Genomic DNA, 70,979 nt, shown 5'->3' with positions numbered 1-70,979 from the left:
CCTTACAAAGGCGCCTATCTTGGTACCCCCAGCTGATGGAGAAGCCCTCTTGGTCTACGTCGCCGCGACCACTCAGGTGGTTAGCGACGCGATTGTGGTCGAGAGGCAAGAAGAGGGGCATGCATTGCCCGTTCAGAGGCCAGTTTACTTCGTCAGCGAGGTACTGTCCAAAGCCAAGATCCGCTACCCACAAGTTCAGAAGCTGCTGTATGCAGTGATCCTGACGAGGCGAAAGTTGCGACATTACTTCGAGTCTCATCCGGTAACTGTGGTGTCATCCTTCCCCCTGGGGGAGATCATCCAGTGCCGAGAGGCCTCGGGCAGGATCGCAAAGTGGGCGGTGGAAATCATGGGCGAGACAATCTCGTTCGCCCCTCGGAAGGCCATCAAGTCCCAGGTATTGGCGGACTTCGTAGCCGAATGGGTCGACACCCAGCTGCCGACGGCTCCGATCCAACCGGAGCTCTGGACCATGTTTTTCGACGGATCGCTGATGAAGACGGGAGCCGGCGCGGGCCTGCTCTTCGTCTCGCCCCTCGGGAAACACCTACGCTACGTGCTACGCCTCCATTTCCCGGCGTCCAACAATGTGGCTGAGTACGAGGCTCTGGTCAACGGGTTGCGGATCGCCATCGAGCTAGGGGTCAGACGCCTCGACGCCCGCGGTGACTCACAGCTCGTCATCGACCAAGTCATGAAGAACTCCCACTGCCGCGACCCGAAGATGGAGGCCTACTGCGATGAGGTTCGGCGCCTGGAAGACAAGTTCTACGGGCTCGAGCTTAACCACATCGCTCGGCGCTACAACGAGACTGCGGACGAGCTGGCAAAAATAGCCTCGGGGCGAACGACGGTTCCCCCGGACGTCTTCTCCCAGGATCTGCATCAACCCTCCGTCAAGATCAACGACACGCCCGAGCCCGAGGCACCCTCGGACCAGCCCGAGGTACCCTCGGCCCAGCTTGAGGTACCCTCGGCCCAGCCCGAGGCGTCCTCGGTTCAGCCCGAGGTACCCTCGGCCCCCGAGGGCGAGGCGCTGCGCATCGAGGAGGAGCGGAGAGGGGCCACGCCTGATCGAGATTGGCAGACCCCGTACCTGCAATATCTCCGCCAAGGAGAGCTACCCCTCGACCAGGCCGAGGCTCGGCGGGTAGCGCGACGCGCCAAGTCATTCGTCTTGCTGGGCGATGAGAAGGAGCTCTACCACCGCAGCCCCTCGGGCATCCTCCAGCGATGCATCTCCATCGCCGAAGGTCAGGAACTCCTGCAAGAAATACACTCGGGGGCTTGCGGCCATCATGCAGTGCCTCGAGCCCTCGTCGGGAATGCTTTCTGGCAAGGCTTCTACTGGCCAACGGCGGTGGCTGATGCCACTAGAATTGTCCGCACCTGCGAAGGGTGCCAATTCTATGCGAAGCAGACCCACCTGCCCGCTCAGGCTCTGCAGACGATACCCATCACCTGGCCCTTTGCTGTGTGGGGTCTGGACCTTGTCGGTCCCTTGCAGAAGGCGCCCGGGGGCTACACGCACCTGCTGGTCGCCATCGACAAATTCTCCAAGTGGATCGAGGTCCGACCCCTGAACAGCATCAGGTCCGAGCAGGCGGTGGCATTCTTCACCAACATCATCCATCGCTTCAGGGTCCCAAACTCCATCATCACCGACAACGGCACCCAGTTCACCGGCAGAAAATTCTTGGATTTTTGCGAGGATCACCACATCCGGGTGGACTGGGCCGCCGTGGCTCATCCCATGTCGAATGGGCAAGTAGAGCGTGCCAACGGCATGATTCTACAAGGGCTCAAGCCTCGGATTTACAACGACCTCAATAAGTTCGGCAAGCGATGGATGAAGGAACTCCCCTCGGTGGTCTGGAGCCTGAGGACAACGCCGAGCCGAGCCACGGGTTTCATGCCGTTCTTCCTGGTCTACGGGGCCGAGGCCGTCTTGCCCACTGACCTGGAATACGGCTCCCCGAGGACGAGGGCCTACGACGATCAAAGCAACCAAGCTAGCCGAGAAGACTCGCTGGACTAGCTGGAAGAGGCTCGGGACAGGGCCTTACTACACTCGGTGCGGTATCAGCAATCCCTGCGACGCTACCACGCCCGAGGGGTCCGACCCCGGGACCTCCAGGTGGGCGACCTGGTACTTCGGCTGCGGCAAGACACCCGAGGGAGGCACAAGCTCACGCCCCCCTGGGAGGGGCCATTCGTCATCGCCAAAGTTCTGAAGCCCGGAACGTACAAGCTGGCCAACAGTCAAGGCGAGGTCTACGGCAACGCTTGGAACATCCAACAGCTACGTCGCTTCTACCCTTAAGATGTTTTCAAGTTGTTCATATACCTCGCACCCACGCAAAGTTTAGTCAACAAGGAAGGGTCGGCCTCGCCTCGGCAAAGCCCGACCCTCCCTCGGGGGCTAAAAGGGGGGAAACCCCCTCTGCGTCAAAATTTTCCTCGAAAAAAGATCTCTTTTACCAGAACATCTTTCGTGCTTTTTGACTACTTCGAAAAGTGGGTCCTGGAAATGACGGAGTACACGTAAGCAGCCAAGGCTGACCGAGCCGAGGGACTCCTACGCCTCCGGGATACGGATACCTCACTCATCACCTTCTGCGATAAGTAACTCGCGTTCGGATAAAGTGACTCCGCGGATCGAACAAGTCTTTACATTCGGAAGCCCTTCTGCCGAAGCGATCCTTCGAGCCTTCTCGACCGAGTCGGTGACAGGGCCCCATGGACGGGTGAAAGTACGCGTAAGCGGCAAGGCCGACCGAGCCGAGGGACTCCCATGCCTCCGGGATACGGATACCTCACTCATCACCTTCCGCGAGAAGCAACTCTCGCTCGCACAAACATCCCTGTTACCGACGAAAAGTCCAGATACTCGAAACAAGAGGAAAAGAGACGCAGCTTTACAACGCAGCGAGGGTGTGTGTGTTCTGGCCTCGGCGGCCGCACAAGGCACACGCTACAAGACAATCTGATCCTGCAGGCTCGGGTCTTCACGCTGGAAGGGAGCTGTAGCACCCTCGGCATCGACGATACCTTCAGCGAGGTCTGACCCAGCCTCGGACGGCGATGTGGTCCAGGGACTTCTCCGGGAATCCGGCCCGAGCAGGCGGCTCGGCCGGTTACCCCAGGGGCCTCGGCCAACCATCTTCCAAGGGCGCCAGCCCGGTCCGAGGCCTCGGCTGATCAACTCCGGCATCGGTCCCGCTGACGGACAACCCGGCTAGGCTCCGGCCAACCAGGTTTTCATTTTTCAAGCCAACTCCGCCTCTGTTCATACTGATATCGCTACCCCTGGCCTCGGCTCATCGAAGAGCGGCCGAGGGGTCTCTTTAACTAAGCTAGAGGAGCCTCAGACAACAAGGCCGATCGAGCCGAGGGACTCCTACGCCTCCGGGATACGGATACCTCACTCGTCACCTTGACACGGGGCGACTCATGCTTGGTGAAGCGATTCAGGTAATCGACAGGCGAGTCTTAGTGCTCAAAAATGAGGAAAAAACACGGCTCTGTGCCGTAATTACATGCGTGTTCAGGCCCCAAAAGCCGGAATGAACAAAAAACACCAGCATTCGAAGTGCCGTTACAAACGGAACTCCGGTTCCCCCTCCGCAGGTACGAACAAACCCCACTCCATGGGGGAAGGCCTGCGGAGCAACGGAAGACCGACGAACGGCGCGCCGTCACCTGCTCCAGCAGCGGCGACGACGACGACTTCTGCTCTGGGGGGCCGAACAGCGGCGGCACTGACCTCAGGGCGGATGCTGCTGCCAGGAGGGCCCCGCCCATGCCAAAACTCGTAAGGCAAGGACGGGCAGAAGGCCGTAGAGTTGGAGGTCGGTCCGTGGCCAGCCTTGGCTATCACGCCGACGGAAGAACCTCTTCCAGCTGCCGTGGTAGACGCCGGCGCCACGAGTGGCTCCGAAGCCACTCGCGTCCGAAAGCCAGGCACGCTGCAGCTGCCAGCGCCATGGACGACAACCGCTCCTCCCTCCGATCACTGAGTGAAGGAGCGGGCCGCCGCCCACGCGGGGGCCGACCTCAACTCGGCATACTCCCCTCCCCAGTCCTGGTGATGAAAATCCTTGAGGCTGAGGGAGGGGCAGAGGCCGCAGCCCGGCTCGCTTTCTCCCACCATCAAGCTGGAGGTCACCATCTTGGGTGACCGCCGGTGGAGGGGTGCAGCCGGGCTGCATGATGAAAATCCTTGAAGCCGAACGATGGCTGAAAGGTACCAACTCCCACGGAGTTGCATCCCTCCAACGACGAGGCAAAAAGACGGCGGGTATCCCCCATCCGGGGGCTTGGAAGGTGGAAAGACACGACGCATCAGGGAGCGAGAAGACATGGTCGCCTTACGAAAGGGGTCGCCCTCCTTTTAAAGGCAACTCTCCCTACGTGCGCCCCCAACCGTCACGGGCTGAGTCTTCTCCAACACGCTCCAAAGCCCTCCCCTGCGGCGCGGGGGCTGGGTCCCGCATGTCATGCAGACCGGCTCCGAGCAGAAGAAGCCAAACCGCCGCGCGTGGTGCACGCAACCGCCCAGCGGTTACAAGTGACCCTCCACTTTTGCTCAGACCAACGGGCAAAAGAGGCGGGCAGCCATGCAGGCGGCATGCAACCGCGCCAAGTGGACGCGCTTCTCCGACTCCCGACACGCCAGCATGGAGGCCCAGGCCCACGCGTCGCGCAACCGGCGCGCCGGATGCTGCATGCAAGCAACTGCACCGACCACTTGCGCCACCACCGCGCCTCCTCGATTGCGGAACCAATACCGCGACTCGAGGCGACCCAGCGCGCGACCCAGCAGCGCCAGCCTGACGCGGCGGTCAACGCGGCCAAAAGTGGGCCGGCAGTAATGACGGTGGCAGGCGCGCGGGAGCAGCGGTCACATCGTCAGCCAAGCTCACGTCCCATCCGGGGGCAGCCAGAGAACCCCCTCTCACGGCGTGAAGACAACGCGCCCGTGATCCGTTCCTCGAACGGCTCGCGCACGCGCAACGGCCGCCCCACCAACTACTCGCCCCGTCGCAATAACTCTGCGGCTGGACAGGCGGCGCTTCTGGCAGGAGAAGCGGCCGACGCTTCGCCTTCGCCGTAATAACCGCGCCAAAAAAGGTACGCCACGTCGTTCGATTTCGTATCCTTTTTCTTTTTTCCTCTTTCTCTATCTCTTGCAACAGGGACCGGGAAAGGGGGGATACCCCGAAAAGGGTCCTTCCCCGCGAAGGAACCAGGCTCCGAGCCTCCCTACTGATCAGAGGTTCGAAGGCTGGCCCCCCGAAGGGTTCAATAGCTGCCTCAGATCGCGTGAGCCCTACACCCACTACTGGTCAGAGGTTCGAAGGCCGGCCCCCCGAAGGGCTCCACGGCCGCCTCAGGCTACTCGGGCTCCGCGCCCATTACTGATCAGGGGTTCGAAGGCTGGCCCCGAAGGGTTCACAGTCGCCTCAGACGCCGAGCGAGGGATGACCAGGGGTACGTTCGATACATAACCAAGGCTCGGGCTACGCTCCCGAGGTACCCTAGGACATTTCCGAGACCAGCGGGAGCGATCTTGTAACGGAATCCCATCGGAGGGAGGCATCGAGCCCTCGGACCCCGTCGCCAGGGGACCGGGTCCGGCAGATCACCCGCAGGTACTTTTGGGCGTGCCTCTGGGCCCCTAGCCGACCCCCAACGAACGGGGCACGGACGTCCACTTAGATTACCCGCTTGCAGCTCACCGGAGACACCATGTTCGGTGCCCATCGAGGGTAACATGGCGCTCTCCCCCCTCCTCCTTGCGGAAAGGCGACGTAGGGGCGTATGTAAAAAAGCCGAGTCTGTCCCTGATCGCCCTCTCGCCCTGTGCGGAGGCTCGGGGGCTGCTCTCGCAAACCCGGCTCCGGCCGAACCGTTGACAGCGTCAACATACCAGCCCGAGAACTTGGGCCCCGACCGTGCACCCGGGCTACGGCCAGTTTGCATGAGGGAACAACCAGACCAGCCGAAGCATTACGCAAGGCATTAAGACCTCGGGGGAGTGAAACCACTCCTCCGAGGCCTCGGGGGCTACACCCGGCGGGTGCGCTCGCGCGCACCCACCGGAACAAAATGCAACCAAGAAAGGCTGGTCCCCTTGCAAAAAAGTGCGACGAAAGCCTCCAAGCGAGTGCTAACACTCCCTTCGAGGCTCGGGGGCTACTGTCGGGGACCATAATTAGGGGTACCCTCAAGACGCCTAATTCTCAGCTGGTAACCCCCATCAGCATAAAGCTGCAGAGGCCTGATGGGTGCGATTAAGTCAGGGATCAGTCCATACTAGCGACTCGATCACGCCTCGCCCGAGCCTAGCCTCGGGCAAGGGCAGCCGACCCCGAGGGGTTTCCGTCTCGCCCGAGACCCCCCTTTTAACGGCGGGCACATCTCCGGCTCGCCCGAGGCCTTGCCTTCGCTAAGAAGCAACCCTGACTAAATCGCCGCGTCGGCCGACCGAGTCACAGGAGCATTTAACGCAAAGGTAGCCTGACACCTTTATCCTGACGCGCGCCCCCCGGCAGAGCCGAAGTGACCGCCGTCACTTCGCCGCTCCACTGACCGGTCTGACAGAAGGACAGCGCCGCCTGCGCCACTCCGACTGCAGTACCACTTGACAGAGTGAGACTGACAGGCAGTCAGGCCTTGCCAAAGGCGCCATAGGAAACTCCGCTCCGCCCGACCCAGGGCTCGGACTCGGGCTAGGCCCCGGAAGACGGCGAACTCCGCTCCGCCCGACCCAGGGCTCGGACACGGGCTAGGCCCCGGAAGACGGCGAACTCCGCTCCGCCCGACCCAGGGCTCGGACTCGGGCTAGGCCCCGGAAGACGGCGAACTCCGCTCCGCCCGACCCAGGGCTCGGACTCGGGCTAGGCCCCGGAAGACGGCGAACTCCGCTCCGCCCGACCCAGGGCTCGGACTCGGGCTAAGCCCCAGAAGACGACGAACTCCGCTTCGCCCGACCCTAGGGCTCGGACTCCGCCCTGGCCTCTGCCGAACGACCTCCACCTCGCCCGGCCCAGGAGCTCGGGCTCGGCCTCGGCCATGGAAGACAGACTCGACCTCGGCTTCGGAGGAGCCTCCACGTCGCCCGACCTAGGGCATAGGCCCGCCACGTCAACAGGAAGCGCCATCATCACCCTACCCCGAGCCGACTCGGGCCGCAGAGAACAAGACCGGTGTCCCATCTGGCTAGCTCCGCCAGATAGGCAATGATGGCGCCCCGCTAGCCCTGTGACGACGGCGGCTCTCAGCTCCCTTACGGAAGCAGGGGGACATCAGCAAGGACTCAACCGCTCCAACAGTTGTCCCTCCGCCAGGCTCCGTTGCTCCTCCGACAGCCACGACATCACACCAGCTGGGTGCCAAGATCTCTCCGGCTGCCACATCAGCATGTACTTAGGGCGCTAGCTCTCCCCCGCTAGACACGTAGCACTCTGCTACACCCCCATTGTACACCTGGATCCTCTCCTTACGCCTATAAAAGGAAGGACCAGGGCCTTCTTAGAGAAGGTTGGCCGCGCGGGGACGAGGACGGGACAGGCGCTCTCTTGGGGCCGCTCGCTTCCCTCACCCGCGTGGACGCTTGTAACCCCCTACTGCAAGCGCACCCGACCTGAGCGCGGGACGAACACGAAGGCCGCGGGATTTCCACCTCTCTCACGCCCGTCTCCGGACACCTCGCTTCCCCCCTTCGCGCTCGCCCACGCGCTCGACCCATCTGGGCTGGGGCACGCGGCACACTCACTCGTCGGCCTGAGGGACCCCCCGGTCTCGAAACGCCGACAGTATGAAATTTGATGCTAATATTTTTGTGTTATCAAGCACATTGTTACACATAAGAATAAAATTTTACATAAATTGTTTTATACATTATTTTCTCTCTACAACAAAAAGGTGAAACAGTACCCATATCCATTACCAAGTTGTACTTGACTTTTATATTTATCATTTGAGAAGATATTGTTGATACCTTTTTCGGGCGCCAATCACTCAACACGAACCGTGGCGGTGCTCTCTGCACAGGGGCGGACGGTCCACGGCCAGGGGCCGGATGGTCCGCGGCCTGGCGCGAGGCTAGGGTTTCCTGCCTGACGGCCAGACGGTCCGCCCCTAGGGCCGGACGGTCCGCGCGTGCGTAGGGGCGGCGGAAGTTGCCGGTGGCGCCTGGATCTCGCTCCCAGGAGGGACCCCGTCGGGGAGGATAGATCCTAGGAGATGTCTAGGCTCGACAGGCTGATCTAGACTCCTCTAATCGACGTAGAGTCGAAGAGAAGCGAAGAATTTGGGGATCAGAAGACTAACCTAGAACTAGACTAGTGAAAGTCGCCTACAGGGGGGGTGAATAGGGCGAAACTGAAATTCTCAAAAATAATCACAACTACAAGTCGGGTTAGCGTTAGAAATATAATAGAGTCCACGAGAGAGGGTGCAAAAAAAATCGCAAGCAAATAAGAGGTGTGACACGTGGATTTGTTTTACCGTGGTTCGGTTCTCGCAAACCTACTCCCCGTTGAGGTGGTCACAAAGACCGGGTCTCTTTCAACCCTTTCCCTCTCTCAAACGGTCCCTCGGACCGAGTGAGCTTTTCTTCTCAATCACTTGGAACACAAAGTTCCCACAAGGACCACCACAAGATTGGTGTCTCTTGTCTCAATTACAAGTGAGTTTGATCGCAATGAAGAATCAAAGAAAGAAGAAAGCAATCCAAGCGCAAGAGCTTGAAAGAACACAAGCAAATCTCTCTCTAGGCACTAGGGCGTTGTGTGGAATTTGGGAGAGGATTTGATCTCTTGAGTGTGTCTAGAATCGAATGCCTAGCTCTTGTAAGTGGTTGGAAGTGTGAAAACTTGGATGCAATGAATGGTGAGTGGTTGGGGGTATTTATAGCCCCAACCACCAAACTAGCCGTTTGGTGGGGCTGACTGTCGAATGGTGCACCGGACAATCCGGTGCACACCAGACATGTCCGGTGCGCCAGCCACGTCACCAAAGCCGTTGGGTTCCGACCGTTGGAGCTCTGACTTCTGGGCTCGCCCGGATGTCCGGTGGCGCACCGGACATGTACTGTAGAGTGTCCGGTGCGCCAGTATGAGCGTGCCTGACTTCTGCGCGTGCTGGCGCGCATTCAATGCGCTGCAGGTAGCCGTTGGCGCCAAAATATTTGTTGCTTCGTTGTCACACCGGACAGTCCGGTGTACACCGGACATGTCCGGTGAATTATAGCGGACTAGCCGTTGCGAATTCCCGAAGCTGGCGAGTTCCAGAGGCCGCTCTTCCTTGGAGCACCGGACACTGTCTGGTGTACACCGAACAGTCCGGTGAATTATAGCGGAGCGCCTCTGGATTTTCCCGAAGGTGACGAGTTTGACTTGGAGTCCGGTGCGCCAGACCAGAGGTGCCTTCGGTTATCCCTTGCTCTTTTTGTTGAACCCAATACTTGGTCTTTTTATTGGCTAAGTGTGAACCTTTGTCACCTGTATAGCTTGTACACTAGAGCAAACTAGTTAGTCCAATTATTTGTGTTGGGCAATTCAACCACCAAAATCAATTAGGAAATAGGTGTAAGCCTAATTCCCTTTCAATCTCCCCCTTTTTGGTGATTGATGCCAACACAAACCAAAGCAAGTATAGAAATGCATAATTGAACTAGTTTGCATAATGTAAGTGCAAAGATTGCTTGGAATTGAGCCAATAAAACTACTCATAAGATATGCATGGATTGTTTCTTTGTTTTTAACATTTTGGACCACGCTTGCACCACATGTTTTGTTTTTGCAAATTCTTTTGTAAATCCTTTTCAAAGTTCTTTTGCAAACAGTCAAAGGTGAATGAATAAGATTTTGCAAAGCATCTTCAAGATTTGAAATTTTCTCCCCCTGTTTCAAATGCTTTTTCCTTTGACTAAACAAAACTCCCCCTTAATGAAATCCTCCTCTTAGTGTTCAAGAGGGTTTTGATATTAATTTTGAAGAGGGTATACCAATTTGAAATTATATCATAAGTAAGATACCAATTTGAAAATACTCTTTGAAACACTAGAATTTTTTGAAATTGGTGTGGTGGTGCGGTCCTTTTGCTTTAGGCTCATACTCTCTTCCCTTTGGCATGAATCGCCAAAAATGGAATCATTAGAGCCCTTAGAATTACTTTCTCCTCCTTTGGTCATAAATAAATGAGTGAAGATTATACCAAAGATGGAGTCCTCTTGCTTTGGACTTTCTCCCAAAAGATGGAGAGATGCGCGGAGCGACGGCGAAGGGTGAGTTACGGAGTGGAAGCCTTTGTCTTCGCCGAAGACTCCAATTCCCTTTCAATATACCTATGACTTGGTTTGAAATTCACTTGAAAACACATTAGTCATAGCACATGAAAGAGACATGATCAAAGGTATATAAATTAGCTATGTGTGCAAATTGCCAAAAGAAGTTCCTAGAATCAAGAATATTTAGCTCATGCCTAAGTTTGTTAAAAGTTTGTTCATCAAGTGGCTTGGTAAAGATATCGGCTAATTGATCTTTAGTATTAATGTAAGAAATCTTGATATCTCCCTTTTGTTGGTGATCCCTTAAAAAATGATACCGAATGGCTATGTGTTTAGTGCGGCTATGCTCGACGGGATTATCCGCCATTTTGATTGCACTCTCATTGTCACATAGCAAAGGAACTTTGGTTAATTTGTAACCATAGTCCCTAAGGGTTTGCCTCATCCAAAGTAGTTGCGCGCAACAATGGCCTGCGGCAATATACTCGGCTTCGGCGGTAGAAAGAGCTACGGAATTTTGCTTCTTTGAAGCCCAAGACACCAAGGATCTTCCCAAGAACTGGCAAGTCCCTGATGTACTCTTTCTATTGATTTTACACCCCGCCCAATCGGCATCCGAATAACCAATCAAATCAAAAGTGGATCCCCTAGGATACCAAAGCCCAAACTTAGGAGTATAAACTAAATATCTCAAGATTCGTTTTACGGCCGTAAGGTGAGCTTCCTTAGGGTCAGCTTGGAATCTTGCACACATGCATACGGAAAGCATAATATCCGGTCGAGATGCACATAAATATAGCAAAGAACCTATCATCGACCGGTATACCTTTTGATCGACGGATTTACCTCCCTCGTCGAGGTCGAGATGCCCATTGGTTCCCATGGGTGTCTTGATGGGTTTGGCATCCTTCATCCCAAACTTGCTTAGAATATCTTGAGTATACTTCGTTTGGCTTAGGAAGGTGCCCTCTTGGAGTTGCTTTACTTGAAATCCTAAGAAATACTTCAACTCCCCCATCATAGACATCTCGAACTTTTGTGTCATGATCCTACTAAATTCTTCACATGTAGACTCGTTAGTAGACCCAAATATAATATCATCAACATAAATTTGGCATACAAACAAGTCATTTTCAAGAGTTTTAGTGAATAGAGTATGATCGGCCTTTCCGACTTTGAATCCATTAGTGATAAGAAAATCCCTAAGGCATTCATACCATGCTCTTGGGGCTTGCTTGAGCCCATAAAGCGCCTTAGAGAGCTTATAAACATGGTTAGGATACTCACTGTCTTCGAAGCCGGGAGGTTGCTCAACATAGACCTCTTCCTTGATTGGTCCATTGAGGAAGGCACTTTTCACGTCCATTTGATAAAGCTTAAAGCCATGGTAAGTAGCATAGGCCAATAATATGCGAATTGACTCAAGCCTAGCTACGGGTGCATAGGTTTCACCGAAATCCAAACCTTCGACTTCGGAGTATCCCTTGGCCACAAGTCGTGCTTTGTTCCTTGTCACCACACCATGCTCATCTTGCTTGTTGCGGAAGACCCATTTGGTTCCTACAACATTTTGATTAGGACGTGGAACTAAATGCCATACCTCATTCCTAGTGAAGTTGTTGAGCTCCTCTTGCATTGCCACTACCCAATCTGAATCTTGAAGTGCTTCCTCTACCCTGTGTGGCTCAATAGAGGAAACAAAAGAGTAATGCTCACAAAAATGTGCAACACGAGATCGAGTAGTTACCCCCTTATGAATATCGCCGAGGATGGTGTCGACGGGGTGATCTCGTTGGATTGCTTGGTGGACTCTTGGGTGTGGCGGTCTTTGTTCTTCATCCTCCTTGTCTTGATCATTTGCATCTCCCCCTTGAACATTGCCGTCATCTTGAGATGGCTCATTTGCTTGATCTTCTACTTCATCAACTTGAGCTTCATCCTCATTTTGAGTCGGTGGAGATGCTTGCGTGGAGGAGGAGGGTTGATCTTGTACATTTGGAGGCTCTTCGGATTCCTTAGGACACACATCCCCAATGGACATGTTCCTTAGCGCGAAGCACGGAGCCTCTTCAATACCTATCTCATCAAGATCAACTTGCTCTACTTGAGAGCCGTTAGTCTCATCAAACACAACGTCACAAGAAACTTCAACTTGTCCGGAGGATTTGTTAAAGACTCTATATGCCCTTGTGTTTGAGTCATATCCTAGTAAAAAGCCTTCTACAGTCTTAGGAGCAAATTTAGATTTTCTACCTCTTTTAACAAGAATAAAGCATTTGCTACCAAAGACTCTAAAATATGAAATATTGGGCTTTTTACCGGTTAGGAGTTCATAGGATGTCTTCTTGAGGATTCAGTGTAGATACAACCGGTTGATGGCGTAGCAAGCGGTGTTGATCGCCTCGGCCCAAAACCGATCCGAAGTCTTGTACTCAACAAGCATGGTTCTTGCCATGTCCAATAGAGTTATATTCTTCCTCTCTACTACACCATTTTGTTGTGGCGTGTAGGGAGAGGAGAACTCATGCTTGATGCCCTCCTCCTCAAGGAAGCCTTCAATTTGAGAGTTCTTGAACTCCGTCCCGTTGTCGCTTCTTATTTTCTTGATCCTTAAGCCGAACTCATTTTGAGCCCGTCTCAAGAATCCCTTTAAGGTCTCTTGGGTTTGAGATTTTTCCTGCAAAAAGAATACCCAAGTGAAGCGAGAATAATCATCCACTATTACAAGACAATACTTACTCCCGCTGATGCTTATGTAAGCAATCGGGCCGAATAGATCCATGTGGAGTAGCTCAAGCGGCCTGTCGGTCGTCATAATGTTCTTGTGTGGATGATGGGCACCAACTTGCTTTCCTGCTTGGCATGCGCTACAAACCCTGTCTTTCTCAAAATGAACATTGGTTAGTCCTAAAATGTGTTCTCCCTTTAGAAGCTTGTGAAGATTCTTCATCCCAACATGGGCTAGTCGGCGGTGCCAGAGCCAACCCATGTTAGTCTTAGCAATTAAGCAAGTGTCGAGTTCAGCTCTATCAAAATCTACTAAGTATAGCTGACCCTCCAACACTCCCTTAAATGCTATTGAATCATCACTTCTTCTAAAGACAGTGACACCTACATCAGTGAAAAGACAGTTGTAACCCATTTTGCATAATTGAGATACAGAAAGCAAATTGTAATCTAATGAATCTACAAGAAAAACATTGGAAATAGAATGGTCAGGAGATATAGCAATTTTACCCAACCCTTTGACCAAACCTTGATTTCCATCCCCGAATGTGATAGCTCGTTGGGGATCTTGGTTTTTCTCATATGAGGAGAACATCTTTTTCTCCCCTGTCATGTGGTTTGTGCATCCGCTGTCGAGTATCCAACTTGAGCCCCCGGATGCATAAACCTACAAAACAAGTTTAGTTCTTGACTTTAGGTACCCAAACGGTTTTGGGTCCTTTGGCATTAGAAACAAGAACTTTGGGTACCCAAACACAAGTCTTGGAGCCCTTGTGTTTGCCCCCAACAAACTTGGCAACTACCTTGCCGGATTTGTTAGTTAAAACATATGATGCATTAAAAGTTTTGAATGAAATGTCATGATCATTTGATCCATTAGGAGTTCTCTTCTTAGGCAACTTAGCACGGGTTGGTTGCCTAGAACTAGATGTCTCACCCTTATACATAAAAGCATGATTTGGGCCAGAGTGAGACTTTCCTAGAGTGAATTCTCCTAATCTTGCTCTCGGGATAACCAGCAGGGTACAAAATGTAACCCTCGTTATCCTGAGGCATGGGAGCCTTGCCCTTAACAAAATTAGACAATCTTTTAGGAGGGGCATTAAGTTTGACATTGTCTCCCCTTTGGAAGCCAATGCCATCCTTGATGCCAGGGCGTCTCCCATTATAAAGCATACTACGAGCAAATTTAAATTTTTCATTCTCTAAGTTATGCTCGGCAATTTTAGCATCTAATTTTGCTATATGATCATTTTGTTGTTTAATTAAAGACATGTGATCATTAATAGCATTAATATCAACATCTCTACATCTAGTACAAATAGATACATGCTCAACGATAGATGTAGAGGGTTTGCAAGATTTTAATTCTACAACCTTAGCATGTAATATATCGTTTTCGCTTCTAAGGTTAGAAATAGTAACATTGCAGACATCAAAATCTTTAGCCTTAGCACGCAATTTTTCATTTTCAATCCTAAGGCTAGCAAGAGAAATATTCAACTCATCAATCCTAGCAAGTAAATCAACATTATCATCTCTAGGATTGGAAGTTGAAACATTACAAACATGAGAATCAACCTTAGCTAACAAATTAGCATTTTCATTTCTAAGGTTGTCAATAGTTTCATGGCAAGAGCTTAGCTCACTAGAAAGTTTTTCATATTTTTCTATTTCTAGAGCGTAAGCATTTTTGACCTTAACATGCTTCTTATTTTCTTTAATAAGGAAGTCCTCTTGGGTGTCCAAGAGATCATCCTTCTCATGAATAGCACTAACCAATTCATTAAGTTTCTCTTTTTGTTGCATGTTGAGGTTGGCAAAAAGAATGCGTAAGTTATCTTCCTCATCACTAGCATTTTCATCACTAGAAGACTCATATCTAGTGGAGGATTTAGATTTAACCTTCTTCTTTTTGCCGTCCTTTGCCATGAGGCACTTGTGGCCGATGTTGGGGAAGAGAAGGCCCTTGGTGACGGCGATGTTGGCGGCGTCCTCGTCGGAGGAGGAGTTGCTAGAGCTTTCGTCGGAGTCCCACTCCCGACAAACATGGGCATCGCCGCCCTTCTTCTTGTAGTATCTCTTCTTCTCCTTTCTTCTCCCCTTCTTGTCATCGCCCCTGTCACTGTCACTAGATATTGGACATTTTGCAATAAAATGACCGGGCTTACCACATTTGTAGCACACTTTCTTGGAGCGGGGTTTGTAGTCCTTCCCCCTCCTTTGTTTGAGGATTTGACGGAAGCTCTTGATGATGAGCGCCATCTCCTCGTTGTCGAGCTTGGAAGCATCGATGGGTTGTCTACTTGATGTAGACTCCTCCCTCTTCTCCTCCGTCGCCTTGAACGCGACCGGTTGTGCTTCGGGTGTGGAGGAGGTGCCTTGCTCGATGATTTTCTTTGAGCCTTTAATCATTAGCTCAAAGCTCACAAATTTTCCTATGACTTCCTCGGGAGACATTAGCTTATATCTAGGATCACCTCGAATTAATTGAACTTGTGTAGGGTTAAGAAATACGAGGGATCTAAGAATAACCTTGACCATCTTATGGTCATCCCATTTTTCGCTCCCGAGGTTGCACACTTGGTTCACCAAGGTCTTCAAGCGGTTGTACATGGCTTGTGGATCCTCCCCTTGGTGAAGCATGAAGCGACCGAGCTCCCCCTCGATCGTTTCCTGCTTGGTGATCTTTGTCACCTCGTCTCCTTCGTGCGCGGTCTTGAGTACGTCCCAAATTTCCTTCGCACTCTTTAACCCTTGCACCTTATTATACTCATCTCGACTTAGAGAGGCGAGGAGTATAGTAGTGGCTTGGGAGTTAAAGTGGTGAATTTGGGCCACCTCGTCCGAGTCGTAGTCTTCATCTCCTACAGATGGTACCTGTACACCAAACTCAACAACATTCCATATGCTTGTGTGGAGTGAGGTTAGATGATGCCTCATTTTGTCACTCCACATATTATAATCTTCACCGTCAAAAACCGGTGGTTTGCCTAATGGAACAGAGAGCAAAGGAGTACGTTTTGAAACATGGGGATAGCATAGAGGAATCTTACTATACTTCTTGCGCTCTTGGCGCTTAGAAGTAACGAACGGTGCATCGGAGTCGGAGGTCGATGGCGATGAAGAGTCGGTCTCGTAGTAGACCACTTTCCTCATCCTCTTGTGTTTGTCGCCTCTCCAATTCGATTTGTGGGAAGAGGATTTCTTCTCCTTCCCCTTCCCTTTGTTGGAGGAGCTTTTCTTCTCCTTCCTCTTGTTGCGGGACTCTTCCGATGAAGTCGACCCGTGGCTTGTAGCGGGCTTGTCGCCGGTCTCCATCTCCCTCTTGGCGAGTTCTCCCGACATCACTTCGAGCGGTTAGGCTCTAATGAAGCACCGGGCTCTGATACCAATTGAAAGTCGCCTAGAGGGGGGTGAATAGGGCGAAACTGAAATTCTCAAAAATAATCACAACTACAAGCCGAGTTAGCATTAGAAATATAATAGAGTCCACGAGAGAGGGTGCAAAACAAATCGCAAGCAAATAAGAGGTGTGACACGTGGATTTGTTTTACCGAGGTTCGGTTCTTGCAAACCTACTCCCCGTTGAGGTGGTCACAAAGACCGGGTCTCTTTCAACCCTTTCCCTCTCTCAAACGGTCCCTCGGACCGAGTGAGCTTTTCTTCTCAATCACTTGGAACACAAAGTTCCCACAAGGACCACCACAAGATTGGTGTCTCTTGTCTCAATTACAAGTGAGTTTGATCGCAATGAAGAATCAAAGAAAGAAGAAAGCAATCCAAGCGCAAGAGCTTGAAAGAACACAAGCAAATCTCTCTCTCTAGGCACTAGGGCGTTGTGTGGAATTTGGGAGAGGATTTGATCTCTTGAGTGTGTCTAGAATTGAATGCCTAGCTCTTGTAAGTGGTTGGAAGTGTGAAAACTTGGATGCAATGAATGGTGGGTGGTTGGGGGTATTTATAGCCCCAACCACCAAACTAGCCGTTTGGTGGGGCTGACTGTCGAATGGTGCACCGGACAGTCCGGTGCACACCGGACATGTCCGGTGCGCTAGCCACGTCACCAAAGCCGTTGGGTTCCGACCGTTGGAGCTCTGACTTCTGGGCTCGCCCGGATGTCCGGTGGCGCACCAGACATGTACTGTAGAGTGTCTGGTGCGCCAGTATGGGCGTGCCTGACTTCTGCGCGTGCTGGAGCGCATTCAATGCGTTGCAGGTAGCCGTTGGCGCCGAAATATTCGTTGCTTCGTTGTCACACCGGACAGTCCGGTGTACACCGGACATGTCCGGTGAATTATAGCGGACTAGCCGTTGCGAATTCCCGAAGCTGGCGAGTTTCAGAGGCCGCTCTTCCTTGGAGCACCGGACACTGTCTGGTGTACACCAGACAGTCCGGTGAATTATAGCGGAGCGCCTCTGGATTTTCCCGAAGGTGACGAGTTTGACTTGGAGTCCTCTGGTGCACCGGACACTGTCCGGTGGCACACCGGACAGTCCGGTGCGCCAGACCAGAGGTGCCTTCGGTTATCCCTTGCTCTTTTTGTTGAACCCAATACTTGGTCTTTTTATTGGCTAAGTGTGAACCTTTGTCACCTGTATAGCTTGTACACTAGAGCAAACTAGTTAGTCCAATTATTTGTGTTGGGCAATTCAACCACCAAAATCAATTAGGAAATAGGTGTGAGCCTAATTCCCTTTCAACTAGAACTACTCCTAAGAATAAATGTAAATTGTATTGATTGAGGGTTCGATTGATTGATTCTAATCGGTGTAATCCTCTATATTTATAGAGGAGGGGGGCTGGACCCGTTACAAACTGATCTCCCGAGTTAATCCCGCGAATTTCGCCAACAAACATAGCAAGAAACTCGGAACCCTAATCTGTTAGACGCGCGCGCGAACCGTCCGGCCCCATCCGATGCTCAATTTGGTGCTCAACATATGCCCCCTGCCTTTTGGTGGAGCTACGCGAACCAAAAGCAACTAACTCGATGTGATCACATCGGTTTTGTTAGGCATCTTACCACCTACTAGGATAGTACGCAAGGGTTTTGGTCCCGATGGTTAACTCAACGGACGTGACCTGTTTAGCTTTGATCGGACTGTCAGTCCCAATATCGCCGAGTGTCGTACTGGTCCTAACCAATTTGTCATCTTGCTTTCCTAATTTTCTGAGTGTTCTGGCATAGCTCCGTAGTCGACCAGGCCTTCTCCTTGTAGGTCGTCTTCCTCCATGGGTGTCGATACGTCGTTGGAAGTGTCCTGGTGAAGTGCGGACAATCCGGCCTCAGGGGTTGTACGGTCCGCGCCCTGTACGGTTGGTCCGGTCTTTATAGCCGGACTGTCTTCCATACCTGCAAAGAACTGCACAGTTGTTGTTTTATTTTCTGTCTTTGTGGCCGTTTGATTTTTCTCAACGATCTTTGGTCTCCATCTCTTTTGTGGTGGCGGATACTGCGGATGCGTGTCATTGAATATTTTTTCTGCCTCTTTTTCCTGGTTCTCCTTTGCTCTTAGGCGCTGTAATTTTCGATTTTGCGATCGCTTCAATCCCGATGGTGGGCACCATCGGGGCATGGATTATTTTGAATCGGTCGTTTTGTTGGCAGCTGTATCTTCTTTTTTGTTTGTGTTGGCCGATTTACCAAAAATCATCGGGCCTTCGTTATTTTGTTGTACGATGACATCTGTTGTTCCTATTTCAGTGACGTCCCCTTTTATCGTACTGTTGGAGGCCGTAGCTATATACCCCCTGCTGGATTAGTCAGCCTTTGGGGCCGAGTGGTTCGGCAATCTTGTTGGGCCTGTGCTCGTGGACTAGATTGAGTGGCTCTCAATCGATCTTGTACTGGAGGCGTCAACCTGGCAAAGACAGATGACTGGGGTGCCCCCCAAGCGGAGTATTGTGGTGTCCCAAAAGGATATGGTGGCATACCCCACATCTGATTCGGGATGTATGGTGGTGGTGGTATGTATGTATAATGATATGACATAGGTGTGTATGGGAGTGGAGGTGTCCATGCATGTACGTTAGGTCTTAGTTGGACATTATGACCTCCCGTCCTTTCCGATTGGTGAGGTGGTCCAATCGGCCTAACCTGTTGTCGCTCCTGGTGGGTAAGCGAGACCGCTTTGGTGTCCGATCACTGGGGCCAGCCTTGTTTTTCACATATTTAGACAATAATTGATCAAAGGTCGGGCTGGATTTGACCAACTGACCAGCGGCCTTGAACCTATTTCTGGTCGTCGTGGTTTGAAGGTACGTGTTCGTTGTGGCTCCTCGGCGTTGCCGGACCGTCCGCTGGAACGCTTTGGACCGTCCGCTGGAACGCTCTGGACCGTCCGCTGGAACGCTCTGGACCGTTCGGTGATGTTACGGACCGTCCGCGCCTGGGCACCGGACTGTCCGCGATGCGTAGTATCGGTTCTCGCGCATGTCCCCTTGTATGTGCTTGCCCTCCAGTGCCGGAGGTTGTGATGGTTACCTTTAGTGTCTCCCCTCCATCAGGAGTCTTCTCGGCCACCACTTTCTTGCGAGAGATTTTGTTGTTTCCATCGGCCTCCCGTGCTTTGCCGATGATGACTTCTTTGTCTTTGCCCTTATCGGTTGTGCTGGGCCAAATTAGGATCTTTTTCCATTGAAGTCAATCACATTCATTGGGAAGGGCTTCGTGTCCTCCTGAAATTTCAATCGTCCCTCGTTAATGGCCGATTGGATTTGTCATCGAAACACATTACAATCATTAGTGGCATGGTAAAATGAGTTGTGCCACTTGCAATATGCGCGACGCTTTAGTTCGTCGGTGGGTGGAACAGTATAATCGATCTTAATGTTACCATTTTTAGTAATTCATCGAATATCTTATCACATTTGCCGACATTAAATGTAAACTTAACCTCCTCCTGTCGTTTCTTTTGAACTGACTGCAAGGAGGAGCAAGCCGAAGATTTGGCCTGCTCGGGCCAAACTATTTCTGCAGTGTAAACTTCCTTTGGTTCATCGTCCGAACTACTTTGATTGTGTTCTACTATATGAACATTATGATGAACCATTTTGACTAGTTCTTTGCTTCGGCTTTCACAAGCCAAAGCTCTCTGATGTAATTGTGCTAGCGTAAAGAACTGGATGCCTTCTAATTTCTCTTTTAAATAATAGTGCAATCCACCAAAGGCTATTCCCGCCAGTTGTTTATCTGTTAAATGAATTTGAAAGCAACAATTTCTCGTATCCCGGAATCTCCGGATGTAATCACTAATTGATTCATCCTTTTCTTGTCGTAGGGCCACTAAGTCTACTAAATCTAGCTCGTAATCGTCAGAGAAGAAATGTTCATGAATTTTTTGTTCTAAGCCTCCCCATGACAAAATGGAATTAGGAGGGAGCGTGGCATACCATGTGAATGCAGTCCCTATTAAAGACAGTGAAAATAAACGTACACGGAATGCTTCGGTGTCGGCCAATTCTCCTAACTGTGCTAAGAACTGGTCTATGTGCTCACACGTGCTCTTTCCTTGGTCATCCGAAAACTTTGCGAATTCGGGTATTCTGGTCCCCTGTGGGTATGGGAGACGGTCAAACTGACTATTATAAGGTCTCCGATATGACTGTCCTCCGGGGACTATACTAACTCCGAGCTTATCTCAGAACGCCCCAGCTATATCCTCTCTTACTATATCGATGGTAGCCGATGGGAGACCACCGGCTCTTTGGTCCAATATGGGTGAGTTTGTTTGGATGTTGGTATGTTGTTTTCTTCCCCATTCGTTTGGGTTTTGCGGCGCGTTAATACATGCCCTATGAGGCTCATAGGACCAGCCATTCCTTTCTGGCCTTCTGGGGGCCGGAAAGTACTCACTCTCACGGGTTTGGTAGATTATATTATGGTGCTGGCGTGTCGTATGGTGAGATGGGAAGTCTAGCTGGGACGGATACGGAGTTGGATATCCATCCTCCTCAAAAAACTCTGTGCCGGACCGTCCGGTTAAATACGCGGACTATCCGGCCATGTGGCCGGACCGTCCGACATTATATTCAGACTGTCTGGCATCATACGCGGACGGTCCTAATGGGTTATCTAGGGTTTGCATGGTATGTGGCGGCTTGGGTGCAGGCCTCGGTAATTCGCTTCTAAAAATGGGATCGGCCGCCGCTGGCTCGGACGGTCCGCGCTCACGTGCGGACGGTCCGGACATGCGCAAATTGGCAAATTTATCGTCGATGTGCGTGGGAGGCTATTGTTTCCCATGTTATATGTCTATCGGCATCCCATAAAGGGGTTGTGATTGGTCGTGACAACCTGTTGCCGATGAATCACGTGTGTATTCCCTCAGTTCAACCTCGTGCGAAGGAAGATTTGCAATAGTAGACTTATCAAGCGCACGCACTAGCCTTTTATGATCGTTTTGTATATCCCCTACAATACGTTGCATCTACTCTCGTTGTTCGTCTATGTAAGCTTTAAGAGATTGGAGCTCATTTGTGCTACTTACATTGGGGGTATTCGTAGTAGGTCGGAGCGAAGCCAGATCTGTCGCTCGTTGCCGAACGACTTTGTTGTTCCTGTCCATCTTGAAGTCGGCCAGGAATTTCACCTTTGCTTCCTGGATCAGCTGCTCCTGGCGCTCCTCAAATAGGAGCTGATATTCAACCAGCAAGGTTTCCCATGTCGGCTTGATGATATTGCTGGTGGAAACTTCAGAGCTATCCTTTGAACCAGCCATTGAGGGCCGATCTCGATAGGTCTATATGAAATTGTCCCCAGCGGAGTCGCCAAAAAGTATATTAACACCTTTTTCGGGCGCCAATCACTCAACACGAACCGTGGCGGTGCTCTATGCACAGGGGCCGGACGGTCCGCGGCCTGGCGCGAGGCTAGGGTTTCCTGCCTGATGGCCGGATGGTCCGCGCCCTGGGGCCGGACGGTCCGCTCATGCGCAGGGGCGGCGGAAGTTGCCGGCGGCACCTGGATCTCGCTCCCGAGAGGGACTCCGTCGGGGAGGAGAGATCCTAGGAGATGTCTAGGCTCGACAGTCTGACCTAAACTCCTCTAATCGACGTAGAGTCGAAGAGAAGCGAATAATTTGGGGATTGGAAGACTAACCTAGAACTAGATTAGAACTACTCCTAAGAATAAATGTAAATTGTATTGATTGAGGGTTCGATTGATTGATTCTAATCGGCCGTAGTCCTCTATATTTATAGAGGAGGGGGGCTGGACCCATTACAAACTGATCTCCCGAGTTAATCCCGCGAATTTCGCCAACAAACTGTGAATCATCTAGGCCCCTTAGTGATGTTTTGGTAATTAATGACAATTGTTTGTGGACTAACGGTTCTTGGAGAAATAAGAATGCAGGGTTGGACCACATAGAACATGAAATCTTGGAGATTTATAAGCATTGGTTGTGGATCAAGTGAAGGCAAAGGTATAACATAGGTTTTGTTTTTGCCGGTCTCCAGGAGTTTAGAGAAGATACTTGACCGGGTTAGTAGGCTAGATAGATGTACTATTAAGAGGGGTCAATGACTTTGATCTGTGTAAAACTTAGTGCCTCATAAAGCATCTAGTGGTTGCATTTGCATGAGGACTAACATCGCTTCAAATTTCATGAGTTAAAAATCCTTTTCAAAAGCTTGTTTGAAAAGTGCCAAGTCTTGGGATGTGCGGACCGTCCGGGCCTTGCGGGTGGACCATCCGCGATCCTCCAGTGGGTCCGAAGTCTGTTCACTTTAGACAGGTCATGTTCATTTGTATTGCGGACCGTCTGGGCCTTGGGGCCGGACCGTCCGCAGTCCTGACCAGAGAAGGCTGCTCTCGGCACAGTCCCTAAATTATAGTGCGGACCGTCCGGCCTTGTTGGGCGGACCGTCCGCATGTGCCAAATTTGGTTTGGGCAGGGACTGTGTGGTTTTTGGGATTTGTACTACAGACTGTCTGGAGGATAAGCCCGGACAGTACTGACTCCCAAGTCACGGATCGTCCGGCCTTGTAGGTGGACGGTCCGCATGTGTTAACTCCTCTTGGTCAGAGCTCCGATGCTCCAAGTTGCCAGGTCACGGACGGTCCGGCCAAGGTGGGCAGACTGTCCGGACCTCACTTTTCTGACAGCTCTAACAGATTTCAAACGGGAAAAATAGCCGTTATGTGTACGGCGGACCGTCCGACCCTAGGGCACGGACCGTTCGCGTCTGCGCAGAACATGTGCTTTTTGCTCATAACGGTTGGATTTGAGTGGGTGCTATAAATAGAAGGGGAGCTCGTGTGTGAGGGATCTCTTGGCCATTCCTTGCATACATTGAGCTCATTTGTGATCCTCTAACTCACTCTCTCACACTCTTTGCTTGAGATTGCATTCTAGTGAGAGATTGAGTGTTCCTAGTGCATTTGCATCCATTGGAGATTCTTGAGGCACTAGGTGGTACACCGAGCAAGTGTCATCGGCTTGTTACTCTTGGAGGTTGCCGCCTCCTATACGGCTCGGGTGATTGTCTCCGTCGAGCTCTCCAAGAAGATTATGGAGAAGCCACGGTGTTGATTGTGAGGGGTTCGCGCCTACCTCGCCAGAGCGGCAAAGGTGACATTAGTGGAATCGAGGTATTGAGTGATTTCTTGTCCACTTGGCTCAAAGATCAAGCCGTGTCTTGATAGAGGAGCAAGTGAGAGCTTAAAGTCCACCTCAACGTGGATTAGGGGTGATTGGCAAATCACCGATACCACGGGATAAATTCGGTGTCTTTATTTTCTTGCATTACTTATTGTCGTGCAAGTGATTAGGATTTTGCATATTGTTCATCAAGTATTAAATCACCTTAGTTGATTCTCATAGATTGTTTACTTGTTATCACTAGAGAATTTATACCTCTTGTTATATTGATTAAATTTCCCTAGTGTTTTTTGATTTTAGTCAAAACCGTCTATTCACCCTCCTCTAGCAGGTGTCCTAGATCCTACAAGTGGTATCAAAGTCGAGGACTCCATTGTTTGTGGATCTAATCATCCCGGAGTGGGACAAAATGGCTAGTAACAACAATGTGCACATTGGGAAGCCACCGCATTTTAAAGGGAATAACTACGACTATTGGAAAATAAGAATGTCAATGCATCTTAGAGCAATGGGTGGAAAATTTTGGCCAATTGTCAAGGATGGGTTTGTTGTGTTGAAAGAAGATGAACCATCCGTTAGTGACAATGAGAACATTCTTACAAATGATCAAGCCATGAATATATTTTATGATGCTCTTGATATAAATGAGTTCAACCGTATCAAGAATCTCACAACCGCTCATGAGATTTGGATTAAGCTCATGGAAATTCATAAAGGAACTACAATTGTGAAGAGTGCCAAGCTATATGTGTGCAAAGGAAAGTTTGAGCGATTTATTATGAAAGAAGATGAGAGTGTATCTGAAAGGGAAATAGGCTTACACCTTTTCCTAAATTGATTTTGGTGGTTGAATTGTCCAACACAAATTATTGGACTAACTAGTTTGCTCTAGTCTATAAGTTTTACAGGTGCCAAAGGTTCACAACAAGCCAATAAAAAGACCAAAGAAGGGTTCAAATAAAGAGAGCTAAAGACATCCCAAAATGCACCCTGGTCTGGCGCACCGGACTATCCGGTGCACCAGGGAACTCGACGCTGAATTCCTCACCTTCAGGAAAATGGGAGGCCGCTCCGCTATAATTCACCGGACTGTCCGGTGAGGCACCGGACAGTGTCCGGTGACACACCGGACTGTCCGGTGTGCTAGCGGAGCAACGGCTACTTCGCACGCAACGGTCGACTGCAACACATTTAATGCGCGCCTGCGCGCGTAGAGGACAGAGCACACGCAGAAGGCGCACCGGACAGTCTACAGGACCTGTCCGGTGCACCACCGGACAACCCAGAGGCCCCACCAGTCAGAGCTCCAACGGTCAGAACCTAATAGCCAGCTGACGTGGCTGGCGCACCAGACTGTCCGGTGCGCCATGCGACAGATAGCCTCCCAACGGCCACTTTTGGTGGTTGGGGCTATAAATACCCCAACCACCCCACCATTCATGGCATTCAAGTTTTCCACCTTCAACATATTACAAGAGCTATAGCTAGGGGTGGGCGTTCGGGTTACCCAAAAATTTCGGGTCGGGTAATTCGGGTTTTTAAAATTTCGGGTTTTGAGAATCGATACCCAAAATTACAACGGGTTTTGCAATACCCGAAAATTCGGGTACCCGGAATTTCGGGTTCGGGTTCGGGTTTTCCCGAACTACCCGAACTATTGTGTCGGCTTCATAAAAACACATATACCAATTAAATTAGTATAAAAATGTAGTTTGAATAATGATATACATGAACATATAAAACACAAACAATCTACAATCACAAGTTATGCACACTTACACATAATTATAGATGTACAAATTAATAATTAAGCATGACATGAGTACATGACACATGAAAGTTTGGGTAATTTGGGTATTTCGGGTACCCGATTGTGATACCCGAATTACCCGAAATAAATTCGGGTTTTGCAAGTTGCTACCCTAAATTCCCGAACAAAATTTGGGTTCGGGTTCGGGTATTCCGGGTTCGGGTTTCGGGTTACGGGTTTTTTGCCCAGTCCTAGCTATAGCATTCAATTCTAGACACAACCAAAGAGATCAAATCCTCTCCCAAGTCCGGAATCACTCCAAATCAAATAGTGACTGGAGAGAGCGACATTTGTGTTCATTTGAGCTCTTGCGCTTGGATTGCTTCTTTTCTCATTCTTTCTTGTGATAAACTCAATTATAACCGAGGCAAGAGACACCAATTGTGTGGTGGTCCTTGCGGGGACTTTGTGTCCCGTTTGATTGAGAAGAGAAGCTCACTCGGTCTAAAGTGACCGTTTGAGAGAGGGAAAGGGTTGAAAGAGACTCGGTCTTTGTGACCACCTCAACGGGGAGTAGGTTTGCAAAAACCGAACCTCGGTAAAACAAATCCTTGTGTCTCACTCTTTATTTGCTTGCGATTTGTTTTTCACCCTCTCTCGGACTCGTTCATATTTCTAACGCTAACCCGGCTTGTAGTTGTGCTTAAGTTTATAAAATTTCAGATTCGCCCTATTCACCCCCCTCTAGGCGACTTTCAATTGGTATCAGAACCCGGTGCTTCATTAGAGCCTAACCGTCGAAGTGATGTCGGGAGCATCCGCCAAGAGGGAGATCGGGACCGGCGAAAAGCCCGCCACAAGCCATGGGAAGGCTCCATCCGGGGAGTCCGCCAACAAGGTGAAGGGATCCCCTTCACACAACAAGTCGCGTCGGAGCGGTGACAAGAAGAAGAAGGTGGTCTACTACAAGACCGACTCTTTGTCGCCATCCACCTCCGGCTCCGACACGCCATCCGTAACTTCTAAGCGCCATGAGTGCAAGAAGTTTAGTAAGATTCCCTTACGCTACCCTCGCATTTCCATACGTACTCCATTACTTTCCGTCCCATTAGGCCAACCACCTATGTTTGATGGTGAAGATTATAATATGTGGAGTGATAAAATGAGGCATCATCTAACCTCACTCCACACTAGCATTTGGGATGTTGTTGAGATTGGAGTACAGGTACCATCACCGGGGGATGAAGACTATGATTCGGACGAGGTCGCCCAAATCCGACACTTCAACTCTCAAGCCACCACTATACTCCTCGCCTCTCTAAATCAAGAGGAGTATAACAAGGTGCAAGTACTAAAGAGCGCCAAGGAAATTTGGGACGTACTCAAGACCGCGCACGAAGGAGACGAGGTGACCAAGATCACCAAGCGGGAGACGATCGAGGGGGAGCTCGGTCGCTTCCGGCTTCGCCAAGGAGAGGAGCCACAAGAGATGTACAACCAACTCAAGACCTTGGTGAATCAAGTGCGCAACCTCGGGAGCAAAAAATGGGATGACCATGAAATGGTCAAGGTTATTCTAAGATCCCTCGTTTTCCTTAACCCTACGCAAGTTCAATTAATTCGAGGTGATCCTAGATACACGCTAATGTCTCCCGAGGAAGTAATAGGCAAATTTGTGAGCTTTGAATTGATGATCAAAGGCTCAAATAAAATCATCGAGCAAGATGGCCCCTCCACGCCCGAAGCACAACCGGTCGCATTCAAGGCGACGGAGGAGAAGAAGGAGGAGTCTACATCAAGTAGACAACCCATCGACGCCTCTAAGCTTGACAATGAGGAGATGGCGCTCATCATCAAGATCTTCCGCCAAATCCTCAAGCAAAGGAGGGGAAGGACTACAAATCCCGCTCCAAGAAAGTGTGCTACAAGTGTGGTAAGCCCGGTCACTTCATTGCAAAATGTCCATTATCAAGTGACAGTGACAGGGATAACGACAAGAAGAGCAAGAGGAGAGAAAAGAAGAGGTACCACAAGAAGAGGGGCGGTGATGCCCATGTGTGCCACGAATGGGACTCCGACGAGAGCTCCACCGACTCCTCCTCCGACGAGGACGCCGCCAATATCGCCGTCACCAAAGGACTCCTCTTCCCCAACGTCGGCCACAAGTGCCTCATGGCAAAGGACGGTAAAAGGAAGAAGGTAAAATCAAAATCCTCCACTAAATATGAAACCTCTAGTGATGAGGATAACTCTTGTGATGAAGAGGATAATTTGCGCACCCTTTTTGCCAACCTAAACATGCAACAAAAGGAAAAATTAAATGAACTAATTAGTGCTATTCATGAGAAGGATGAACTCTTGGACTCTCAAGAGGACTTCCTAATTAAAGAAAACAAGAAGCATGTTAAGGTTAAGAATGCTTATGCTCTAGAAGTAGAAAAATGTGAAAAATTATCTAGTGAGCTAAGCACTTGTCATGATACTATTGTCAACCTTAGAAATGAAAATGCTAAATTAATTGCTAAGGTTGATTCTAATGTTAGTAATGTTTCAATTCCCAATCTTAGAGCTGATAATGTTAGTTTACTTGCTAAGATTGAAGAATTGAATATCTCTCTTGCTAGCCTTAGAAATGATAATGAAAAATTAATTGCTAAGGCTAAAGATTTAGATGTTTGCAATGTTACAATTTCCAAGCTTAGAAGTGAAAATGACATTTTACATGCTAAGATTGTTGAACTAAAATCTTGCAAACCCTCTACATCTACTGTTGAGCATGTCTCCATTTGTACTAGATGTAGAGATATTGATGTTGATGCTATTCATGATCACCTAGCATTAATTAAGAAACAAAATGATCACATAGCTCAACTTAATGCTAAGATTAATGAGCATGACTTAGAAAATGAAAAATTTAAATTTGCTAGAAGCATGCTCTATAGTGGGAGACGCCCTGGCATCAAGGATGGCATTGGCTTCCAAAAGGGGGACAATGTCAAACTTAATGCCCTTCCTAAAAGACTGTCTAATTTTGTAAAGGGCAAGGCTCTCATGCCTCAGGATAACGAGGGTTACATTTTGTACCCTGCCGGTTATCCCGAGAGCAAAATTAGGAGAATTCATTCTAGGAATTCTCACTCTGGCCCTAATCATGCTTTTATGTATAAGGGTGAGACATCTAGTTCTAGGCAATCAACCCATGCTAGATTGCCTAAAAGGAAAACTCCTACTGCATCAAATGATCATAACATTTCATTTAAAACTTTTGATGCATCGTATGTGCTAGCCAACAAATCAGGCAAGGTAGTTGCCAAGTATGTTGGGGGCAAACACAAGGGCTCCAAGACTTGTGTTTGGGTACCCAAAGTTCTTGTATCTAATGCCAAAGGATCCAAAACCGTTTGGGTACCTAAAATCAAGAACTAAACTTGTTTTGTAGGTTTATGCATCCGGGGGCTCAAGTTGGATCATCGACAGCGGGTGCACAAACCACATGACAGGGGAGAAGAAGATGTTCTCCTCCTATGAGAAAAACCAAGATCCCCAAAGAGCTATCACATTCAGGGATGGAAATCAAGGTTTGGTCAAAGGCTTGGGTAAAATTGCTATATCACCTGACCATTCCATTTCCAATGTTTTTCTTGTAGATTCTTTAGACTATAACTTGCTTTCAGTTTCTCAATTATGTAAAATGGGCTACAACTGTCTTTTTACGGATATAGGTGTTACTATCTTTAGAATAAGTGATGATTCAATAGCATTTAAGGGAGTGTTAGAGGGTCAGCTATACTTAGTAGACTTTGATAGAGCTGAACTCGACACTTGCTTAATTGCTAAGACAAACATGGGTTGGCTCTGGCATCGCCGACTAGCACATGTTGGAATGAAGAATCTTCACAAGCTTCTAAAGGGAGAACACATTTTGGGACTAACAAATGTTCATTTTGAGAAAGACAGGGTTTGTAGCGCATGTCAGGCAGGGAAGCAAGTTGGTGTCCATCATCCATTTAAGAACATCATGACGACTGACAGGCCACTAGAGCTCCTACACATGGATCTATTCGGCCCGATAGCTTACATAAGCATCGACGGGAGTAAGTATTGTCTAGTTATTGTGGATGATTATTCTCGCTTCACTTGGGTGTTCTTTTTGTAGGAAAAATCTCATACCCAAGAGACCTTAAAGGGATTCTTGAGACAGGCTCAAAATGAGTTCGCCTTGAGGATCAAGAAAATAAGAAGCGACAACGGAACGGAGTTCAAGAACTCTCAAATTGAAGGCTTCCTTGAGAGGAGGGCACCAAGCATGAGTTCTCTTCTCCCTACATGCCACAACAAAATGGTGTAGTGGAGAGGAAGAATAGAACTCTATTGGACATGGCAAGGACCATGATTGATGAGTACAAGACTTCGGATCGGTTTTGGGCGGAGGCGGTTAACACCGCTTGCTACGCCATCAACCGGTTGTATCTACACCGAATCCTCAAGAAGACATCATATGAACTCCTAACCGGTAAAAAGCCCAATGTTTCATATTTTAGAGTCTTTGGTAGCAAATGTTTCATTCTTGTTAAAAGAGGTAGAAAATCCAAATTTGCTCCTAAGGCTGTAGAAGGCTTTTTACTAGGATATGATTCAAACACAAGGGCATATAGAGTCTTTAACAAGTCCAGTGGGCTAGTTGAAGTTTCTTGTGACATTGTGTTTGATGAGACTAACGGCTCTCAAGTAGAGCAAGTTGATCTTGATGAGCTAGATGATGAAGAGGCTTCGTGCGTCGCGCTAAGGAACATATCCATTGGGGATGTGTGTCCTAAGGAATCCAAAGAGCCACCACAAGCACAAGATCAACCATCTTCCTCCATGCAAGCATCTCCACCAACTCAAGATGAGGATGAGGCTCAAAATGATGAAGGAGAAGATCAAGAAGTTGAGCCACCTCAAGAGGAGAGCAATGATAAAGGGGGAGATGCCCATGATCAAGATGAGGAAGATGAACAAGTTCCAAGACCGCACACCCAAGAGTCCACCAAGCAATCCAACGAGATCACCCCGTGAACACCATCCTCGGAGATATTCAAAAGGGGGTAACTACTCGATCTCGTGTTGCTCATTTTTGTGAACATTACTCTTTTGTTTCCTCTATTGAGCCACACAGGGTAGAGGAAGCACTTCTAGATTCGGATTGGGTGGTGGCGATGCAAGAGGAGCTCAACAACTTCACTAGGAATGAGGTATGGCATTTAGTTCCACGTCCTAACCAAAATGTTGTAGGAACCAAGTGGGTCTTTCGCAACAAGCAAGATGAGCATGGTGTGGTGACAAGGAACAAAGCCCGACTTGTGGCCAAGGGATATTCACAAGTCGAAGGTTTGGATTTCGGTGAAACCTATGCACCCGTAGCTAGGCTAGAATCAATTCGCATTTTACTTGCCTATGCTACTTACCATGGCTTCAAGCTTTATCAAATGGACGTGAAGAGTGCCTTCCTCAATGGACCAATCAAGGAAGAGGTTTATGTTGAGCAACCTCCCGGCTTTGAACATAGTGAGTACCCTAACCATGTATATAAACTCTCTAAGGCGCTTTATGGGCTCAAGCAAGCCCCAAGAGCATGGTATGAATGCCTAAGAGATTTCCTTATCACTAATGGCTTCAAAGTCGGAAAGGCCGATCCTACTTTATTTACTAAAACTCTTGACAATTATTTGTTTGTATGCCAAATTTATGTTGATGATATTATATTTGGATCTACTAACGAATCTACATGTGAGGAATTTAGTAGGATCATGACACAAAAAATCGAGATGTCGATGATGGGGGAGTTGAAGTACTTCTTAGGATTTCAAGTGAAGCAACTCCAAGAGGGCACCTTCACCAAACGAAGTATATTCAAGACATTCTAAACAAGTTTGGGATGAAGGATGCCAAGCCCATCAAGACACCCATGGGAACCAATGGGCATCTCGACCTCGACACGGGAGGTAAATCCGTAGATCAAAAGGTATATCGGTCGATGATAGGTTCTTTACTCTATTTATGCGCTTCACGACCAGATATTATGCTTTGTGTATGAATGTGTGCAAGATTCCAAGCCGACCCTAAGGAAGCTCACCTTACGGCCGTAAAACGAATCTTGAGATATTTAGTTTATACTCCTAAGTTTAGGCTTTGGTACCCTCGGGGATCCACATTTGATCTAATTGGTTATTCGGATGCTGATTGGGTGGGGTTTAAAATCAATAGAAAGAGCACATCGGGGACTTGCCAGTTCTTGGGAAGGTCTCTGGTGTCTTGGGCGTCAAAGAAGCAAAATTCCGTAGCTCTTTCTACCACCGAGGCCGAGTATATTGCCGCAGGCCATTGTTGCGCGCAATTACTTTGGATGAGGCAAACCCTTAGGGACTATGGTTACAAATTAACCAAAGTTCCTCTTCTATGTGATAATGAGAGTGCAATATGCATGGCGGATAATCCCGTTGAGCATAGCCGCACTAAACACATAGCCATTCGGTATCATTTTCTAAGGGATCACCAACAAAAGGGGGATATCGAGATTGCATATATTAGCTCCAAGGAACAATTAGCCGATATCTTTACCAAGCCATTAGATGAACAAACTTTTAACAAACTTAGGCATGAGCTAAATATTCTTGATTCTCGGAATTTCTTTTGATGTTTTGCACACATAGCTCATAAATATACCTTTGATCATGTCTCTTTTATATGCTATGACTAATGTGTTTTCAAGTGTATTTCAAACCAAGTCATAGATTGAAAGGGAATTGGAGTCTTCAGCGAAGACAAGGCTTCCACTCCACTCCATCAAATCACTCACCCTTCGCCGTCACTCCGCGCCGCTCTCCAACTTTGGTATAATCCTCACTCATATTTCGTTCGCCAAAGGGGGAGAAAGTAGTTACTAAGGGCTTATATTTCACTCAAGTATCCGTTTTTGGCGATTCATGCTAAAGGGGGAGAAAGTATTAGCCCAAAGCAAAAGGACCGCACCACCACCAATTTTCAAAATTTGAGTTAAGAAAAGATTTTTCAAATGATGAACTTTTCAATTGGTGTCTTATTTTTGATAGAATTTTCAAATTGGAATACCGTCTTCAAAAACTAATATCTAAAACCCTCTTGAACACTAAGAGGGGGATTTTTATTAAGGGGGAGTTTTGTTTAGTCAAAGGAAAAGCATTTGAAACAGGGGGAGAAAATTTCAAATCTTGAAAATGCTTCTCTAAATCTTATTCATTTACCTTTGACTATTTGCAAAAGAACTTTGAAAAGAATTTACAAAATAATTTGCAAAAACAAAACATGTGGTGCAAGCGTGGCCCAAAATGTTGAAAATATAAAGAAACAATCCATGCATATCTTATGAAAATTTATATTGGTTTCATTCCAAGCAACCTTTGCACTTACAATTATGCAAACTAGTTCAATTATGCATTTCTATATTTGCTTTGGTTTGTGTTGTCATCAATCACCAAAAAGGGGGAGATTGAAAGGGAAATAGGCTTACACCTTTTCCTAAATTGATTTTGGTGGTTGAATTGTCCAACACAAATTATTGGACTAACTAGTTTGCTCTAGTCTATAAGTTTTACAGGTGCCAAAGGTTCACAACAAGCCAATAAAAAGACCAAAGAAGGGTTCAAATAAAGAGAGCTAAAGACATCCCAAAAGGCACCATGGTCTGGCGCATCGGACTGTCCGGTGCACCACCGGACAGTGTCTGGTGCACCAGGGAACTCGACGCTAAACTCCTCACCTTCGGGAAAATGGGAGGCCGCTCCGCTATAATTCACCGGACTGTTCGGTGTGCCAGCGGAGCAACGGCTACTTCGCACGCAACGGTCGACTGCATCGCATTTAATGCGCGCCTGCGCGCGCAGAGGACAAAGCACGCGCAGAAGGCGCACCGGACAGTCTACAGGACCTGTCTGGTGCACCACCAGACAGCCCAGAGGCCCCACCAGTCAGAGCTCCAACGGTCAGAACCCAGCTGGCGCACCGGACAGTGTCCGGTGGCGCACCGGACTGTCCGGCGCGCCATGCGACAGACAGCCTCCCAACGACCACTTTTGGTGGTTGGGGCTATAAATACCCCAACCACCCCACCATTCATGGCATTCAAGTTTTCCACTTCCAACACATTACAAGAGCTATAGCATTCAACTCTAGACACAACCAAAGAGATCAAATCCTCTCCCAAGTCCGGAATCACTCCAAATCAAATAGTGACTGGAGAGAGCGACATTTGTGTTCATTTGAGCTCTTGCGCTTGGATTGCTTCTTTTCTCATTCTTTCTTGTGATAAACTCAATTGTAATCGAGGCAAGAGACACCAATTGTGTGGTGGTTCTTGCGGGGACTTTGTGTCCCGTTTGATTGAGAAGAGAAGCTCACTCGGTCTAAAGTGACCGTTTGAGAGAGGGAAAGGGTTGAAAGAGACCCGGTCTTTGTGACCACCTCAACGGGGAGTAGGTTTGCAAAAACCGAACCTCGGTAAAACAAATCCTTGTGTCTTACTCTTTATTTGCTTGCGATTTGTTTTTCACCCTCTCTCTCGGACTCGTTCATATTTCTAACGCTAACCCGGCTTGTAGTTGTGCTTAAGTTTATAAATTTCAGATTCGCCATATTCACCCCCCCCTCTAGGCGACTTTCAGTATCCGATATGTTCAACCGGTTAAATGAGATAGTGAATGAACTCAAGGGACTTGGTTTTAATGTACCAGATGTGGATTTCACTCATAAGTTCCTTAGATCACTTCCGGAGAAATATGAGATCATTGTGACAATGTTAGTAAGAAGTGATCTATCTACAACTTTTCCAACCGAAGTATTGGGGGAAATTCTTACTCAAGATATATTCAAGAAATCTCAAGCCGATGCTATAAGTTTGGCAAAGAAAGTGAAGAATGAATCAATTGCTCTCAAAGCTAAAGCTTCTAAGGCAATTTAAAAATAAGATAGTGATGATGAAGAAAATGAAAGTGAGAGTGATGGAGATATGGCTCTATTTGTAAAGAAATTCAACAAATTCAGAAGATGAAGAGAGGTCAACCTAGAAGAGGCCAAACGTCAAGAAGAAATGCTTTCAATGATAGAAAATGTTTTGAGTGTGGGGAACCTGGTCACATTGCCATGAATTGCCCTAACAAGAAAAAGAAGGGCAAAGATGGAGATGATAAGAAGAAGAAATTCTATAACAAGAAGAAGGATGGAAAAGCCTACCTAGTTGAATGGGATTCAGATGATAGCTCGAATGATGATGATGACGACACCTCATCCAAGCTTAATGCCGGAATTGCCATCAATGAAGCTCCTTCACTTTTCTCATCCCCTCATCGTCTCATGGCAAAGGGAGATGCTAAGGTAAAAATCATCACCGATTTAAATGATATAAATGATGATGATGATGTTGATGATGATGGCTATTCATATGATGATCTTATTAGAATGTTAGGCGAGGTCGATGACTACATGCACAAAGAAAAAGAAAAATTTAAGACCTTGAAGGAATTGTATAAAAACCTCCAAGTGTCTTTTGAGGAGCTCAAGACCTCTCACAACGATCTAAAAGAGAATTGTGAGAAGCTTGCAGAAGCTCAAAAGTCATCTATTGTGCATGAAGTTGTGGTTGTCACCGAGGATGTTGGAGTCACTTGTGACTTACTTGATAGTCCTACAAGTGAACCACTACCTACTAATTCTATTTGTGATAAATTCAAAATTTCTCTTATGAATGATAATATTGCTCTTGATGAATCACAAATCATTGTTGAGAATGAAGTGTTAGTAGATAGAGTAAATGCTCTAACTCATGATCTAGAGAAGGCATATGGTGGAAAGGTGAGAGCACCTAGAGGGGGGGTGAATAGGTGATCCTGTAAAACTTCAAAACTTAAGCCACAAAAACTTATTAAGTGTTAGCACAATTATGGCCAAGTGGCTAGAGAGGAGTCAAAACACAATAACCACAAGAAATCAATCACAGAGATGACACGGTGGTTATCCCGTGGTTCGGCCAAGTACAAAACTTGCCTACTCCACGTTGTGGCGTCCCAACGGACGAGAGTTGCACTCAACTCCTCTCAAGTGATCCAATGATCAACTTGAATACCACGGTGTTCTTGCTTTTCTTTTCTCAATCCCGTTTGCGAGGAATCTCCACAACTTGGAGCCTCTCGCCCTTACAACAAGATGTTCACAGAGAATCACGGAGCAAGGGAGGGATTAGCAACTCACACACGACAAAAGATCACAGCAAATACACACACACAAGACCCAGACTTGAGCTCAAGAGACTAGCACACTAGAACGGAGCTCAAATCACTAGAATGTTGAACAAGTGCGCAAGATTGATGTGTGAGTGATCAAGAGTGATCAAGGAATGCTTGGTATTCTCCTCCATGCGCCTAGGGGTCCCTTTTATAGCCCCAAGGCAGCTAGGAGCCGTTGGGAACAAATCTGGAAGGCCATCTTTGCCTTCTGTCGTCGGGCGCACCGGACAGTCCGGTGCACACCGGACACTGTCCGGTGCCCGATTCCTTTCCTTATATGGCGAAGCCGACCGTTGCAGATCAGGGAGCCGTTGGCGCACCGGACAGTCCGGTGCACACCGGACAGTCCGGTGCCCCCTTCCGACCGTTGGCTCGGCCACGTGTCCCGCGCAGATCGCGCGGCCGACCGTTGGCCCGGCCGACCGTTGGCTCACCGGACAGTCCGGTGCACACCGGACAGTCCGGTGAATTTTAGCCGTACGCCGTCAGCAAATTCCCGAGAGCGGCCTCTTCGGCCGAGGCAGCCTGGCGCACAGGACACTGTCCGGTGCACCACCGGACAGTCCGGTGCCCCAGACCGAAATAGCCTGTTGGCTGTACACAGCCAACATTCTCCTTTTCTTCTTCTCTCTGTTTCTAACACTTAGACAAATATATTAGTACACAAAACCAATGTACTAAGGCTTAGAAACATACCTTTACTTGTGATTTTTCACTTTGTTCATCCATGGGCATAGATTCACATTTAAGCACTTGTGTTGGCACTTAATCACCAAAATACTTAGAAATGGCCCAAAGGCACATTTCCCTTTCAATCTCCCCCTTTTTGGTGATTTATGCCAACACAACATAAAGCAACTAGAACAAGTGCAAAATCACTTCAAATAGAACTCAAATCTATTTTGATTCATTTTTGGCATATATGGATCATCCTTTGCCATCACTTGGTTTGTTTTTGTAAATCGAACTCAAATCTCTATCTCTAAGTCAAACACACATGTTGAAGCATAAAGAGAGTCATTCCAAAAGAGATTGATCAAGGATTTCAAAAACTCCCCCTTTTTCCCATAATTACTACTTCTCCCACAAGAAGCCAACTTTTCACAAAAGAGACAATAAGAGTTTTGACAAAACAAAAGCAAAACAAAAGCTCTACCCTACTATTTTCAAATCTCTCAAGTGGTAGCTGATCCATTTATTGCTTTGGCCTTTATTTTCTCCCCCTTTGGCATCAAGCACCAAAACGGGATCAATCTTGGCCCTTTAACCCCATTGCCTCACCAAAATCTTCAATTAAGAGTACAAAGGCAATAAGATCATAGAGATGAACTTGGAATAAGTTACCCTCTCATCGGAGTGCAGTGGAAGTCTTGCATGGTCCAAGTCCACCTTTTCCCTTTCAATTCTCCTTCGAGACTAAATCAAGCAAACTCAAACAAATGGTTAGTCTCAAAGGATCAAGTTGTAGCACATCTCCCTCTAAATGTGTGCATCACTTGCAAAAGGACTTGTGAGGTCCGGGGAGTGCTTGTACAACTTGAGCACCATCAATAAGCAACAAAATGCATAAGGAACATGATCAATGGCATAAACACATGTATGCTATAAGTCAATCCAAGTTCCGCGAATCTAAGACATTTAGCTCACTACGCAGCCTGCAAAAGGTCTTCTCATCTAGAGGCTTGGTAAAGATATCGGCTAGCTGGTTCTCGGTGCTAACATGAAACACTTCGATATCTCCCTTTTGCTGGTGGTCTCTCAAAAAGTGATGCCGGATGTCTATGTGCTTTGTGCGGCTGTGTTCAACAGGATTTTCCGCCATGCGGATAGCACTCTCATTATCACATAGGAGTGGGACTTTGCTCAGAATGTAGCCAAAGTCCCGGAGGGTTTGCCTCATCCAAAGTAGTTGCGCGCAACACTGTCCTGCGGCAACATACTCGGCCTCAGCGGTGGATAGAGCAACGGAAGTTTGTTTCTTAGATTTCCATGACACCAGGGACCTTCCTAAGAATTGGCACGTCCCCGATGTACTCTTCCTATCGACCTTACATCCAGCATAATCGGAGTCTGAATATCCAATCAAGTCAAAGGTAGACCCCTTTGGATACCAGAGCCCGAGGCAAGGCGTAGCAACTAAATATCTAAGGATTCGTTTCACCGCCACTAAGTGACACTCCTTAGGATTGGATTGATATCTAGCACACATGCATACGCTAAGCATAATATCCGGTCTACTAGCACATAAGTAAAGTAATGACCCTATCATTGACCGGTATGCTTTTTGATCAACGGACTTACCACCTTTGTTGAGGTCGGTGTGCCCGTCGGTTCCCATTGGCGTCTTTGCGGGCTTGGCGTCCTTCATCCCAAACCGCTTTAGCAGGTCCTGTGTGTACTTTGTTTGGGAGATGAAGGTGCCGTCCTTGAGTTGCTTCACTTGGAACCCAAGGAAGTAGTTCAACTCGCCCATCATCGACATCTCGAATTTCTGCGTCATCACCCTGCTAAACTCTTCACAAGACTTTTTATTAGTAGAACCAAATATTATGTCATCGACATAAATTTGGCACACAAATAAATCACCATCACATGTCTTAGTGAAAAGAGTTGGATCGGCTTTCCCAACCTTGAAAGCATTAGCAATTAAGAAATCTCTAAGGCATTCATACCATGCTCTTGGGGCTTGCTTAAGTCCATAGAGCGCCTTAGAGAGCTTACACACGTGGTCGGGGTACCGTTCATCCTCGAAGCCAGGGGGTTGCTCTACGTACACCTCCTCCTTTATTGGCCCGTTGAGGAAAGCGCTCTTCACATCCATTTGGAACAACCTGAAAGAATGGTGAGTGGCATATGCTAGCAAGATACGAATCGATTCTAGCCTAGCCACAGGAGCAAACGTCTCCTCAAAGTCCAAACCTGCGACTTGGGCATAACCTTTTGCCACAAGTTGAGCCTTGTTCCTTGTCACCACCCCGTGCTCGTCCTGTTTGTTGCGGAACACCCACTTGGTTCCCACAACATTTTGCTTGGGACGAGGCACCAGTGTCCAAACTTCATTGCACTTGAAGTTGTTTAACTCCTCTTGCATGGCCAACACCCAGTCCGGATCTTGCAAGGCCTCCTCTACCCTGAAGGGCTCAATAGAAGAGACAAAGGAGTAATGCTCACAAAAATTTACTAATCTAGATCGAGTAGTTACTCCCTTGCTAATGTCACCCAGAATTTGGTCGACGGGATGATCCCTTTGAATCATCGCTCGAACTTGGGTTGGAGGTGCCGGTTGCGCTTCTTCCTCCATCACATGATTATCTTGTGCTCCCCCTTGATCACACGCCTCCACTTGAGGTACCTGTTCGTCATCTTGGGTTGGGGGATGCATCATGGTTGAGGAAGAAGGTTGATCTTGCTCCAAGTATTCTTGTGGTCGCACATCACCAATCGCCATGGTGCGCATAGCGGCCGTTGGAACATCTTCTTCATCTACATCATCAAGATCAACAACTTGCTCTCTTGGAGAGTCATTAGTCTCATCAAATACAACGTCGCTAGAGACTTCAACCAAACCCGATGATTTGTTGAAGACTCTATACGCCTTTGTATTTGAGTCATAACCTAATAAAAACCCTTCTACAGCTTTGGGAGCAAACTTAGAATTTCTACCTTTCTTCACTAGAATGTAGCACTTGCTCCCAAATACACGAAAGTAAGATACATTGGGTTTGTTACCGGTTAGTAGCTCATACGACGTCTTCTTGAGGAGGCGATGAAGGTAGACCCTGTTGATGGCGTGGCAAGCCGTATTCACGGCTTCCGTCCAAAAGTACTCGGGGGTCTTGAACTCTCCTAGCATCGTCCTCGCCATGTCGATGAGCGTCCTGTTCTTCCTCTCTACCACACCATTTTGCTGTGGTGTGTAGGGAGCGGAGAACTCGTGCTTGATCCCTTCCTCTTCAAGGAACTCCTCCACTTGAAGGTTCTTGAACTCGGACCCGTTGTCGCTCCTTATCTTCTTCACCTTGAGCTCAAACTCATTTTGAGCTCTCCTGAGGAAGCGCTTGAGGGTCCCTTGGGTTTCAGACTTATCCTGCAAGAAGAACACCCAAGTGAAGCGGGAAAAGTCATCAACAATAACTAAACCATACTTACTTCCCCCTATGCTTAGATAGGCGACGGGTCCGAAGAGATCCATATGTAGCAGCTCCAGGGGTCTTGATGTGGTCATCACATTCTTGCTGTGATGCGTTCCTCCCACCTGTTTACCTGCCTGACAAGCTGCACAAGGTCTATCTTTTTCGAATTGTACGTTAGTTAAACCTATCACGTGTTCTCCCTTTAGAAGCTTGTGAAGGTTCTTCATCCCCACATGTGCTAAGCGGCGATGCCACAGCCAGCCCATGCTAGTCTTAGCTATTAAGCATGCATCTAGACCGGCTTCTTCTTTTGCAAAATCAACTAAATAAAGTTTGCCGTCTAATACACCCTTAAAAGCTAGTGAACCATCACTTCTTCTAAAGACAGACACATCTACATTTGTAAATAGACAGTTATATCCCATATTGCATAATTGACTAACAGATAGTAAATTATATCCTAGAGACTCTACTAAAAACACATTAGAGATAGAATGCTCATTAGAAATTGCAATTTTACCTAACCCTTTTACCTTGCCTTGATTCCCATCACCGAATATGATTGAATCTTGGGAATCCTTATTCTTGACGTAGGAGGTGAACATCTTCTTCTCCCCCGTCATATGGTTTGTGCATCCGCTGTCAATAATCCAGCTTGAACCCCCGGATGCATAAACCTGCAAGGCAAATTTAGGCTTGGGTTTTAGGTACCCAACTCATGTTGGGTCCTACAAGGTTAGCACAAATATTCTTAGGGACCCAAATGCAAGTTTTGTCTCCCTTGCATCTTGCCCCTAACTTCCTAGCAATTACCTTTCTATCCTTTCTACAAATTGCAAAGGAAGCATTCAAAGCATGATATATTGTAGAAGGCTCATTAACTTTCCTAGGAATATTAACAACATTTCTCCTAGGCATATTATGAACAACATCCCTTCTACCAACATTTCTATCATGCACATATGAAGAACTAGAAGCAAACATAGCATGAGAAAAATCATCGTACTCATTATAACTCCTATAAGCATTTCTAGTTTGTCTCCTATCATGATACAAAAAGGCATGGTTCTTTTTAGCACTAGTAGCCATAGGGGCCTTCCCTTTCTCCTTAGTGGGAATGGGAGCCTTATGGCTTGTTAAGTTCTTGGCTTCCCTCTTGAAGCCAAGCCCATCCTTAATTGAGGGGTGTCTACCAACCGTGTAGGCATCCCTAGCAAATTTTAGTTTATCAAAATTACTCTTGCTAGTCTTAAGTTGAGCATTAAGACTAGCTAATTCATCATTCAATTTTGAAATAGAAACTAAGTGTTCGCTACAAGCATTAATATCAATATCCTTACACCTAGTGCAAATTTCAACATATTCAACACAAGAGTTGGATTTATTTGCTTCTACTAGTTTAGCATTTAAATCATCGTTTATGCTCTTTAAGTTAGAAATAGAATCATGGCATGTTGACACTTCACAAGCAAGCATTTCATTCCTCTTAATTTCTAATGCAAGGGATTTTTGAGCCTCTACAAACTTATCATGTTCTTCATACAACAAATCCTCTTGCTTTTCTAAAAGTATATTCTTTTCATTCAAGGCATCAATTAATTCATTAATTTTGTCTATCTTAGATCTATCTAAGCCCTTGAACAAACATGAATAATCTACTTCATCCTCATCACTAGATTCGTCCTCACTTGAAGAAGCATAGGTAGAGTTGCGAGTACATACCTTCTTCTCCCTTGCCATAAGGCATGTGTGACGCTCGTTGGGGAAGAGGGTTGATTTGTTGAAGGCGGTGGCGGCGAGTCCTTCATTGTCGGAGTCGGAAGAGGAGCAATCCGAGTCCCACTCCTTGCCTAGATGCGCCTCGCCCTTTGCCTTCTTGTAATGCTTCTTCTTTTCCCTCTTGTTTCCCTTTTCCTGGTCACTATCATTATCGGGGCAGTTAGCGATAAAATGACCAATCTTACCGCACTTGAAGCATGAGCGCTTTCCCTTCGTCTTGATCTTGCTTGGCTGCCCCTTGTGACCCTTTAGCACCGTCTTGAAGCGTTTGATGATGAGAGCCATCTCTTCATCATTAAGTCCGACCGCCTCAATTTGTGCCACCTTGCTAGGTAGCGCCTCCTTACTTCTTGATGCTTTGAGAGCAAAAGGTTGTGGTTCGTTGATCGATCCATTCAAGGCGTCGTCCACGTATCTTGCCTCCTTGATCATCATTCGCCCGCTGACGAATTTTCCTAAGACTTCTTCGGGCGACATTTTGGTGTACCTGGGATTCTCACGAATATTATTCACCAAATGAGGATCAAGAACGGTAAAGGACCTTAGCATTAGTCGGACGACGTCGTGGTCCGTCCATCGCGTGCTTCCGTAGCTCCTTATTTTGTTGATAAGGGTCTTGAGCCGGTTGTATGTTTGAGTTGGCTCCTCGCCCCTTATCATCGCGAACCGTCCAAGCTCGCCCTCCACCAACTCCATTTTGGTGAGCAAGGTAGCGTCATTTCCCTCATGAGAGATCTTGAGGGTATCCCAGATTTGCTTGGCGTTATCCAAGCCACTCACTTTGTTATATTCATCCCTGCACAATGAAGCTAGAAGAACAGTAGTAGCTTGTGCATTCTTATGGATTTGCTCATTAATGAATATAGGACTATCCGAACTATTAAAGTGCATTCCACTATCTACAATCTCCCATATACTAGGATGGAGAGAAAATAGGTGACTACGCATTTTGTGGCTCCAAAATCCGTAGTCCTCCCCATCAAAGTGTGGGGGCTTGCCGAGTGGAATGGAAAGCAAATGTGAATTTGAGCTTTGCGGAATACGAGAGTAGTCAAAGGAAAAGTTAGAATTAACCGGTTTCCTTTGCTCGTAGTCATTGTGGTCGTCGTCCTTTTGGGAAGAAGTAGACTCATCACTGTCGTCGTAGTAGACGATCTCCTTGATGCGCCTCGTCTTCTTCTTCTTCCCTTCCTTTCGTCTATGACCCGAGCCGGAGTCGGTAGGCTTGTCATCTTTGAGCTCATTGACGAAGGACTCCTTCTCCTTATCGTTGATCACGATTCCCTTCCCCTTAGGATCCATCTCTTCGGGCGGCTAGTCCCTTTCTTGAAGAGAATGGCTCTGATACCAATTGAGAGCACCTAGAGGGGGGGTGAATAGGTGATCCTGTAAAACTTCAAAACTTAAGCCACAAAAACTTATTAAGTGTTAGCACAATTATGGCCAAGTGGCTAGAGAGGAGTCAAAACACAATAACCACAAGAAATCAATCACAGAGATGACACGGTGGTTATCCCGTGGTTCGGCCAAGTACAAAACTTGCCTACTCCACGTTGTGGCGTCCCAACGGACGAGAGTTGCACTCAACTCCTCTCAAGTGATCCAATGATCAACTTGAATACCACGGTGTTCTTGCTTTTCTTTTCTCAATCCCGTTTGCGAGGAATCTCCACAACTTGGAGCCTCTCGCCCTTACAACAAGATGTTCACAGAGAATCACGGAGCAAGGGAGGGATTAGCAACTCACACACGACAAAAGATCACAACAAATACGCACACACAAGACCCAGACTTGAGCTCAAGAGACTAGCACACTAGAACGGAGCTCAAATCACTAGAATGTTGAACAAGTGCGCAAGATTGATGTGTGAGTGATCAAGAGTGATCAAGGAATGCTTGGTATTCTCCTCCATGCGCCTAGGGGTCCCTTTTATAGCCCCAAGGCAGCTAGGAGCCATTGGGAACAAATCTGGAAGGCCATCTTTGCCTTCTGTCGTCGGGCGCACCGGACAGTCCGGTGCACACCGGACACTGTCCGGTGCCCGATTCCTTTCCTTATATGGCGAAGCCGACCGTTGCAGATCAGGGAGCCGTTGGCGCACCGGACAGTCCGGTGCACACCGGACAGTCCGGTGCCCCCTTCCGACCGTTGGCTCGGCCACGTGTCCCGCGCAGATCGCACGGCCGACCGTTGGCCCGGCCGACCGTTGGCTCACCGGACAGTCCGGTGCACACCGGACAGTCCGGTGAATTTTAGCCGTACGCCGTCAGCAAATTCCCGAGAGCGGCCTCTTCGGCCGAGGCAGCCTGGCGCACCGGACACTGTCCGGTGCACCACCGGACAGTCCGGTGCCCCAGACCGAAACAGCCTGTTGGCTGTACACAGCCAACATTCTCCTTTTCTTCTTCTCTCTGTTTCTAACACTTAGACAAATATATTAGTACACAAAACCAATGTACTAAGGCTTAGAAACATACCTTTACTTGTGATTTTCACTTTGTTCATCCATGGGCATAGATTCACATTTAAGCACTTGTGTTGGCACTTAATCACCAAAATACTTAGAAATGGCCCAAAGGCACATTTCCCTTTCAAAAGGCTAAATTGGATTTCATATTGGGAAGTCAACGGTGCTCACTTAACCGTGAGGGCCTTGAATATGTTACCAAGAAAGGAAAGAATGCTTTTATAAAGCAAAAGACATTGTTTGTGAAAGAATGTGACAATGCCACAAGTGTCACAAGAAGGGACATATTAAGAAAAATTGTCCTAAGCTCAAGAATGTATCCTCCACTTGTTTTGAGCATTGTTATGTTCTTTCTCATAATTCCAAAGGCGTTCATGCTAAATTTGTTGGTACTTTAATTGTTGGCAACAAGAAGAAAGCTATTTGGGTGCCAAAGACCTTGGTCACTAACATCCAAGGACCCAAGCAAGTTTGGTTACCTAAAAGAGATTGATTTCCTTTTGTAGGTGAACTACAAGGCGGGAGGGAATCATTGGGTGTTGGAAAGTGGATGTACTCAACACATGACCGGAGATATGAAAATGTTCACCCAAATGAGTGAGGAAGATTGCTCAAATTATGATAGTATCACATTTGGAGATAATCACAAAGGAAAGGTTAAAGGCTTGGGTAAAATTGCTATTTCAAATGATCATTCCATATCAAATGTGCTTCTAGTTGAGTCTTTGAATTTTAATTTACTATCCGTAGCTCCATTATGTGATTTAGGATTTAGTTGCAATTTCACCGTTGATGACGTTATTATCTCTAGTGTTGATGGTAGCAATCTTAAGTTTAAAGGTTTTAGATATGAAAATCTTTATCTTGTTGATTTCTCATCTAGTGAGGCAAAGCTCACAACTTGCTTATTCTCAAAGGCTTCACTAGGTTGGTTATGTCATAGAAGACTTGGTCATGTTGGAATGAAGCAACTCAATCGATTAACCAAACATGACTTAGTCCATGGCTTGAAAGATGTGAAATTTGAGAAGAACAAATTGTGTAGCTCTTGTCAAGCCGAGAAGCAAGTGGCAAATACTCATCCAAATAAAAGTCAAATGTCTACTCATCGACCTTTGGAATTACTTCACATGGATTTATTTGGGCCAACATCGTTTGTGAGTATTGGTGGTAATTCCTATTGTCTTGTGATTGTGGATGATTATTCTAGATTCACTTGGGTTTATTTTCTTCGGGATAAATCTAATGTGTTTGAAACATTTAAGTCATTTGCTATATTGGCTCAAAACCAATTTTATTTTGATATCAAGAAAGTTAGAAGTGATAATGTGTCGGAATTCAAAAATGCAAGAATTGATGAATATTGTGATGACAAGGGTATTAAACATGAATTCTCTTCCAAATATACCCCGGAACAAAATGGTATTGTTGAAAGAAAGAATATGACTCATTGATATGGCTAGGTCTATGTTAGTGGAATATAATGTGTCAGATTCTTATTGGGCCGAGGCAATAAACACCGCTTGTCATTCATCAAATAGGCTATATTGTCATAAGCTTTTGAAGAAAACTCCCTATGAATTGCTCATTGGTAGAAAGCCAAATATCTCATATTTTATGGTATTCGGTTGCAAATGCTATATTTTGAGAAAGGGAAGTCGGCTCTCTAAATTTGAGAAGAAATGTGATGAGGGTTTTCTTCTTGGATATTCATCAAATAGTAAGGCTTATAAAGTTTTCAACAAAACTCATGGTATTATTGAAGAAGCATATGATGTTGAGTTTGATGAAACTAATGGGTCTCAAGATGAAAGTGATATTCTTGATGATGTTGGTGGAACTCAATTGAAAATGCTATGAAAACAATGGCCTTTGGTGAAATAAAGCCAAAGGAAGATGATGATGAGAATAGCGTGGTTGTCATCCGTTCTTCTTCAACCATAAATGAAGAAAATCACCAAAGCCAACAAAATGATGAAGTTATGGATACTCATGATCAAGATACTTCAAGTCATTTGGTTCCTCCTAATGCTTCAACTAGCAATTATCAAACGGTATCAAGAATTCATCATTCTATTGTGAAGGATCACCCGGTTAATCAAATTGTGGGTGATATTAGTAAGGGTGTTCAAACTCGCTCTCGCATAGCTTCATTTTGTGAACATTTCTCTTTTGTATCTTGTATGGAACCTAACCGTGTAGATGAAGCTCTACTTGATGTTGATTGGGTGAATGCAATGCATGAAGAATTAAATAACTTCACTCAAAATGAAGTTTGGGAGCTTGTTGAGAGACCAAAGAACCACAATGTTATTGGTACAAAATGGGTGTTTCGCAACAAGCACAATGAAGATGGGGTAGTAGTAAGAAACAAGGCAAGATTAGTTGCACAAGGATATACTCAAATAGAGGGATTGGATTTTGGGGAGACATTTGCTCTCGTGGCAAGATTGGAAGCAATCTGGATTCTTCTTTCTTATGCTTGTGCTCATAATATCAAGCTTTACCAAATGGATGTAAAGAGTGCCTTTCTAAATGATAAGATTAGTGAACTAGTGTATGTTGAACAACCTCCCGGTTTTGAGGACCCCAAAAGACCTAACCACGTGTTCAAGCTTTCTAAAGCTCTCTATGGGCTTTAGCAAGCTCCACGCGCTTGGTATGAAAGGCTTAGGGATTTCTTGCTTTCCAAAGACTTTAAAATTGGGAAGGTTGAGACTACCCTATTCACTAAAAGAATTGGAAAAGACTTATTTGTTTGTCAAATTTATGTTGATGATATTATTTTTGGATCTACTAATGAATTGTTTTGTGAGTAATTTGGAAAAATGATGTCAAAAGAATTTGAAATGTCTATGATAGGAGAATTGAGCTTCTTTCTTGGTCTTCAAATCAAACAATTGAAAGATGGAATCTTTATAAGCCAATCAAAATATTTGAATGACATGCTCAAGAAGTTTGGCTTAGAGAATGCAAAGCCTATCAAGACTCCTATGGCAACAAATGGTCATCTAGACTTAGATGAGGGAGGTACTATGGTTGATCAAAAACTTTATCGCTCAATAATTGGTAGTTTACTTTATATTACCGCATCTAGGTCCGATAATATGTTTAGTATTTGCATGTGTGCTTGATTTCAAGCTTCACCTAGAGAGATCCATTTGAAGGCCGCAAAAAGAATTCTAAGATATTTGAAGTATACTCCCAATATTGGTCTATGGTATCCCAAAGGTGCTCAATTTGAATTAATTGGATATTCAGATTCGGACTATGCGGGGTGCAAAGTTGATAGAAAGAGCACCTCCTGTTGTTGTCAATTTCTTGGAAGATCTCTTGTTTCATGGTCTTCTAAAAAGCAAAATTCTGTTGCTTTCTCTACCGCCGAGGCGGAATATATATCGGCCGGTAATTGTTGTGCTCAATTATTATGGATGAAACAAACTCTATTGGATTATGGGATCATTTTCAAGAATGTGCCTCTCATGTGTGATAATGAGAGTGCGGTAAAATTGGCTATAAATCCGGTCCAACACTCAAGAACTAAGCATATTGATATACGACATCACTTATTGAGGGATCATGTTGGAAAGGGAGATATCTCTATATATTCAATTGGCACGGATGATCAATTGCCCGATATATTTACAAAGCCATTGGATGAAACGAGATTTTGTACACTAAGAAGTGAAATGAATGTGATAGATATCTCAAATGTGGCTTGAGGTTGAACGCACATGTGTAGTATTGCATTTCGCTTCTAAATATGCTCTCTACGCTATTTATTGGGTATTTTTGATGAATTTTTCATTCTAGATTGATCTAAGTAGTTTGATATGAAAATGTGTATTCCTCAAATATATAATGTGTATGTGCATGCATACTAACCCTTGAATTGGTTGAAATGTCCATATATGAGCATCAAATCAGATTTGAAATTCAAAATCAGAAAGTGGACAGAATTTGAAAAATTGAGTATCAGGCCGTGGACCGTCCGCAGTACCAGGATCTGGACAGTCCGAGTCAGCAGTGCAGACAGTCTGAGTTACCAGGGCGTGGACCGTCCGCCGACCCTGCGTGGACCGTCCGCAACAGGCAGTTAAATCGAGCTGAGCCAGTCAACTTGTCACTTCCATCCATTGCCTCTACTCTCACACTCTCCACACGCCTAAAGGTCACTTCTGTCGATTGTGTGAGGACCGTGAAGGGAACTTGCGCATGGACTGTCCGGAAGCTTACGGGAAGTTCAACAATCATGTCTTCATCCCGGTATTTCATAATCTCATGGATTTCAACAAATTTCTTCAAATTTGGGGATTCTTTGGATTTTCTCTCTGATCTAGAATTAAGCAATGGATTCAAAAATCTGATTGGTGGAATTTCTAGTGTTACTCATTGTGAAAGTTGTGCAAAAATTTGAACGAGTTTTGATGGTTATTTTCTGCCGAATCGTTGATTGAGTGATTGGGGCGGCTAGGGTTCTTGAAAAAACACCCCTGGACGGTCGTGGACCGTCCGCCAGGTGGGCACGGATCGTCCGGACCCGTGGCGCGGATAGTTCGGCCCTCTAGAGCGGACAGTCCGGACCCTGACAGAGAGATTGATATCAGTGAGATGGCAGTAAAGCAATTCCTGGCCACTGCTGAGATTGATATCGATGAGGAATCCATCACATGGATGACTGGTTTCAAGAGATATTCTGCAACATTTGCTGAATTTGCAGCTGCCAACAGTCTAGATTATGGTACTATTTCAGCTGAGATTGATCTATACACTGAAGATAACTTTGAAGACTTTGTGCAATTTTATGAGCCAGCAAGGCTGGGAATACCTAGGAGGTTTGGAGAGATAGCAGGACTGAGGCATCATCCTGCTGTGATCAACAAAATTGCAAGAGTCACAATTTTTCCCAAGAGTGGGGACAAGAGCAAAATTAGAGACAAGTTCTGGAATATTATCCACCATGTCATGAATGGTGAGGTAATGAATGTTGTGTTTTTCATGATGAGACGGTTAAATCATCTAAAAATGGAGAAAACCAGAACCTAGCCTATGCTCCTTACATTATGGCTCTCATTAAAGCCAATACAAGATTTGAGGGACACTGTGAGATAGTTCATACACCTTTTAGACCCTTCAAGAATGAAATTGGGTTCCTCACCAGGCCACTCACTCCCTTCCCAGATGATGAGGAAGATGCTGGTTATGATGCAGGAGAAGCTCCTGAAGCTGAGGCAGAGCAGATGCCTCCTCCTCCACCTCCTCCTCAGCCTCAGCAGTACTGGCAGCCTGGTCCAGGCTATTTTGACCCATACTTTCAAAACATGCAGCAAGGGCTTCAGACCATATGAATAGCCGTTTCCAGGGAATGATGACCCATATGGACCAGCGCATGGATGCCATGCAATCTCGCTTTGATGATAACTGGGATGCGCTAAACACTGAGTACTCTGAATTTCGTAGTCACATCCAAGACCATGTCACTGATCCCATCATGAACAGACTCAACAACATGCAGCAGAGTTTTCAGGACAACATGGGAGCTTTGTCTAGTCAGTTTGACAATCTCTCTACCAATGACAACATGCAAGAGATCAATCAGAGGCAGCAGCAGCTCCAGCAGGATTTTGGGCAGTTCTCCTCTCTCTCTCTGACACCTTTAGCACTCACTACTATAGCATGCATCCTCCACCAGGTGGTCAGTGAAGCCCCTCCTTTGTGGCAATTGATGCCAAAGGGGGAGAGAAGCGAAGTAAGAGAAGAAGAGAAGTTGTCATATTCAGGGGGAGCTTGTTTATATGGACATTGAGACTATGCATGTGCATGTTTACCATTTTATGTCTTATGCACTTGGTATTGGCTACTATTTGAACTCTATGTCTTATGCATGTGTACAACTATTTGTAATATTCTGTGGGTTGAACTATGTGGTTCAAATTATTCTGTGAATGGTTAATCGAGGGGTGATTATAATTGTTGCGCTTACTTTATATATTACCTCTTTTATGCCTCGATAACCATGACTGTAGGAAGATCTCCATCAAAACTCCGATCAATTATGTGTGTTGTATCTTCAGCTTGAAATATCATGCACACACATAGGGGGAGCTTTTCCTACATTCTGAGTTTTATTGGGATTTATCTATCTCTCGGACAGAACATCAAATCAAGATAAGTCCTATGAAACTCATCTCTAAAATCCTTCTTACACATAAGGTATGAGGGAGATTTGGAAAAACAAAACTTCTCTTGAATATCATGTGTAGTGTTGTCATCAATTGCCAAAAAGGGGGAGATTGTGAATCATCTAGGCCCCTTAGTGATGTTTTGGTAATTAATGACAACTGTTTGTGGACTAACGGTTCTTGGAGAAATAAGAATGCAGGGTTGGACCACATAGAACAGGAAATCTTGGAGATTTATAAGCATTGGTTGTGGATCAAGTGAAGGCAAAGGTATAACATAGGTTTTGTTTTTGTCGGTCTCCAGGAGTTTAGAGAAGATACTTGACCGGGTTAGTAGGCTAGATAGCCATACTATTAAGAGGGGTCAATGACTTTGATCTGTGTAAAACTTAGTGCCTCATAGAGCATCTAGTGGTTGCATTTGCATGAGGACTAACATCGCTTCAAATTTCATGAGTTAAAAATCCTTTCAAAAGCTTGTTTGAAAAGTGCCAAGTCTTGGGATGTGCGGACCGTCCGGGCCTTGCGGGCGGACCGTCCGCGATCCTCCAGTGGGTCCAAAGTCTGTTCACTTCGGACAGGTCCTATTCATTTGTACTGCGGACCGTCCGGGCCTTGGGGCCGGACCGTCCGCAGTCCTGACCAGAGAAGGCTGCTCTCGGCACAGTTCCTGAATTATAGTGGGGACCATCCGGCCTTGTTGGGCGGACCGTCCGCATGTGCCAAATTTGGTTTGGGCAGGGACTGTGTGGTTTTTGGGATTTGTACTATGAACTGTTCGGAGGATAAGCCCGGACAGTACTGACTCCCAGGTCACGGACCGTCCGGCCTTGTAGGCGGACGGTCCGCATGTGTTAACTCCTCTTGGTCAGAGCTCCGGTGCTCCAAGTTGCCAGGTCGCGGACGGTCCGGCCAAGGTGGGCAGACTGTCCGGACCTCACTTTTCTAACAGCTCTAACAGATTTCAAACGGGAAAAATAGTCGTTATGTGTACAGCGGACCGTCCGGCCCTAGGGCGCAGACCGTCCGCGTGTGCGCAGAACATGTGTTTTTTGCTCATAACGGTTGGATTTGAGTGGGGTGCTATAAATAGAAGGGGAGCTCGTGTGTGAGGGCTCTCTTGGCCATTCCTTGCATACATTAAGCTCATTTGTGATCCTCCAACTCACTCTCTCACACTCTTTGCTTGAGAGTGCATTCTAGTGAGAGATTGAGTGTTCCTAGTGCATTTGCATCCATTGGAGATTCTTGAGGCACTAGGTGGTACACCGAGCAAGCGTCATCGGCTTGTTACTCTTGGAGGTTGCCGCCTCCTAGACGGCTCGGGTGATTGTCTCCGTCGAGCTCTCCAAGAAGATTGTGGAGAAGCCACGGTGTTGATTGTGAGGGGTTCGCGTCTACCTCGCCAGAGCGGCAAAGGTGACATTAGTGGAATCGAGGTATTGAGTGATTTCTTGTCCACTTGGCTCAAAGATCAAGCCGTGTCTTGATAGAGGAGCAAGTGAGAGCTTGAAGTCCACCTCAACGTGGATTAGGGGTGATCGGCAAATCACCGATACCACGGGATAAAATTCGGTGTCTTTATTTTCTTGCATTACTTATTACTGTGCAAGTGATTAGGATTTTGCATATTGTTCATCAAGTATTCAATCACCTTAGTTGATTCTCATACATTCTTTACTTGTTATCACTAGAGAATTTATACCTCTTGTTATATTGATTAAATTTCCCTAGTGTTTTTTTGATTTTAGTCAAAACAGTCTATTCACCCCCCCTCTAGTCGGTGTCCTAGATCCTACACAAACATAGCAAGAAACTCGGAACCCTAATCTGTTCTGCGCGCGCGGACCGTCCGGCCCACAGGTGCGGACCGTCCAGCCCCAGGGCCGGACCGTCCGATGCTCAATTTGGTGCCCAATAGATATATGATAAAATTTGAGGAATACTTTTTATTGAACTTTACAATCTCAATGCTAAAAACAAGAATATCAATTTACATTGCAGATTTTATATCCTATTTATTCACAATCAAAGAATAAAGTTTAAAAATTACTATCCGAATAGGTACCCGTTTTCATCCCTATGGCGTGACGTCTCCTCATGCGTCTATAGAAGAGACACACTCTTTCTACTCTCACAACCAAGTCACAACTCACAGGTACTCTCGCTTAGAAGACATCTCCCTTCTACGCGCACACACTTGGCAATAGCAAGCCTCCGAAACGACCTGCATTTAAGTGTTTTACCTGCTAAGGTGAATGATAATCAATCACATTTTTTGGAATGTTCATGACACGACTCCTCACTCTTAGGAGACATCTCCATTCTGCGCACGTAAACTTGGGGAGAGCAGGCCTCCAAAACGACAGTCGTTTTAGTGTTCACCGATCACTTTTTAGAGAGTATCAACGATACCATTGCTCGTTTCATCTCTTTCCTGGTAGTGAGCTCCGTCGTTCGGTTGCTGATCGACACGGCTTCATTCCTGCACTGTATCAAACAAGGTGCCTACTCTGACTAACAATATATGCCCTTGGATATGATTCCTCTTTTCAGTTATATATATAGTTATGTTATATCCTATATTGATCATGTTTAACTTGCTAAGATTACACATTTTTCATACTTTCACCAAAACTATGTATATTGTTTTTGGATTAGAACATATAAAAATCTAATATATAACATGAAGCATGATCGTGCAACCTATCGACTTGGTTGATTGAACCTTACTAGTCTAATACTCATGTTTACGCTGCGGTCTCGGGAAGAAGAGCGGAAGGGGCAGACGACAGCGTGAGGTAGGGGCTGACGATGACGACGACAACGTGGGTAAGAGAGAGAGGGTGGAGGTCGATAGAAGCATGAGGGACCGGTGGCAACGCGAGCAAGGTGAGGGACGGCGGAGTCGTGGAAGGAGGAGGGAGGCAATGGCGTGTGAGAGATGAAGGGAGAAAGGATGAATGGATTATCTAAATAACATTAGTCATTAGATTTGAATCGATAAGAAAGAGAAGAGTTATGCAGCGATATGAATCATTAATTTTAAAGGTGTATTATGTGTGTAATTCGTTTGGTAGATTTAGTGGAGATTATAGATATGGGCTGATTTGGTTGGATAGCTTTTGTAAAGTTTTAACAAGGGCGAGCTGCCACTGACAACACACGAGCGGAGCCGTCTCGCTGTCAGGCCGTTGCTAATCCTAATCTCCCCCGTCCGCGTTGGGGCCTCCCCCTCGGGTTCCTGTCTGTACGCCACCACGGGACAAAGCCTCGCTCTCGTCTCTAATGCCAATCGCTCTCCCTTACCTTCCTACGCCCTGCCGCGCGCTACGTACGCCACCGGACCACCACCACAAGCGCTGGACGCGAGCGGCCCAGCCTGACGCAGCGCGGATAGAGGGATAGGCCTCGACGCCGATTCCGTTGGAGCTCCGCGACCCTTGGCTCCCAGCCTCACTTTCTCGCTCGCCGTGCTACCCTACCCCGCAGAGACACGTCCCGTCCCGTCCCGTCCCACCCTGTGCCAGCCAGCTCCCGACCGGCGCCCGCCCCGCGGGATCTTGTCTAATAATATACCGTGCGCGCGGGAGCAGCAGCTGGTTCGTCGTGCCCGCGCGCTCACTGCACTCCGTGATCACCACCACACCGCTATCCTGCTAGCTAGGTAGCTGAATTCGGAGCCAGGCTCGAGCGAGGGGAGGGCGGAGGCGAGATGGACCACGCGGCGGACGCGCACCGGACGGACCTGATGACCATCACGCGGCACGTGCTGAACGAGCAGAGCCGGAACCCCGAGTCCCGCGGCGACTTCACCATCCTGCTCTCCCACATCGTCCTCGGCTGCAAGTTCGTCGCCTCCGCCGTCAACAAGGCCGGGCTCGCCCAGCTCATCGGGCTCGCCGGCGAGACCAACGTGCAGGCAAGTGCGCTGTACGGCTAGCTAGTTTTTCCTTCAGAGAGATTGATCGAGATGTGACGATGCCGCTGCCTTGGTTGCTCGACAGGGAGAGGAGCAGAAGAAGCTGGACGTCCTGTCCAACGAGGTGTTCGTCAAGGCCCTCGTCAGCAGCGGTCGCACCGTACGAATATCCCTCCTTGTCCACCTGCGATTATTGTCCGTTTGAGTTCCGAGAGTGTTCTGCTTTCTGACTCGGCGCCCGCCGCGGTGTGCAGTGCGTCCTTGTGTCCGAGGAGGACGAGGAAGCAACGTTCGTGGACCCTAAGCTGCGTGGAAGGTGAGCAGACTGAACTTGTTAATTATTGACCTGCCCGTTTCTCTGATGAAATGTATGAATATGCGTCGCTTTTGTGTATCCCTAAAATTAAAGGTACTGCGTCTGCTTTGATCCCCTCGACGGCTCCTCCAACATCGACTGTGGCGTCTCCATCGGAACGGTATGGACACGAGAAATCTCTGGGTCCTTCAATTTAACGCAACGTTGAAATTTTCATCACGAGAAGTCTCAGGATAGCGACATCAAAATAAAGCAGACGAACTGTTCCTTTTTGCCAATCTTTTTTCTCTCTCTCTCTCTCTCCATCTCCATGTCTGTTCTTTAGCGTTTGTGTTTTAATTCAGCGTGCTTCATGTTTCTTTACATGAGTTTCCTCCAAGTAAGGTTTTTTGTTTTGTTTTGTAGATCTTTGGGATTTACATCATCAAGGACAAGGACAACGTCACTCTGGAGGACGTGCTGCAACCTGGCAAGAACATGCTCGCCGCCGGATACTGCATGTACGGCAGTTCCTGCACGGTAATAACCAATTAATTCTCTTGAACCCATCTTCTCCGAAGGTAATCATCTGTAACGAAATATAATTGACATGCGCAACCAATCTGATGCAGCTCGTTCTGAGCACTGGAACTGGTGTCAATGGCTTCACGCTCGACCCTTCACTTGGGGAGTTCATACTAACCCATCCAGACATCAAGGTTATATCTTCTCGTAGCTTCTTCGTTCAGTCCTTGTCATGCACGTGAAGTTGCTCGGGCAACAGAATACTTACTGATCACTGCCACTCATCTCCCTCTTTGCATTGTGACGCGCGCGCGCGCAGATACCTAAGAAGGGGAAGATCTATTCAGTCAACGAAGGGAACGCCAAGAACTGGGACGCGCCTGTTGCCAAGTACGTTTCGTCGTCTGTGACTGACTCCTGTCCATAGCACTTGCTCAAGAACTCCCCGCCTCTTCTTTTGTTTTTGAAACGATTAAACGAAGCTCCAGCTGTAGCTTACACCATAATAAACCACAGGTTTGTGGAGAAGTGCAAGTACCCCAAAGATGGCTCGCCACCAAGATCTTTGAGATACATTGGAAGGTGAGTCGATCGATCGATCTTTCACTATAGATCTCCACCAGTACAAAAATGAATGAACGTATGCATGCGGCCGTTTACATATGACGAAGGATGATGGTACTGTTGATAGCTTTATACTGCAACGACTAAAACACACTACTCGCTGATCGATGCTGATGGTTTGCTTTTATTAACAGTATGGTTGCTGACGTGCACCGTACCTTGCTATACGGCGGTGTGTTTTTGTACCCTGCTGACGAGAAGAACCCAAACGGAAAGCTCCGGTAATTAAGCTTCCGTTACCCCTCCAGACTCGCTCTCAGTCTCAGCTGCTCGTAACACACCACCCCGGCCCTGAACCTGTCTCGGTTGGTTTGCTTTGGTTTTGTAGTATCCTGTACGAAGTTTTCCCCATGTCGTTCCTAATGGAGCAGGCAGGAGGCCAGTCCTTCACAGGCAAAGAACGGGTAGGGTTTACGCCTCTCCATTTCCTATACAAAAAAAAAAGCACTTCTGCTCCCTCGTCATAGAATAGAACTGCTTGTTCACTTCTGCTTGGTTTGGGTACCTTTGATGCATTGGCACTGCATGCAGGCTCTTGATCTGATCCCAACCAAGATCCACGACAGGTCCCCGATATTCCTCGGAAGCTACGACGACGTGGAGGAGATCAAAGCGTTGTACGCCGAGCAGGCGAAGTCGAGCTCGGCTTCATCCTAAGTGAGGGTGTAAATCGACTTTTCCTGGCTTAATTTGTTGCTTACCTGATTCAGACATTCGTTTCCGTTTCCCTTGGTGTCGTCGTAAGTGTGACATTCAGTGCAATATGTATAGCAACTAAGGGACTCCGTAAAAGTTACATGCATCTCTAGCACCTAAAGCATTGCGTTATAACCAACCTAAAAAGAGGTGATCAGGTGTCATAGATGATGAAACTACTGTCGCAGGCTCTGCAAAAATGTATTGCGCATAGAGATCCCTGCAAAAAAAAAATATGGCCGTGTCATAAATTGTTCGATACTTGGAAGACCATAGTCGATCCTGTGTGATGTAAGGCCTGAAAACGCTCGAGTTGGACACTGACATGGAGTGCTGGATTATGGCATTTCACCAAAGCTGCCCTGTTTGGTTTGTTCATATTCTTAGAAGGGCTACTGCAACTCAAGGTTCAGGTTCAGTGAGGTGTTCCAAACACATCTGGGTGTTGTTTGGTTCAAGAAATGTAACGCAAATGGTAATGGTTTACGCTATCAAACATGATTTAACGTTATCAATTACCCATTACGTTACAAATATGTGAACCAAACGGCACCTTGGAGAGGAGGGAAAGATACGACGGCCCTTCTTGAGTTTCTTCCACAGAGAGGGCGGCAGTTCACCCACTCTATGATCAGCAAACAGCCCGCTGTGCAAACTCTCTTCTGCAGTAGCCGCAAGAAGAGCTTGCGGCGGGTACAAGGACACGGTTTCCAAATCGTAGCCAGAAAATCTGATCCACGTTGCCTGCCAAACTGTACTGCACACAAGCCGATCTTGCCGTGTACTCACCTGACGGTTCAAGGGTCCAAACGGTCGTGTCATCCTCCAGATCGTCGGCCGAGAAACCACTGTCAGCAATTAGGGGCCATAGGCGGAAGTAGTCGCTGAGAAGGTCCCCCTTGTCTTCGAAGTTATGGTCTGCAAGTATATATCAATACAAGCAAGGCATGCTACTACTCCATATTTCTATTGCCATCAGACGGAACTGTGTGCATACGTGCTAGCAACATGTGCAAATACAAGTCAGCTATGGTGCTGCCACGACCGATGTGCTGCTGTTCACGGGGGTCCATGCAAACGTGCACAGACACCTTGGAATATTTATGACAGAAAGAAATTACAACTCCAGCAGCCCCATATGCACAAAAAAGAGTATCGTCAGGTACTACAATGTACAATTCAATGCAATCGCTACAATATATACGATATAACATAGAAGCTTGCATAAATTATTTTCACAGCTTAAACTGTAAACTACTGCAGTTCCAGCACTAAAATACTTCCAGCCAGCTTTAGGCTATCTCCAGCAATCTACCCATCCCCGTACCTATATTCAAACTATAGTCTGTGAATAGTGTGGTCTAAAATAATGCAGAACACAGTGCTTTTGGTGATCATATGGGTTAATTACTGGATACAGTCTTATATCAGCAAGGACAACACATTCATCTTGATTGCGGCATCATCAATCAGGAAATTAAAATGTTGTGTAAACAAGATGCAGCCATCATCATCACACCCCACTCCCCACTGCAGACCATGATGGATACAGTAATCTAATCCACAAGGTTAAAGAATAAACCCCTTACCCCTACAAGCAAGGAAAGACATAGCAACAGTCAAATATAAAAATTCCAGGACTGAAAACCCCACCCTGGCAGAACATTAACAGCATGAACTGCAACACACAGTCTCGAGCAAACGACCAGGGCAGAAGCATCCAGAACACACACACAGTGACACAGAAGTTAAATGCACGGTGCAGAAGTTTCTAATCAGTCAAGGATAACATCCTGCAATTTAGCAAGTGCATCCGCCGCATTATTCAAGCAGATAGCCAATGTAATCGTGCATCGGCATATGGGATCAAACCGTTTTGGGGGGTGTTAAGCACTTAAGCCTGGGGCTTATCGGCGGCCGGCTCCGGCTGGGCCTGGGGCTGGGCCTGAGCCGGGGTGAGCGCCTTCTTGATGGAGACGGCGTGGATCTCCGCCATGTGAGACGCCAGCGCGGTGTTCACCATCCGGTGCCTCTCCAGCAGCCGCTTCCCCTCGAACTTCTCCGACACCACCTCGATCTCGTAGCTCGCGCCACACCTTCGCACCGACGAATCAATCAACGGCGCAACAAAGGACCCGCTCTTTGTTGGTTAGTCGACAACTGAAGATGCTAATTGAAAAAAAAAATAAAAGTTTAGGCATTGGAAGCGAGCTTACCCTCCGGACGTGTCCGTCACCACCTGCGCAGACACAGAGGGGCGGTGTGGTTAGGGTTTATGATGGAGATCGATGGACTAGCGGGCCGGGTTTAGAGCGACGAGAGGCTTACGAGATTGGAAGGGCTGAGAGCGGAGGTGATGGCCGCCTCGACGTCCTCCTTGGTCACGCCCATCGCTTCTTCGCCTCCTCTTCGCCGGTGTGTTCAGGTGGAGCGACGGATTGGCAAGCAAGACGACGACTTGGCCCAGGCGGCAGCAGTGAGGCCTCTTTTCGGTTTCTGGATTCTGTTGTTCCTCCAAGGGCCTTAGTGGCTTGGGAATCGAATAATTGGAGGATTTCTATGGTTGGGAAATTTTATGAACTCAAAACACGTGAAGATAAGAAGTCCAACTAGCTGATATTTCGAGCTTCAGGATTTTCACATTTTCCGTTTCAACCACAGCTTTCGCTATTAAAATTTTAATTAACGTCCTTCCCGCATCAGCTATTAAGCTATCATTTGAAGACCAGACATTTTTTTATTATAGTTACATGGACAATGCTCCTGTCCGTTGCATCAATGTACAGAAGCGCATGACCCAGCGCAGAAGGATGGTAAGAAAGCTCATGAGCCTCGTACCCGGTAGGCCAGTACAAATGTTTGCGATATGTAAGATTCACTGAGGTAGTGTTTGGTTGAATAGCCAAGTAAAACGGAGCCGTTTTGTCCCAGTTTTATTACTGTTTGGTAAAAAAAACTAGAATGGAATAGCTCCAATTAGGGAATATTCTCCTCAGATCCGGAACCATTCCGCTCCAAAAAATCATCCGGACGGAGCCGCTCCGTTCTCATCCCGCTCTCACAGTCACGCTCCGTTCTGTTCACTCTGCAACCAAACAAAAAACAGAGTCACTCTATTCCAGATTACCAAGCACAGAACAGAGCGGCTTCGTTTCTAGAATCAGGGATGGAACGGCTCCGTTCTACTTGACTCCTCAACCAAACACTACCTAAATCCACTAAATTGGTATATCAGAGTTAGAGCAACTCCTAGAGCTTCTTATACAAAAGTAATCCCCAAAACATGATATTAGGGGATACTAAAAAGAAATTTTCTCAAAAAAATAAACTCACATCAGATTGCTAATATGTAGTCACTAAAACTGAACTCATTAAGCTAATCAGCTCACAAGGGTCTCTCCATTGATCATTTGTCATTGCAAAAAAAAAAGCTTTAACACTGAGACCATCAGGGTCTCTCCATCGTCGCCACTTAGCAAGAGCTCCTGCATCTCCATATGTCTGGGCTGTTGGCAAGAGAAGCAGAAAAAACGACGGAGAGCAGCTAGGGACCGCCTCAGCAGAAGTGCAGAACCAGCACCACTTCGTGCTGGCGGTGCTGGTGCACGGCACGTGGTGCTAGTACAAGGTGCCCACCCTCCTGGCCTCCGCCGGCCAGCGTGTCAGGGCACTCGACATGGTGGGGGTGCGGCGCCAGCCCCGCGCAGTGGTGGAAGCTGCGGCACCTGTTCACGGGAAAGGATGGATTGGGAGAGATACCGCGCGTATATTTGTGGGAGGGCGGAGCTCGAATGAGGGGAATGAGGGACCCTGGTAATTTAGAGGAAGGAAAGGGGACTGTTGGACCAAGAGATTTTTACTTTTCCACTCTAAATTATGTTTTTTTGGCTGGTTTTAGTGTTATTTTGGAGATGGTCTTAGTACTCCACTAAATCCAAATTTAATGAATCTGTAAAAAAAAACACCTCTCATACCACTCGTTAGTCGTTACATTTGCTCCTCTCACACACCCGTTGCACATATTTGCTCCTTTCACTGAGGAAAAGCGAAGAAACTTTGAAGGATTAGAATCCTATTGAAAATTTTTCTATGTGACCCTTTAGAACAAAGGATTGAATTTATATAAATCCTATAAAATTGAACAAAGGATCATTATAGTGAGATTTAGAGGATTTCTAAACATGAGGCCTAGCCTCTTAGAAAATTTCCTATAGAATTGTGTCATTCAGTTTTATTCCTATATTTTTTCTATTCTATCCCTATGTTTTACTAATCCTGCATCCAAAGGAGGCCATAATGTATTTGCTCCGAACTAGTTTTTTCTTTCACATTTGCTCTGAAATGCATGTTACATTCTTCTTCCTTTCACATTTGCTCCAAATATTAATCTATTATGTTCTTCCTTTCACCGTTCTTCCCAACCGCCGCCGTCGAGCTCTGCCGCGCCGGCCCATCGGTTTGAGGCCGCACTTGACACCATGCCAACCGCCGAGGCCGCGCTCGCCCGCCTAGCCCGGAGCTGCCTCGAATGTGTCCTTCCCCGCCCACGCAGGAGCCACCCTACGCGCCATTGAAGCGCCAGGCCATGGCTGACGAGGCTTCTACGTCCTCCCCTCGAGCAGACATTTTTTTTGTATTTTTACATTATGTCGAAAATTGGAGCCGTATCAACTACTAAACCCTAGATCCAGTGTTTTTAAGGAGCGTCCAGACGCCCCTAGGCACCTTGCCCGCCTAAGCGTCCAGACGCCCCTATAATTAGGCGCCTTGCCCGCCTAGGCGTTAAGACACTGGACCAGCTCCTAGCCTCGCCTTACAGGCTTAAGAACACTGCCTAGATCCACAATGGAGCTACTCCGCGATAGATCCAGGTGAGTCCATCCGTCATCGGTGGAACTCTACCAAATGCCCTTAACTTCAAGGCCCGAATTGACTTTAGCTGAGACTGAGAAGCACCCCTGAGATTCGACAGATAATCCAAGCACAAGCAGTTGTTTACACGATTGTATCACATGTTAAACCTACATCCCATCAGAAAAAGTAGCGGCTAGGCCCATAACATACACTCCATGCAACGCCATCAAGTGGCCAAATACACCAGTTATCATAATTAACAACCAGCATGATCTGACTTCAAACTTCATGCCGTACGAAGGGGTGGAGAAACCAATATGACACCATCACCTCGGACAAAAAGAAAGGGGATAGTGCGTTTCGTGGTCTGCAAAGATTATCCTGCAAATAGTTAGTGTATACCACAATACACAATTCGAAGATAAAGAGTAAATGTTGGGTTGATTTCGGGCTCGTTTGAGCTTATCATATTCTAACCGAGTCCTAAGTGCCCTGATCGAGGGTGCAACAACCGTAATGGTTGCATCCCCCTTCACCACGCACAAAAATAAAAAAGGGGCATGGAGCCGACTCAGGAACCAACGTTCTCCAGACCGCCTCGCCACCACATACACAGAAAAACCCTAACCGATCTAATAGCGCGCGAAGGTGAGGGAAGGTCGCCGCTCACACGCTCATGTTCTGTCTCACAAGCACAATATCTTCATCTTCGCAATCTACTGAAGGTATGAGTTTGATTAACTTTCTGCTAGATGTAGTGGTTAGTGACTTAGGGATTAGATCCTGAGAAGTTTTAGACCTATCAGTAATAACTAATAAGTCACATTTCAGAGTATGGAATCACTGTCTTATATAGAGTCAGAACCATAAAGTCTAGTCTAAGCACTCTAAAAGGCCCAGATAGTTTTATGCTCTAATGTCTTTAATGAGTGCCGTTCACTGTCTTATATCAGAGTAAAAACCGTAAAGTCTAAGCACTCTAAAAGGCCCAGATAGTTTTATGCTCTAATGTCTTTAATGGGTACCAGTCTCACTGTGAACATCAAACATAACCCATCAAAGTCTGAAGAACAAAGAAAATGATAACTTGGCATCCAATAGTTTTTGACAAATTGACTTACTGAACATTATAAATACTAAGGGTAGAAAAGCAAATGAACTTACGCGCACAATTTCTTCATATGTTTCATCATCTATCTCAACAGTTGTCACGACCTCTTCAACATCTCCAAGTATCATGTTTAAATGTTGATCATACGCCTGCATAAAAAGGGGGGAAAGGACATGTCAACAACAACCAACAATTACCCAGCATGCCAAACATAATACAAGATAGATCTCAACAAACAAAAAAATGAATTGACAAACACAGGAAATATGGAAGAATCATGAAAATGCAACAGAAAGCAAGTAACACCAGGGGAGCATGCAACAGAATGATTTAAAATAAATCATAAGACAATAAATAAGGGCAGGTCTGGTGCAGTGGTAAGAGCTGTCCCACTGAGTCACCCAAAGGCCCATTTGGTTCGTGGCCTGGCCTGGGAGTGCCGGCCAGGCAGATGCATCCGGACGCCAAGCACTCGAAATCGACGGCCTAGAGAGCTGCCTAGCTTAGGCAACTTTGCCAGGGTCACAACTCACAACCAAACAAGCCTCTCGAAGCAGCCTCTCCGAATTTGTAGGGGAAGGGTTGCCTCGGTTTATCTCTTCCCTGGACCTCAATCATGTGGGAGCCTCTGTTACTAGGTCTGCCCATAAGACAATAAATGCAAGCCATGAAAGGGCATCATAAAAATATAAAATGCCCAACATCCATAATTGTTATTCATCATGGGATTCCAAACAGATTAGCATAAGCCCACTATACTGCACAAGCATTCTTTACATGACAGTCACATAACTCAGGAATGCTACTGCTAAGTGCCATCTATATACCATGGTACATGATAAAATGACGCACAAGTTAAGCTATCAAAATATTTATGTTTAAAACAAAAGGATAGATGCTCCAGTTGCCTTCATCACAAATGAAATTATCTCGGACAGCTAAGCCTAAACGACAGAATTCAGAAAGCAGTGTACAGCTGGGGCAGGAAAAAAAACTGTTTGAGCATTAAGATGACTTCATGGAACAATTCGATGCATATGCATGAGCATCTTCTACACATTTCACAGTTCCCTTGGTCACGAATGGAAACAGAGTCTCAAACAACTAAGCCTGACTAACAATGTTCAGAAAACAGCTTACAGCTAAAGGGGCAGACTCAATGATGGAGGCTTCCTTCCACATGAGTGAGGTCTGGGGAATGTGAAAGAGGCTGCTTCGTGCGACCTGGTGAAACAGATTTCACCACTGTACCAGGCCCACCCTTCAGAAAACACTGCACCAGGCCTGCCCTTAAGAAAACAGCTTAGAGCTGAAGAAGCTTCTACTCGTTCCACACCCTCTCATGATCTCATCTCACGTGAACTCTTACACAAAAATGTCTGTTGCGCCATACCGAAGGTTTCAAAGTCATGAATGTCACACACACAAAAAGTCATGTGCTCCAATTATCGTCAAATTTGTTGCATTAAGCGCCGCCCACCCACACATCTAGTTTTGAAAGATTTAGCATCACATGAAGTGAAACGTACAATTTAATTACAAAATAATGACGGCTTATCAGCATAGAAAGCTCACCATCCAGGGCATAACAAAAACCGTTCCCTTAAATCTGTAGTTCCCTACTAACGGCAGGGACGAACCAGGCCGACACCAGTACCACAGCTAGTCCAATCCTCTCTACACCAAACTAACCACAGGCACGGGACAAAAAAAAAACACAGCAGAAAGGTCCAGAGAGAGGCAGACGGGGTCAATTACATGGAGCTTGCCGCGCAGCTCGCGGTCGGATCGGAGCTTGACGTAGATGCGCTCGTCGAGGCTGAGGCGTATCAGATCCAGCGGCTCCTTCACCGCGATCTCCTCCTCCGCCGCAGCCATAGCCGCCGCCGCCTCCCGCTCCGCGCCCAGAAAACCTCTAAACCCTAGCTGCAGCAGAAGCGAATCGAACGCACACACAGGCTGGCCTTGGGCGGCGACGCATGCACTTGCGTTTTGCGGCGCCCGCCGGACCTCGCTGTGTGGCCACGGTAAAGCAAGCATCTCGCTCACCAGGGCCTATGGGCCTTGCTAGAAGGCCACTCCAGATGGGCCAGACCGACCTCTAAAAGATGTGCTCAGTCATGGGCCTTTTCTTTTATCGGAAATTGGGGTTTCGTCGAGTTTGTAGGCCGGTTCAGCACGCAGCGTAGCGAGACCGATTTTTTTTTTTTGGGTGCATGAAGAGCCCTCAAAAAAATGGTCATGATTCATGAACATCTTCGACTTCTCCAGCTTCTCTCTTTTTGGGGGGGAGGGGACATCACGATTTCTCCTGCTCCACAAAGCGACAAAGGATGAAACCTACCTACTAGGTGTTCTTCAATAGTGGGAACAGTTCGACGGTCAGCATCCAGATTGCACCCTCTTGGTCCGGGTTGTCCCCATCTCCGTAACGCCTCCCCTTTGTACTTCCTCCCGCGGACGGACCCTAAGCAGGAATATATACTAGTATTAATCTGAGCTACTAGCTACCGCACTGGCGTTGTTTCTTTAAGCATATGGAACATGTTAGTTAGACTGATCAGCGGCCGGTGTATGACGGTCCTCGACGCTTACATCCACACACTTTAAGCGAAAATGCTAGTATGTTTATTCGATGTCGAAAAAAAAATAAACAACCCCTGGGCGGCGAAGAGAGTTGTGCGCAGCTGGACTGTACGTCTGTACGCGATAAGTATGCGTACGCCCCTGTTGACATTTTCATTCATGTACGCGTGCCCGTCTATACTATACGACTTTGTCCCCTCGCCTCCCTCGCAAAAAGTCCATGCAGCTTTATTGGTCTCGCCCCCGAGAGACGACGTCTAGGCACTATCATAGTATCATGCTGCTGCCGTTTGAACGTCTAGCTACCACTCGATCACTGGTGCTAGCTCTCCTTTCTCGGTGCTGCCGTCGTCGAAAGAGAGAAGCATCGGTAGTAGCATCAACCAACGCCCCCCCCCCCCCCCCCCAGCTTTCTTCTTTTTTTTTCTTTTTTTTTTGCCCCGGCCGGTGACGCAAACGTATCGCTGCAAAGCAGGAAAGCTGGGCAAGGATACAGGGGCATGAGACCAAAAACACGTATCTTTCGGTCTGCCAGCGTGCGGCCACGCACCCCCCACAAGAGATTAGGCAGGCGGATTGGACGAGACGAGGGGAGCACAGCAGACCGACGCTGCAGCAGCCGGTCGCTCAAGCCTCTCTCTGCCATCCATGTCTTTCAACAGGGCAAGGAGCCAAGAAACTAGCTGCGGTGTGTGTAGGAGTAGTAGGATTTAATAATGGCGTTTTGAGCTTCTTCTTCTTGATCCGTCCGTCTGGTGGTAGTAGACAGACAAATGCGTGCGTGGACAGTGGAGTGGGGTGGGCGGGTGGGGGGCTCGGCAGGCTCTAGCTAGTACGCGTGCAGCAATATCTTATGCCCTGGCCTGTGCATGATTCATGCGTCGTTCGGCTAGGGTTTAGTTATACGCTGAGGCGAGCGGCCGGATTTGTTTTTGGACTTTTTTAGATTGTGGAGTGGTTGGAGACGATAACGCCGATGATTTCAGCCTTCCTATACATATGTCTGTCTGTGTATTTATTTTGACAAACGCTACGCCTACTGCACACAAGACGGCACACGTCACGTTTCATTATTTTTTCAAGAGCTGGAACGGACTTTATTTCGAATTAGTTTCAAGTACGCGCGGCGGCGCTAACCACTGATTAGTCCCGGCTAATAAGTGATGTAGTATAAACTTGCCACCCTGCCATGATTTTTTTTATTTTTTGAAGCCGTCGTCTTCTGCTACGCAGCTAGCAGCTGCTTATCTAATATAATCTCTGCAAATGCGATATAGAATAGGATCGAGATGATCCGTTCTTCTTCAGATACATAATTCGCCTATAGGACGGTTTACTCTTGTTTTTTCATTCGTTTGATGCAAAACCGGTACGGGATTCGGAGGAACGCGGTCCTGCCACTCGGTGGCGCTTCGACGCTCCATTGGTCACGACTGCTGGCTTTGGCGTCAGATGACACCCGAGCCGCTGCTGTGCTGTGCCTGTGCTGCACGCCCTGACGCGGCCCCGGCCCCGGCCCCCACTGGGCAATTGCCACCTGCGGTGACGTCCCGATCGCTGGAGCCTTCTCTGCCAGGCAAACCAGCCACGAGCTCTAGTAGTAGCTCTCATCTCGCGACGGAGACGGAGCCGTGACCGCTCCCACCGAACACCAGACGGCCCGCGCGGGGCCGTGAGGTGAAGTGAAGCCCCGCGTCCGCATGCGTCACCGTAACGAACCGAACAACCGCCCTACGGGCTACGGCGGGCGTAGCGTCTCGGCCCGTACGGGTACGGCCGTACCTATGCAATATACTAGTACTAGTACCTTCCTGTGGCAAGTTCCCGATGGAGAAAGAAAGAATAAGGGCCGGCCTCTCTCCTCCTCCTTCTCCTCCTTCACCGCTGGAAAGTGAGAAGATAGAGCACGCACCACGGCTCCATTATTCTCTCAGCTCCAAGGCTTCGTTTCTTCCTCCCCGCGTTCAGGAGCAGCCGCCTCCTCTTTTTCGCTGTCGTTTCGGAGCCTTTGCGTACGTGCGTGCGTGCTCTTCTCCGCGAACGTGCACACCGCCGGGGACGTAATACGTTTCATTACTAGGTCAGGTCAGGTGTAGCGCCCAGACTTGCACTTGGTGGAGGGGTTACATCGATATCAACAGGCACTCACCCTTCTTCTGGGCGGCACGTTGAGGATTCCTCGTTAAGTATAGGGACCTTGAAGGACCCAATAAAGCCATATCCAGATCAGTAACCGCGCTAACAGCTAAAGCATCCCCCGCGACGCAACGAAATCCTCGGTTGGTACAGTACCCTCAGCTCCCATGGATCAGGCTCCAGCTGCAAGACAGCAGTAGTCGTCCCTTTCGCTATAGGCCTGGAACCATCCAATCCAACGACGATGCTAATCCACCGTCAGAATAGGCAGACGCCCCAGCCTCATCCGTTTGGCCCAGCCTCTTCCAGTAAGGCCGCGTTCGTTTGTTCCAACTTGAAGACAGGTATATTTTTTTCAATCTGAGCCGGATAGAGTGGATCTGGATGTTTCACTAAAACCTATAAAGGCTTGGTTTGGTTTGATTCCAAGTGATTATAGGTGTGGCTCTAATCCAAGTCGTTGAGTGGGTAAAAAGGTCTGGTTTCATTCTGGAATAGCTTGGTTTCATTACAGAACAGGTCTATCTGAACAACCATTTTAGATTGGTTCTAATTTGAGTCCAGATCAAATAATTCCTGATGGAATCGGTCGTGTTCCATGTCGTTCCGTCAAAGCCGAACGAGGCCTAAAGGATACGATGACACCCCCGGCATCAAAGAGAACAACAGGTCAGAAACTACCTAGGAGGTGTAATCCAACTCTCATATTGTGCGACCGACGTCAGTGGCGTGCACACGAGGATCCCGGCCTGCCACCTACGACTGCCAAAGCCGACGCGTCACGGGCAAACAACGTCTCATGGAACTGACCGACGACCACAGCTCGTGCTCCAGAGGAATCAATCCTATGACGTACGGGGACCAAAGTCTGCCACGGAGAAACAAGCTTTTGCATGGGTGCTATGTCAACCAGCTGACGCCATGGGATCCCAGTAATCCAACGGAGGATGCATGGGACGTGTGATGGCCTGGGAACAACTCGAACTCATGTCTGGAAGCTGGTGGCACATCTCACCCGACGTGTGCGGGTGCTGAAAACCATACGACGCCACAACTCTCAGCGCCATGCCTGCCCATGCATCGAGGCTAACTACGTACTACACGAGATCTGCAACTACGTACGCAGGCAGAAGCCAACAAGCAAGCGAGGGGGAGGGAGGAACCAGTCAAGACCGAGCAAGAGATGTCCCTGTGTGACCGACCCAAGCGTGATCCCACACCCCAAGCTGGAACTGGAAGTGATAGGCATGGCCGGCGCCACCTGAGACAGAGCAGCCATCGACAAATAGGACCTTTTGTCGGCCATGCATGGAGTGGGGGCGCGCGGCAAGCAAAACCTCAAGGTCCTCCAAACGCTGCGAGCGAACGTGCAAGTCCCTGAGAATCCCTACTCGCAGAGAACCGACATCAAGGATGTCAAACATAGACGGCATATTATCGACATTGTTGTTTGTTGCGTAACGATACCAATACACCCTGAGAAATTGGAAGAGTTAAAAGAGAAACAAAGGGGTGTAAGTGTACGGAGGAGGTTGTTGTGTTGATCTCATTCTAACTTATCCAGTCCTGAGTCCTAAGCGTCTTTATCTAAGGCGCAACAACTACAATGGTTACGGTCTCCTTTACCACACTTAAAATGAAAGGGGGTGAGGGGTGGCTCGAGAAGAAACATTCCCCGGGCCACCTCGCCACTCTAGTCATCGGTGGTTTACGCTAACGGCATCATTGATGATCAAAACTTGTAGCAGGGGTAACAAGCCGACGAAAGTTGGAGGAGAGACTCCAAAGCCTCTTATTGGTGGTGGAGGTGGCTATAAAGTTGGTTATAGCTAAGTCTTGGCTTGGCGGTGGGGCTTCGGCCTTTGGTTTCTTCTCCTGTTCATCGGTTCTTCTGGGCATCTTCTCGTTTGAGGTCCGTCATTATGTCTGTCGTATGTTCGAGGGAGGGGGCAGAGAGTCTAACTCTGACCCCTAGCCTCGGGGCGCCTGCTCCTTTTATAGACCGAGGAGGAGAGGTCGGTCAGCAGTGGCTTATTCAAGAAGGTGCCACTGAGTGACAATAAAACCGAACGTTCTATCGTGGGGGTAAAGCCACGCGTGCTTGTGGTCACCTGGTTGTCTCGTACTCTTTACGACGGACGACGTGGGACTTGTTCTTTGCCACGTACGACTTCGGGCTCGCTGCCATGAGACTTGTTTGGGGGTGGGTTCGTCTAGGGTAGTAGACGCTACCTCGACTTGCATGTAACTATTCAGAGCCAGGATATTCTACATAGTGTGAATATTCCGTTAAAAAGCTTGATTCCATTGTAAAATGATCAATATGTAGAATCCGAACAAGTAATTGCGAAGATTCGTGCCGGAACGTCTACTTTGCATTTTAAAAGAAAAGGTACAAAAACATATTATTCTGAATCAGACGGAGAAATGCACTAGAGTACTGATGTTTACCATGCTCCCGAATATCAATATGGTAATCTTCGTCGATTACCAAAAACAAGCCATTTATCAGCTTATCGACGGACCCCAATTACTAGTGCCTTTTCCCATACGCGCATGCTGACCAATGGACCCAGAAACTGGAGATTTTATCCCGAATAGTATGCTTGTGAGCGAATGGTATGTTTGGGATGTCTATACAGTGGCCTACGCGTTTCGGAGTGAACTGGAGAACGGCGAGCCCATCTCCGGCCTGGACCCACCGCCCACCTGGATCGAGAGTTGTTGTTCCAGAGTAAAAGTAAAAGTCAGCAGTGGCAACTTGTACAGCAGCTCGCAGGTCTCAGCCAACCAAACCATATGAAACTGCAGGAGAAAAGTCTTGATGGGCGTACTGTACTGGTCGTTTGTGTGCCATTGTCTCTCGCTGAATCCTTTTTCTAGAATTGCTCCACTATCACTATGCACCCAGACACCCAGAGGTGTGCCGTGTGCGCACTGTGGCGGTGTGGCCACTGGTCAAAGGACAAGCACCATCGACTGTCACAGTATGGCTACTGCGGTAGCGCGATGATAGAACAATCGATTGCCAACGATTCTCCCTTTGGGTCGAGCCAGCTGCTTCTGAGGATCTTCTGTGCACCTTGCCGTATCGTGTCATCATACAGTTTGACTGGTTGCTGCCCTAGCTTGTTCTACCGCGTGGGAAAAAAAAGAAAGGGAATGCGAATGCTACCAGGAGTAATAATTACCGTTGAGATCGTACTAACAGGAGTTGAGGACAAGCTAGATGATCGATCAGATCAGGGTACCAGAACTGTATGTACTCCCTCCGTTCGTTCAACGGTGCAGGGCTGCTGCACCTGCACGGTGCACGGTCTCGCGCCACACCGAGCACCGGCCCACCCACCCCCCACCAGACCAGAGGCCACCCCTCCAGGCCCACCGCCGTGCCGCGTGTGGGGCGCGCGGGGCGGCAAAGCAGAAAGGCAGTGGGGGAAAAATATATATAAAAACGGGAGCAGTGCAAGCCCCGCTTTTCATGGCGTGAGCGCCGGGGCAAGGCAAGTAGCCGCTGCGCGGTGCTGCCACCTGACCTGACTGCCGTCCCGGTCCCCGGTCCATCCGAACGCCGTTACGGGGCCGCCCACCGCGACGGAACGGAAAGGTGCGGTCAACCCACCCCGTCCCAGTCCCATCACCGCCGGGGGCCGGGTGGATAAACAAACCCAGCGGCCCCGGCCCCCTGTCCGCCTCATTCCCTTCCTTCCTTTGCTCCTCCCCTGCCTCGCCTCTCTCCCCTCTCCTCGCCTCCAGCTCCTGCTCGGCCCGCTCGCGTCCAGCTGCGCGCGCGCCTGCGGTGGCCGTGAAGGACAGCCCGAGGGACGCGCCGGGTGCACTGATCTGGGGGCCGCGTGTCCCCGGTGGTGGGGCGAGGCGGCGCCGGCTTCCAGGAATGTGAGTTCCCGCTACACAAGGGGTGGTGCCGTGGTGGTGAGTGGTTTTGGTCCGGTTTCGATCTCCCTAGGTTTTGGAGGATTTGCTTGGTCAG

At 47.7% G+C, this 70,979-nt stretch overlaps 4 protein-coding genes across 7 annotated transcripts in view; 2 read left to right on the top strand and 2 right to left on the bottom strand.

Moving 5' to 3' along the window:
• Positions 1-53,509: 53,509 nt before the first annotated feature.
• LOC100273700 (uncharacterized) lies at positions 53,510-56,742 on the top strand. Its single transcript, NM_001148112.2, has 11 exons — positions 53,510-54,161; positions 54,247-54,321; positions 54,416-54,477; positions 54,571-54,637; positions 54,883-54,996; positions 55,089-55,175; positions 55,301-55,371; positions 55,498-55,563; positions 55,740-55,826; positions 55,934-56,009; positions 56,137-56,742. Exons 1-11 carry the CDS (start codon positions 53,955-53,957, stop codon positions 56,260-56,262), a joined length of 1,038 nt encoding a protein of 345 aa, NP_001141584.2. The 5' UTR covers positions 53,510-53,954; the 3' UTR covers positions 56,263-56,742.
• Positions 56,743-57,728: 986 nt separating this feature from the next.
• On the bottom strand, positions 57,729-59,009 carry LOC100282070 (bolA-like protein). Its single transcript, NM_001154983.2, has 3 exons — positions 58,630-59,009; positions 58,518-58,540; positions 57,729-58,397 (listed from the first exon to the last, which is right to left on the bottom strand). The coding sequence occupies exons 1-3, from the start codon at positions 58,690-58,692 to the stop codon at positions 58,196-58,198; spliced, it is 288 nt and encodes a 95-aa protein (NP_001148455.1). The 5' UTR covers positions 58,693-59,009; the 3' UTR covers positions 57,729-58,195.
• A 2,233-nt stretch (positions 59,010-61,242) lies between these two features.
• On the bottom strand, positions 61,243-64,258 carry LOC100194361 (uncharacterized). The gene is made up of 3 exons (NM_001139396.2): positions 64,025-64,258; positions 62,320-62,415; positions 61,243-61,522 (listed from the first exon to the last, which is right to left on the bottom strand). Exons 1-3 carry the CDS (start codon positions 64,142-64,144, stop codon positions 61,442-61,444), a joined length of 297 nt encoding a protein of 98 aa, NP_001132868.2. The 5' UTR covers positions 64,145-64,258; the 3' UTR covers positions 61,243-61,441.
• Positions 64,259-70,418: 6,160 nt separating this feature from the next.
• LOC100191903 (uncharacterized) overlaps positions 70,419-70,979 on the top strand; it is a 3,819-nt gene continuing 3,258 nt past the window's right edge. Inside the window, exon 1 of one of the 4 annotated variants that reach the window (XM_008673830.2) lies at positions 70,419-70,595. The gene's annotated coding sequence lies outside the window, so the exon portion shown is untranslated. Of the gene's footprint in view, positions 70,922-70,979 lie in introns of all 4 variants that reach the window. The other 3 variants (XM_035965621.1, XM_008673829.4, NM_001137327.1) reach the window with 3 other exon arrangements.

Source organism: Zea mays, chromosome 3, assembly GCF_902167145.1.
Source record: "Zea mays cultivar B73 chromosome 3, Zm-B73-REFERENCE-NAM-5.0, whole genome shotgun sequence".
In the NCBI taxonomy this organism is placed as follows: Eukaryota; Viridiplantae; Streptophyta; class Magnoliopsida; order Poales; family Poaceae; genus Zea; species Zea mays.
Note: the sequence above shows the minus strand (reverse complement) of the source record. Positions and strands in the feature narration are given on the sequence as shown.

Excerpts from the sequence above, each read along its gene's own strand:
- LOC100282070 (NM_001154983.2), bottom strand. The coding sequence starts at position 58,692 with ATGGGCGTGACCAAGGAGGACGTCGAGGCGGCCATCACCTCCGCTCTC. Across the intron at positions 58,541-58,629 it reads CTCTCAGCCCTTCCAATCTC|GTGGTGACGGACACGTCCGG; the intron begins GTAAGCCTCTCG and ends GTGTCTGCGCAG. Across the intron at positions 58,398-58,517 it reads GTGACGGACACGTCCGGAGG|GTGTGGCGCGAGCTACGAGA; the intron begins GTAAGCTCGCTT and ends GTCGGTGCGAAG.
- LOC100194361 (NM_001139396.2), bottom strand. The coding sequence starts at position 64,144 with ATGGCTGCGGCGGAGGAGGAGATCGCGGTGAAGGAGCCGCTGGATCTG. Across the intron at positions 62,416-64,024 it reads AGCTGCGCGGCAAGCTCCAT|GCGTATGATCAACATTTAAA; the intron begins GTAATTGACCCC and ends CTTTTTATGCAG. Across the intron at positions 61,523-62,319 it reads CATATGAAGAAATTGTGCGC|ACCACGAAACGCACTATCCC; the intron begins GTAAGTTCATTT and ends TAATCTTTGCAG.
- LOC100273700 (NM_001148112.2), top strand. The coding sequence starts at position 53,955 with ATGGACCACGCGGCGGACGCGCACCGGACGGACCTGATGACCATCACG. Across the intron at positions 54,162-54,246 it reads CCGGCGAGACCAACGTGCAG|GGAGAGGAGCAGAAGAAGCT; the intron begins GCAAGTGCGCTG and ends GTTGCTCGACAG. Across the intron at positions 55,176-55,300 it reads TAACCCATCCAGACATCAAG|ATACCTAAGAAGGGGAAGAT; the intron begins GTTATATCTTCT and ends GCGCGCGCGCAG.